This window comes from Lonchura striata, chromosome 1A (genome assembly GCF_050655825.1).
Source record: "Lonchura striata isolate lonStrDom1 chromosome 1A, ASM5065582v1, whole genome shotgun sequence".
Classification (NCBI taxonomy): Eukaryota; Metazoa; Chordata; class Aves; order Passeriformes; family Estrildidae; genus Lonchura; species Lonchura striata.
Window position 1 is genome coordinate 44,221,649 of NC_140741.1, and position 72,089 is coordinate 44,293,737.

The following is a 72,089-nucleotide window of genomic DNA, read 5'->3' on the forward strand; positions in this document are numbered from 1 at the left end:
ACACCCAGCGTAACTCATCCTATTTTAGAACAAGACAGAACCTTCTTGTGATTCTGGTCAACATAAATTGATTTCTTCCTTCCTGGAGCTACATTTGTCAACATTTAACTCAAACTTCTGAATAAAGCTAATTTTTCAGATGATTCACATTGATTTACAGTGATTCTTTATTTGATTTATAAATTTAGAGGAAAGAGATACCCAAAATGTTAAGGAAAATACACGAGATATTCAAAGAAAAGTACAGAAATTTGGCTTTTCTAGACCAGGAAGGCAGAGAAGGACTATGCTTGGTCTTTATGAAAACATTGGAATCTACATATTGGATACTGTTCCATCCACTTTCAATAAAAGAAAGCTGTTACTCCAAAGAGCAAATGTCTACCCTGGGTAAATTTGGGCTGAAAATCAGAAAGAGACTCCTACATTTGTGAGAAAGCAGGTTTTAGCAGACCTTTCTAAGTGGATTGAAGAAGGAAACACAGATGCTTTTTACAAAGGAATGCTTTCTGCAGTAATTTGCTTGTCATAGTATTGTCAAAATAGACCCAACTCCATTCCTATTATAAGCGTTTAAAGTCAGCTCATGTTAATGAGCTCAGCTTCATCATCAGATGCAACAAATTACAATTAAATATATGGGGTTTTTTGTTTGCAGCTTCTATAAACTTGTTTGGGGCTTTCTGAAGTCAGCTGAACTGTACTCTTTTTTCTCATTTCTAGTGACTAACAAAGATTGTTATAGCACAAGACTTACTGACCTATCCCTATCTGACCAGAAGTTAAACTTTTAATTTGATCTGTTTTCTGAGGTTGTCAGCAGAATTGTGGGCAGCTTTGAACAGCAGTGCAGCTCCATTTCAGATGGGTTTCCAAGGCATGAGGAGAAGCATCTCCTGAGATGCTTATCACATATCCCCTGAGCCCAGAGGAAGTCAAGACACTTACCAGAGGCTACAGGCCCAGCATTCCACCAGCTAAAAGGAATTGGGAAGAACCCAAGCCCTAACAACCACCTATATCTGCTTGTATGAGATAAATTTGGTTTAAGGACTGTACAAAAGGGGCTATTCGTGGTCCACCTGAAGAATTATCTTTCAGGTGTGTGGTTTGAGTGGTGTTAATAGAAGGCAGTGAAAGTATTTTTGTAATGATCTCTGGCAGGACAGACATTTAAATTTGTTCAGAATAGCTCATACTGTGAAGAGCAGATCCTCTTTCTGTTAACTCTTCAGTTTTCTCTTCTCCTTCCTCCCAACCCAACCACCAGCCTACAGACAAGGCTGCAGGGATGAGCCAGTCAGATTATTTCTGCTGATTTGTTTGAACTGCCTCAGTTTTTAGGTAGTTGATCAACCCTCAGACCGTGAATATCTCTATGGTCCACTCCTTATATCACTCCACCCCACAGCTCTCTCTAGTCACTCTCTTTTCCTGTATTTGCTCCCCTCCACATCTATTGAGTCTTTCCACCCTAAGCTCCTGATAAAACCATCCAACAAACACCACATCTTCATTTTAGCCCATGCCTTCTCTGTGAAAGTTTGAGGTCCAAGGCAGGAACCAGGTGGGAGCCAGTCTTGTGTGGTTGCACATCACTGACATAAAAGAAGGACCAGGAAGCAGTAACAAGGAGCCACCATTTTATCACTTAAAGGAAATTACATTATTTTGGGTCACCTTTTGGATCAACTGGTTTTAAATTATATGGGATCTAGAAGTATCCTAATTTGCAACAGGCAGGGTAATAATAATTTTTAAAAGTAGGCTGATTTTGAATTCTGTTGAGAATAGAATGATAAATTTTCCATAAAATCATACACTTTGTTGAATGAGAGCACCTGGGTTTAAACATGTTCTTTTTTGGGAAATGATGGTATAAACACTAATAACCATAAACCAGAGAAAAAATAGAATACTCACTGGTTAGTCTTCCAAGTAAGCTATCTGATTAATTCTACAAATTCTGAATTCTAATACTCCTTCTCTGTTGAAAATTGTGTTTGCATTTAGTAGTGGACTGTATTTAAAATATAAGAAGTGAGAACACCTTATATCTACTAAATTACTGGATTTAGAAAATTGCTTGTTTCCAAGCAACTAAAGACAGTTCAAAAAGACTTTGACAAGGCCAAATGTTCATTTTTACCTTTAAAAGAACATGACTTTAAACTCTCTAGCTATGAGAAGAAATATTCTTTTAACACTAGTTTTGTGTGCAGATTGATGTTTGTCACTGTTTCCATGCTCTACAAATATTATTCTGTAGGGTAAGTTGGAATTCTGTTCTAAATCATGTTTCTGTAGTGATGAACTGAAATAATAGCTAAGAAAGAAGTTTCTAAAGTGAGATTATTATTTAATTTTTAAGCAAATATACTTCTTACCATTCATTGTAAGAAGAGGCAATATTACTAAAATCAGTGCTCCCAGAATTTCTGCCTAGCTTTCCTCCCAGGTAGTTCAACAGAAGCAGCTCATCACATTCTAAGATTCTTACAAATTATTTGCCCTTAGCTACCGTGTAACAATTCCTGAGTAAACTTATGTATTCAAAAGAAACAGAAAATTCTCATTTTTGGGGAAAGGATGGACAGACTCAGCATGTGTTCAGAGTTCTGACCATGGAGGCAGAGTGATTGGCACAGCCAGGAAGGCTGAATGGGGATTGCCTTGTCTGCATGGACCATTCAGTAGGATTAGCTGTGAAAAAATAAAAACATCCAAACCTCTCACCTCTTGGAACTGATCACACAAAGCTCATTGCTGGATTCTCTTGAAGACCAAGAGCAGTTTTGCTCAGCCCTCTCAGAAGCAAAAACTCAAGGTGGGTACCTGAAATGGCTTTTATCATTACCTAAGGGGCTTCTGTGAAGTGTGTCAGGGTTTACCAGGCACAGCTCCGACCTTCAGCTGCCACAGCCCCCTTGCTTCAATTTGCAGGCACACATTCTCTCTCCAAAACTTTGTTAACAAGATCATTTTGAGTTTAATGAGAGTATTTCTTTTTCTAATTTGCTTCAAGTAGCTGCATTAAATAATGGAACCGACTAGAGGACTTTCTAGAAAGAATTAGTACAGGCAACCTCTACACCCCACCCTCTACACACACACGTGCATATATTATTTGTGAATACCTTTCCACCTGTGCTGACATGGATGAGAATTTACAACTGCTTCGAAAAAGTTGCAAGAACTACCTCAGAAATTCCACATTTTACTGAGCTGATTATGGTACATTTGTCAGGCAGCCAAATGCTATGTCAGCCCTGCAATTGATTTACAGCAACATCTGTAAGAATATTTGAGGAGAGGAGGAAACTAATGTCCACTTTCAATTCCAGTGTTCCAAAGAAACTAATGGTCATAGGGGATTCACAAGCAGAAAGCACAGAAATAAATAGCACGTTTGAAAGGTTATGTGCTCAATGTTACAAAAAGGAAAGGGAAAAAACCCAAATAAATGCAGTACTTTTCAGACATGAAAATAACCACAACCTTTTCAGGCATGTCTTAACTTAGCTATATAAAACACCTGGCCCTAAAAAAGCAGACCTTTTTTTATTCTTTCCTGACAAATACATGAAGCTTGAGCAGGAAGCCCACGTAAGCTTAAAACTCCTTTGTGAAAGACCTCATTTAAAACAAAGAAAAAACCCACCAAACTTATAAAATAGTTACTTTGCAACTGCTGTGAAATATAAGAGCAAATTTCTACTTTTCCATTTAAGAATGTTTTGTGAGGAGAAAAGAGGCCCAACACTTCTGAACAGCTGGAAAGCTTTGTGGGGAGGAAAGAGGTAGGAATGCCTTTCCCAGACCCCTCTCCTCAGCCTCTGCACCTGGTCAGTGACCAGACATTACAGACTCAAAGATGTTTCCTCAGCTGCCTTGTCGGAGAGACAACCATCTGGTACAGCCTTTTATCTGCACTTCAGTTTAAAGGAACAGATGATTCAGGCATTGCTTGCACAGCTCCTGAATCTGAAGCGCTGTCTGAGATCTGCTGGATCAGGGCAGGAGCAGTGGAGAGCAAGGCTGCCGCTGTGGCTTCCCTGCCAGCAGCACACACAGCAATTCTGAGAGGCCGCTTGGGGCTTGCTCAGAATCTACCCTGGGACCAGCCTTCTACAGCTCTCAAAGAGCACAGGCAGCGGAACAGTGCTAATCACACAGAAAACTACCAAGCCTGACTCTTTATGATTGTAGAAACTTGTTGAGTCAGTACGTTCAAGAAAAAATCAAGGAGAGAAACTTGTTCTAGTCTGAAGGAGAATTAATCCACAAGGACCTGTCAAACTCAGATCAAAAGGATTTGGGAAGAGGGATGTGCAGCAGGGAAAAGAACAAACAATGGCTCTGCACAGTCCAGTAGTGTGCCTGGTCTGTGTTGCCCTGATAACCCAAGGGGGTCTGCACTTTATATTCCAGTTCTGGATGGAAAAGGGAGAATTCAAACAAAAATGAAAATAATTTTGAGACAAGTAATTTCAAAGTGAAAAATCAGAACATGTCTATTTTTTCACACTTTTTTCATGTTCTGATTTAAACTACTTAGTAAAACAAGTTCAGTGGCTCAATGTCAGAGTTGCTTTTTGATTTAATCTTCTCTTTTTTCTTTTCAAGAAAACCTCCATACTTTGAGAAGTAAATGCTGTTTCAGACCAAACTGCTAAAGTGTGCTAGCAGTTTTAATAACACAGTTGTTACAGGCTATAGAACAATAAACAAAAACATTTTTAAATTTAGGCACTTAAGAACCTCAGTTTATGTTAAAGGATAATTTTATTCATTAAGTTAATGCAGCTTTCTGATTAGTCATATTTTCCATCATCACCACCATTTTACTACTTTACCTACTGTGTGGTCACATTTATGTGAAATTTAATTCATTCTAAGAACATTTTACACATAGGTTTTTGTGCCCTAGCCAAAATCTGAGAGCAGATTAACTTATCCCTGCTAACAGCAAATACCTATGAGGCTGCTGCAAGCACCTCTGACACCTTCCATTCTTTAGCTTCCATGGAAGGCTGTGTTAGCTAATTACAATGGAGGCCGTGTTTCCCCTTTCCTGAGGGAAGGTTAAGAGAAAGAACTTTACACTAATAAAGAATCCGACCGCTCTGTGGCAGAGGCCAGGCTACGGGCAGCTGGCTGCTGTAACACTGATGCTTTCTTAATGCTGGTGTACAGACCCACAGCAGGTAGCAGTACAAATACGGTTTATTTTAAGCCAGGAGAGTGGCTAGTTTCAGTTATGAGTTGGCTTAATTATACATGTCTTCTACACTTAATCAAGCAGTAGCTTCTTCATTACTCTGCTAGTCAGCCACAGCTATTAAAAAACATAGAACAAAAGATTCACTTGGAGATGTGTTAAAAATTATGTGGTACCAGTGAATCAAATATTTTTTGTGTGAGCTCTCTGGTTAGTCAATAGACTGCAAAATTCTTCTGCATGCAGTAAGGCACATCATGAGGGATCTCCTTATGCCAAAGGAAGGACTAAGTCTTTCTGTTTACTTCTAAGAGTTTAGAATCACAAAGAGATTGAAAAGCAGTTCCAAACACTCCATTGTACTTTGCCCCGCAGAAAATGCACACCTTCCCCATTCAAAGGCTAATAAAGTGGCAACTTTAACACCTTGATAAGCTTATAGAATTATGAGGAGTAAATATTAAAACCTGCACAAGTCACTCCCTTAGAACAAGGGAACTATTCAAAACCCCTCCATAGAGGGGAACTATAGCCCTCTTCCCCTGAATTCCCTTCATGGTATCTCTGCAGCTCTACTTTACAGTAGCACTGACTACTTCCCTAATATGTAGCATGCCAGCCCAACACAGAACTGGATACGTCTGGGCTGGCCCATCTATGAAAATCAGGATGAGAGTAGTCCGCCATTGGCTGATGAACAGAGGCTGAATGGAGCCCCAAATTCTCCACGTCACAGCAAAACACCAGCACTTTGCAAACATTTTGCAAGCAACTGAAGGACATCAATGTCTATTCCTCCATGACAGTTTCTTTTCAGTGATTTCTAAAATAAGTAGGCTGAACACCAGGAATAGTACCAAAGGTCACTTCTTTAACTGGATAGGAACTGATGTGGCTTTGCATAAGCTTGAGAAAAGAATCCAAAAACTCACTGTCCAAAAAGATGTTATTTCACCTGTCTCTATAATCAATACCTGAATTTTGATAATCCAGCAGCAGACCCAAATAATGTCATAGCTTGTCCATGCACATCTACAAAGGAAGTGCTGAAAATAAGTAGGTCCCATATTGCTATGGCAAATGAGTCTTTGGACTGTGTTGCATACCAGCCCTCCAAAGCAAAGGTCTACAAAATCTCAAAGCCTGTTTTATATCCAGATGATCTTACTACCTCTGTCAAGTAAGTTAGCATGTTTCAAATTCACATGCCCTAAAACTGGCCACCATTAATTTCAGAACAGAGTTTATTCAACAGCCAAACAGAATACCAGCAACACCACTGCCCTTGTGGATGGCTGAGGACCAGGGATCATGCAGAAGTGCTATTCAGTAGCCCCTAATCTAGAGTTAATTTATGGTTCTGTTCTCTGCTGTGTGGGAAGAAAGTTTCTGAAGTAACAAGGCCAAAATTTGTTTTATAAGCAGTGAATTTAGAACTGCTACCAACTTCACCCTCAGATCCTGCTGTGCCATGGCATTCTTGAGTCACAGTGATCACACTCATTCTGACACAGTGGACCTCACAGACCACAGGACTCTGCAAACTATGCACTATACCAGCAATATTCAGTCTTGAACCCAAACACAGAAAAACAAATGGATCTTGTTTGTCTACCAGAAAAGGAGATTTTAGATGCAGTAAGAGGTAAATCTCCCAATGACGTGCTTTTTGGTGCATTGCTGCTTCTGGCACTTGAAAGCATAGAGGGTGAGTGGAATTGAATATACAAAAAGCATTGTAAAGCTTGTAAAGTACAAAAAAGCTCTTTATTATGCTTATAACATTGTGTTATTAATATTTAATTCCTGTGTCCTAAATTATGCATTTTCTGTACACTCACACCAAGTTCTTCCTAAAGCTGTGGCTAGTCTGTCTCTCTCCAACACTTCCCCCTCCTCTCTTCCAGCACACAACCACTTCTTACTGTCTGCAATTGCACTGTGCTCTGTAAACTGAATCAATTTGTCCCAGACTGTCACCACAGTGCCAGGGCAAGCAGAGAAACCAGAACCTGAGGAGCATAGGTTACAAGAGAGGGTCCCCCAAGGACATGGGAGCAATACTGAGCTATGAGAAAAAGAGCAGCACGGGAAACAGGAGAGTCCATCTGCACCTTTCAGTAACAGCTTAGGTGTGCACATACTTATCTCAAGGGAACAACTGACCCCTTAATACTTAAGCACAACCACCAGGAAAAGCACCTTTGCCACACATTAGTGAGTCAAGACAGTGTTGCTTTTATTCCTTCCTGTAACAGTCCCCTGAAATATAACAGAATGCATCTGGGAAGTTCCTAATCAAACTAAAATGGTATGCATGCAAACTGTGTCTTGTTATACAATGTTTTTTCTCCCTTCACTAAACAGGCGGAGGTTCCCCTCTCTATTTTTTTAATGAAATAATTTCACAAGATTTGTAAACTAACATCCAACTAGTCAAGACACATTCTCTATGACAAAGCAATACACAAAGTGAGCAAAAAAGAAGACTTAATTGACAAAGTATAATTCTCTGAGATGTGTCATATCCCAAACAAGAAATCTTGCAGGTAGCTAATAGAATTTTGCCTTACATTTATATTCAAGAAGGAACACAATGCTCAATTATAGTCCTGGTTTGTAAGGCTGGCAGAACAGAAATGTTTGCAGTGCAAAGGTAATCTTAGTTCTAAGCTTCTTTGAAATGGCTCAAAGAATAAGGCTTAAGTGTTCAAGAGACCCCTGAGACTGAAATAAGAAGTGTTTAGTGACACTAATGAGCTCTCAGTTGCAGAAGCTTTGCATCTAACTCTTAGCCATTTTTCAAGATCCCCTTAAGTTACAAATTCTAAATTAAAGCATTTGCTGCTGAAATACAGCAGTACTCCATAAGGTTGTGTTTGAAATTTTAACACCGCTCAGTATGCAGGTATCCCTAGTATCATCTCACACACACAATTTAGGTGACTCATTTAGGAAATGTTTGTGCCACAGAAATTGTGGTAAATTATTAACTCAATTTATCTAAAACTATTTAGGGCTTGCAGAAACTATACCTCAGCAACTGCTTGTGTGAGTTCAACAGGCAAAATGTTCTGTTGTGTAAAGCATTAAGTGGATACTGCCCTTAAAGAACATTCTGTAAGGTTTAAATGAGCCCATGGCAAGATTCCAGCTGCTGCTGGTCATAAAACTGCAAAATGTCTGTTTGGTCATTCAGCAACACAACACTTGTTTCTCATTCTAACTCTTGAGATGCAGTGTAAGCTTTACTCAGGGTTGGCTAAAATTTATTTTCCCATCACATCAACTTACAATTTAGTTTTCAGCTGAGTAAATACCCAACTACCAGCTCACTAACATCTGCACCTTAGAGGGGAGGGAAAAAAAAAAAAGCCAAGCAAACTTCCAAGCCTTTAAAGTGGGAGTTTGGTTACATCACTGGTTTAAAAAGAACTACAAAGATTTTGAAACTTTACAGTATATCTTGCACTTTACAGATACCAAATGTATACTTAAACACAATCCACTTATAAAACATAAAAACTCAAGGTAGCAGAAGAGGACTTGGGAACTTTAATTTCCATTTCTTGGCATTTAAAGCATCAAATAAAATTTTAAGTAATTCCTATGTCTAGATTGTTAAATGCAACTTGATAAAAAGCATTTAAAATTCAGTTGTTGACCTTGAACATTTACTTAGGTACAGACATCCAAGCCTTCGGAAGATTAGTATCTTTGCAAAGAAGATGAAAAAGGAATGACATTGGCAATGTTTTCAACCTTCACCTATGACAGAATTTAAGGCTTGTTTCTCATGACGGACCTTTAACATGGAGTTTTAAAGGACAAACACTAAATCTGAAGTTACTGTTTTTAACTTGGGTATTTTTTAATATGTCAGAAAGCAATGTCTGGTTAAAAATAGGAGCTATCACAGGCCCCAGCACTCGTCTCCCTAAAAGCATGGCCACTGAGGAGTGGGGTTTGGGGGAGAAAAAGGAGAGATACTGAGTGAATCAAATTTTAGATTTCTTGCCCTATTGACCTACAGGTTTGTGCTTAACTGAGGAAAAATTAATATCTTTCAAATGCATTTAATTATAATCAAATACCCGTACCAATGTCTTTCACCACATCAGCACATCTGGCAGCAATGAAGACAAATTAACAATAAGTCAAAAAATCTGGCAATATGATCAACTAAAGCACGCAAAATACATTCTGTATGCTTAGACCACCAGTGACTAAGGACAGATTAACTTCCTGTCTCTAATACTAGTGCCTAAATTAAAGGGAAATTGCATTGCAATCTGGGTACCAGGTTTCTGGCTGCAGACAACTAAAAGCTCTCAGTTCAGCTACACCAGGCAACAAAATCTTTGCTCTCGCTTTAGCCATGATGCCTGTGATGGCCTATTCTAACAGCTGCTTTTAATTTAGTTTAAAAGAAGCTATTTGGCAACCATGTAAGTTTGCACCTTCAAAGCAGGCAGATTTAAAAAGCCAGTATCCTGTAGAATTAACCATTTTGAAGTCTCACTGTTTTAGTGCAGTGATGACAACAGGATTCACAGTTTTTAAAACAACAGGCATCATGGAAACACAAAGACTGTTTTCACTCAGTTTTATCTACTGTTTTATAGTAAGCAATCCTCCTCCTCTTGTATAGGTAAAGATACTGGGTTCATTACTACAAATAGAATCCAGCAAGAGTCTACAATTGCTCAACTTGACTGAACAATTAAATAAAGCACAGAACTCATCTGTATCCAGAGAAGGGCAGCCAAGTAAGGAAGAGAAGCCATGAATTAAACAAAAAAACCCATTATCTTGTTCTTGGATTACCTCGTCATGTTGAGCAGGGAGTGGTTGCAGAAGCAAAAACGAGGGAGAAAGGGTATGGGAAAGCAAAGACTCAGGCACGCACTGCCTATTTGGCAAACACTTGACACTAAGCCACTCAGAGAAAAGCTGTTATCAGACAGATAACCCAGTGCCTCTTTTTTTTCCCTTTTACTAAATAGCTTGATATGAATTTGTGCATCTACTGTGTATACCCCCTCTGACAGATACAGGCACAATAACAAAAGCACAGGGAAACTGCTGGTACTACAGCTTCACAGGCATGAAAACTGAGAGCATGTGAGTGCACATCTGACGGGGAAATTCACAAACTGGAGGATTTACAGCCTTGCTTTAGTTCAAATAGCTGCAACCCACCTTAACAGTAGCGTAGCAGGACTACATCCACTCTTTGAAGATGAACATATTTTACACACTAAATCTAAAGGTACAAATTTAAGTCAAATGAAGGTGCAAATATGCATCAGAAAGCACCTACATTTGCAACACTGTCTACAAATGTAATTCACACTTTCCATTCTTCATACACTAATGTGGGTCAGAGACCACATGGCAGCATATTTTATTAAAGTAATGTGCAAATAAGATGCATGATACCTGCAAACAGCATGGAGATTCCATTTGTAAAAAAGGTACAAGTAACAGTACAAAATTAGAATGCTTACTGCTCATTTCAAGAAAATTAAGTCTGTCACAGAAATACATACACTGTAATATTTCCACCATTAATTTACAAAACATATTATTTGCATTAAAAAAGGCTATAAAATAATTACAAATATAGTATTTTTATAAGGATTTTTCCCTGTATAACCAATGTAGAGCATCTTGGAAATTATGCTTTATTGGAAAAAAAAACTTCTTTCTTCTGATTTCAGAGCATCATGTGGTTTCTTTCTTCCCTTCTTCTTTTTCCCTTTTTAAATAAAGTTCCATACTGAGGTAGTAGTATGTCAAATTATTTCTTTGGTTCCAGAAATCGTTAAGTCCAAAAGGAGCTACGTATCCAAATCACAGGATTGGAAAGTAGAAGTCCTAAAGTTTTCAAAGGACTGTTTGCAAGCATAAAAGTTATTTTCTCCTCTAGAAACTGTCCTTTCCTTTCCCTCTTCATCTGCCTCTAAATCAAAGTCCAGTGAGACATGATGATTATTATGGGAGGTTTTTGGTTGGCAATTTGCTGGCTGTCTACAGCTTGAAATAGAGTCCAGCTGAGGCCTCCATAAAGGCTTTCCAAATGTTCCTGAAAGACAGTAAAAGAGTGAGCACAGAAATATTGATGCTAAAAGCTTTGTGTCTTACCCTAATGTACATAAATGACATTGAAATGCAAGACTGACAGAAGTTCATCAAAGTGAGATTTTACTTAAATGTTGTTCCACCATTTTAAAGAAAACATCCATGTGATTAGAAGCGTAAGGCAAGATTCTGCCACCAGAGACATTAAAAACATTTCCAAGTAGTTGTATAGCCATACACAACTTCATTTTTTTTGTTTTCTTGACTATTTCCATACCCATTTTTCTTTGGGGAGGGTGGTGAAGGGCGAGGTGAAAACACAGATCAAACTGCAAACACATCAAAAGACACTTTCAAATACAAAAGTCACTGCCTGTTTTGTTATTCAATAAATGGCACATGAAATTTGCCATGCAGTTCAGAAAAAAATAAGACAAGAATTAAAAAAAAAAGTAACCTCAAAATCTCTATCAGGTTTTACAACATTGTCCCAAAGTGAAATCTGAATGCTAACACAATCTTTTCTGGCTAGCAACTCCCATTAATAATGAAGATGCACATAGCCACATGCTCCATTCACCACTGATCATCCAGTCAGTTGTGCGCAAAGAGAACAGTCGCAACCCAAAGAGAATTACACATTTCAGTTAAACTGTTATTAATGATTATCTGGATTTACTAGTCAATAAACAATCAGTGTGTGTCATTCTTCACCACTGGGAAGCTGTAAGTATCAACACCTCTACAATAAGGGCCTTATTTTTTCACTGCAGAAAGATACAGCAATCCTAAGTCATAGTGTCTGTAAGGACTTATTTTCAGAGGACAATGTGCTGCAGGCTGACTTTGAAGAACTCAACTTTTATTAATAATTTAACACTACTTTTTAAAATAAATTTTGAACCAAAAATGCAACACTTTGCTTTTGTTTACTTGTTGGAAGCAAGGGTTTCAAGTAAAACTGTGATTTGAGAAGTTACTAAAAAAGGAATTGGACTAAACCAATTTTGACCTAATGCAAAATGGAAGGATGTTCCTTACAGCACCAAAGTTACAAATGAACTGTCTTAAAAACAAAAATCCAAGCTATGAACTTTCTGGCTTGTGCATCAACTGTGATACTAACTCCAGCTGTCACAGTGAAGTCACTTCACTGTGACTGCACAGGCAAAAGCGGGCTTGAATTTGATGAATTTGGATTGAAGAAGAGAATTCACAACTAAAGACAAGAAATCTGACACAACAACCACCATCTCCATGATCCAGCCATAGGCTCTTTGAGGAAGAGTGCTAATGATTATGAAGCATCCAAGGCAATGACAATGCAACATAAGTGGGGTAGTATGCTCAGAGAACTGATGAAAGAAGTAACTGCATAAATTTTTAGGGCAGAAAGAGGACTATGCACCCTTGAGGTGACATTAAATCCTGGATATATGAACATACACATGGACTGCTTTCTGCAGGAGACATTCTGAAGGCCTATCTGCACAGTCCCACCACAGTAATAGTGGCAGGCAGCCAGGAGGCTGGCTGTGTGCAATCCCAAGGTCTCTGCCAGATGTCCTGGCATCTGCAACATTTTATAGTTCAAACATCTGGCTTTTGAAGAAGGAAAACTTCAGAGCTTGTGCCTCCCTCCCCACCCCCTGAGAACAAAGAGCCCAGTGATGCACATTCCCCCAGGTCCCCTTCAGAGCCAGCAGACCCAGGTCTTGATCAGCCAGTGCTGACACACCAGCTGGGAGACAATCCATGGTACCAGGGCTGGTTTTGGCGCTAAGATATCACGAAGATGAAAGCAGTGTGTGGTTTTGTATTCATTTTAAACCAAGAAACCAAACCAACATCCAAAATTTAATGAGCTTCAAGGATAAAGCAATGCTTTTCTTCTTCCCCCACCTCTCCCTGCAATCTGGATTAAAATTGTAAACCCTAAACTTAATTTTGGGAATTCTTTTATCATGCACATCATGAGAAACGACAAAGAAGGATAAGGGAGGGTATCTTTACATAGTGCCTTATTTTGAAGGGTAAATAGTTCTGGCTGACTATTATGGAATATATACGCATACAAGCTCAAGTCTCCCCACCAGAACTGAGCCCTCCTTACTCACCTTTGCCTGTCAGGGAAAACTTCTGGTATGCCTGAAGTTTCTTAAGGTACATTTAAATTAAGTATGCTAACATTTACAGAAATCTGCCAACTTATTAAGACAGAAGATAAGATGTAAAATCACTGGTGAGATTTTTACATAAGTGTAAGCTATTACGATCTGGTCATCTAAATATCCTCATTACACAGTTTTACTATAGTAACTTTTCTGTTCCTCAGCATCAAACATTTGGTAAAAAAAAAATAGTGAGAAATCAGTTTCGCTTGGTGTTGTAGGTAGGAAATGAGACAGCAAAGACAACAGCAGCTTGAATAAAAACAATAGCTAGAACATACCCATGAAAGTGCTTTTACTTGTAATAGATGAGGGTTCCAAACTTCTGTTTAAATCAAATGTGTCTGAGTTGAGATTTTTGCTTTTCAGTCCAGTTCCTTCATTTTGAGTATAAATAGAGTTCATCAATCTGCTATTTGTAGCCTGTGTCCCAATAATGCCAACACACTGGTCAAAGGGATCTTCCTGTGGAGGTGAGTACTGACAGCATTCCTTTTTCTTTAAATATCCAGACTCGTAAGGGCCCAAACCTGCTGTTCTCTGGTCAGGGTTGCAACCTAAAGGAAATGAAAAATTCATTTTATATAGATTCATCTTAATAAAGATTGAGTTAAGAATAAAGCTTCCCCCCACCAACTTACTTGTACTGTATGCTTCAAATGCATCAGAACTGTAAGTGCTGCCTTTTAAATACAAAGTTCCCGAAGTCCCCAGATAGTGGCATAGGAATGGATCTGCAACACCCTCCAAGTCTGTTTCACTGCTGTTATCCAGATGGCAAATGCCTTAAAAATAAAATTGTGTGTCAGCACACAGTCTTTTCTGAATCTCCAACTTAAGAGTTTCTTGAGTAAGTTTTAAGAACCCCATGTGTTCAACTGCATTTCACAGTGTAGTTTAGAGTTTTCTTGGATTTAGCCTAACCTTTCGATAAGAATTCTAATTCCAACAACTGTTCAATTAATTAGCTTGACAGAGAATGTGTCACTTCACTGTACAATCCTTGAATTACAAAAAAAAGCCCAAAACCAATGACTGGGATCAGAGCCGGGGACTTCCTTCTTCCAAAGAACAGAAGACAAATTCAGGATCTGTCTCACAGGCACCTTTCAAAGCAGAATGTCAATGTCAAAGTCCTGGTTGGAAGAATCGGAGGGAGTCACTGGCTGCCTCAACAGCTATAAAGATTTTTAGTTCAGTGGTTCCTGAAAGCTTTGGACACAGTCTCTGGTTCTTGATCCACAAAGAGGCTGTTCTTCGTACTACCCCACAACTGCAAAACTATCTCACCACCAAGTGATGGTTTCCACCTATCCCAGCTCCTGATTGTATCTCAACCCCAAGCCCTTTCCCAGAAAGGTGCCTTTGCCTCCCTAGTGCAGGTACATACAGGATTACTAGGGGTCACAGGTATAAATGTCAAGTATTGCAGCTTTTAACTTGCAGTCACCTTGAATCCTTTATTGACTGTGACCATAATGATATTTTTTAACCAGCAAGTTGAAACAGTTATACTAAAGTTCCACTGGTATTACCACACATGCCTACATTCCACTAAAAGCATCCTTTTCAAGCTGTAAGAGTGGAAGATATGCTACGGTAATTTCTTTTGGATATTCTTGTTTTGCGCATATCCTCGTCAGTTTAAATTTACCCTTGAGACTAGAGAAAAACTTCCTGATTTAAATAAACACCATAACGTCATCTGGATGAACAGAACCAAGCTCCAGTTATTATCGTGTTGAAAAAATCCCAAGCAATAAATTTCATGTCCTCTATTAAATTCTGTAAACATGCTTCTTTAGAGTTCTTTCTATTAGTTAGAAAGACAATAGCCAACTGCAGCTCCTCAAGTCACATGAAAAATCTGCTTAGCATTTTCTACCTACCATTATTGTCCCTCTGCTGCAGGAAATACCCTCCTACAGAAGATGAGAGGAACTGATGGTGACTGCCATTTTCAGATGAGCCATATCCATCCTGTCTTTCAGCCAGTGTCCCCTGGGATGACAGGTAACTTGGAATGTCAGCAGGCAAATTTGTTTCATCTGTGGGGGTGCAAAACACATACAAAAGCCATCAACACACTTCAGTTTGTAGAAACATTTTTAAACTTGTCAGCAAAGCACTGAAAGTAATAAATAATTCAACTTTCTGCTTCTGAGTCAAAGCACACAAATGTTCTTACAATAAAGTCACTACAAGGCCCTCACAAACATTTGTTTTCCTTTTCAAGGTAAGCCTTCAGTTTACACACCTGTATTTGTGATGCTGCAATCTTCATTTCTCCTTCTGGTGTGGTAGATGATGACCACCCACACCAAGGAAGTGCCCACCACACAGCAAACCACAGCTATGATCACAATGCCAACTGTGGCCCATCCATCATCATCAAGTGATGGGGCAATGTTTTGAGGAGAGTCACAGGTGGGAGTAGGAATTACATTAAGACGGATGTTGCCTCGTTCTGTTCCAAGTGTATTAGACATTTCACAAGTGTACTTCCCAGCATCTTCCACATCTGTATCCACAATAATTAGTAACTGATTGCCTGCAGCAAAGAAGTGTCTTTCTGTTACCATAAGAGGGCTGTCATCCTTAGTCCAGTTCAGTCGGGGTGGAGGGCTACCACCTGCAATGCACTGCAAGACTGCAGTTTCACCTTTTGTTACAGTTCGATCCAGCAAAGGCCGCAAAAATGATGGTGTTTCTGAAAAGAAAGCACAAACCTTATATTCTAAAGATCTCACAAGAGTAAGAAGTGTCCCCTTCCTTCACAGCTCAAGAGGAAAATCCAAATTAAATGCATCAGTAAGGCCTAATAAAGCTTACTCTCATTCTAAGAAGAAACTCAAGAAATGGTACTTGAAGTCTACAATTTATTTGCCAATTGATCTGATTTACATGCTTGATTACCTTAAAAGGTAAAAATGCCAAATCATACATGCTTAAGATTGCACAGAACTACAATAAAAATTATTAATAAAAGGTCAAGAAATCAGAAGTTAAACAAATCTACTGTCTCTAAATGAAAACAGAAGCCCCTTCTTCCCTCCATCCCATGCGTACCAGATGTGTATACACTGAGAAACATAACTAACTTTCATTATTCTGAATCATAATACTGATTGTGCTGTTAAGGTTTGCCAATAACTTACCTAGTACTGTTAATGTTGCATTAGCTGAAATGCTTCCAGCAGTGTTTTGAGCTGTACAGCTGTAAACACCTGTGTCCTCAATCTTTACATCAACAATGAAGAATACATCATCTTCAGGCATGACATGCATGCGCCTCTTGCGTGCTGCAGGAAAATCTGTTCCACCATCTTTCTGCCAAGCAATCTGTGGGATAGGATGCCCAACTGCAGCACACTCCAAACGTGCCATTGCCCCAGCTCGAATGGTTAAGTCCATGGGGATTTTTGTAAATGAAGGCAGCACTAAAGAAAAGTTGGTGACACCAAAATCAATACGTGAAACATACTTTTCCTGTTTTGTACAGTATTTTCTTGAACACTCCTAATGGGCCTAAAAACACTAGAGAAACATACAATCTAAATTGATCAGTAGCCAGCATCAAAGGAGGGAAATTTGTGAAGTATGTGAGACCACCTAGACCAAAATCTCATATTTGCTAACACCATCCTACGTGACCTTTCCATAGCATCTTGAGAAAAAGTTTTCTCCATCTTGTAACACTGACTTTCCCAGATTTACTAAGAATTGGGTATGGTATTTTCTTTTTCCTATACTATGTTTCAGTACACTGACTGGAGGTACAACTGAACAGTGACCTTGGAAATGGATAAATTTTTAAGAAATAATCTCATATTATGGATCTTCTAAAAGATGCAGATGACGAGAATGGAAAATCTATGAATCCCTATCTTGATTAAAATCATTCTAAGCCCACAAACAAAACATAACATACTTACTGTTTACTGTAAGTTTGGCTTTGACAGAGTAGGATGAACCAAAATGATTTGAAATAACACACTGATATTTCCCTTCATTACTGAATTCCACATTGCGCAGACGAAGGATGGTGGTGTACTCCATCACTTCTCCACCCTGGGCCCGGAGGTGTGCATAATTCTCCATTTCAGCATCTTGCAGCAATTCGTTGTCTTTCTTCCATGCAAAAGTCATTGGGGAATCACTGCTGCTGGCTGCTGAACACACAAAACTCAAATTGGAGCCTTTAATTGCTGACTGGGTTTCTGGCTGGACAGTGATCTGTGGTTTAGGAAAATCATCTGCACAGAGGAAAAGAAAAAAAAAAAAATAGCTGTGATGCCTGAGGACACTTTCCAGAGAGTTAGTAAGCCTAATTTTATAGGTTTGACAGAAGAGTCAGGTAAGTATTTATTAAATAGATCCACAACAATTTTGTTTTAAATTTTGTTAGCCTTAGGGCATTTAAAGATGCTGTATTTATGAGTTTATTGTGCCAAGCCATCTCTTACTGAAGAAAAAGCACATTTAAAAGCAGACTTTGTGCATAGTTTCTTCAATAGCAGCACTAAAGATAGAAGAACTACCCCCTGACATCCATAAGAACTACTCTGAACATCAATCATGAAGCCTACCTCTCATCTTTACAACACCTCAGGCTGCTGTGAGTTTTTCTTTATTGAAAGCATAGTTCTTCTGCTATCAGAAACTGCAAGTTACAGTTGAGCGTTTCACCCAAACCCACAAAAAAAAATCATGTACAAAAGTCAGTGTACCAGTGATATGCATCTGTTTGGGCCAAAGGCAATGGAAGGTCCCTTAAGCAGGGCAGAACAGAAGAATTTCAAGAATTTGTGGAGGTCCCTTTACTATAGGAATGTTACCTTTGAAGTGCTATGTTGTGAGTTTGCAGAATTAGCTGCCTTCTAAATTATTTATTCAATTGTGTGTACAGTGTATGCACAAAATGAGTGGGCAAGTAAATGCCTGGTCTTCAAAAACCAAAAGCAGTAGTATATTCCCAACTTTCAAGATGTGTCCAATCTCTGAACAAAGGAACAGCAGGGAAAGCCCTGTGCCCCCAAAATTCCTCCCTGCAGATTCATGGGCTTTAAGAACCTCCCAGGCCATTTGCTTTTCATGCTTCATAACCATATCTTGCCATTTGCAAACTGAGTTAATACAATCACTGACTTTGCACAGGAATAACTAAGTAAAACACTCTTAAGTACTTAAATAAGCCTTGTGAAAGGACAGCAGAACATACTTCAATCTTAATTACCTGACAGGAAGGGGTGATACAAAGGCCACTCAAATAAGCATACAGTACAGAATATAGAACACACCAGGATAAGACTAGCATCATGTTTTGTCACAATAGAATAATCCAAGAGCATATTTGAATGAATGTATCACAAAGACATCCACATATATACACACCTTTTAATTTCAGACAGGAGTCAACACACTCCACTTAAAAATTCTATTAAAGCAAAAGCAGCCATTGTAAACTTGTAAGGCAAGGTGTGTACACCTGAACGTCTAGTGATAACACACTTGAAAGATGTAACTGAAACAATCAATGACTTTAATTAGTTGTTTCTGCATGGCAATTATGTTAAGTATCAAGCACAAAAACTGATTCACTACATTACTTTTTGCTAATACATCTTAAACCGTTTAAAATTTATTTCTTACAAATAGCATTCAGCAGCCAAAATAAAGATCACAATTTTCCCAATTTAACAAATGGAAGATGTATATTTAAATCCCCAGCTTAATTTTCTGACAGAATACATTTTGCATAAATTAGGATGTCCATATATATTCCTCCACCCACTGAGTAATCTGTAATTCCCTGCATTATGTCAACCTTTTCTTCTCAGCAGTAGCTAGAATATGCTCATTATTTATTAAATATCTGACTGCTAACAGGAAAGGAAAAACCAACATTTTGGTACACTACTTTATATTCTGGACTTGCTTTCCCACTGAAAAAGGGTAGCAACAGTAAAAATTAGCCAGTTATATTTGCTATCAGACAAAATTATTGAGAAGACACTTTTTGTCTCCAAAGAATATAATGTTTGAATTTTCTTTAGTAAGAAAAATAAAACTTATTCAACAAAAATACATTAAATGCAGTTAGTTGGCTTTTAAATTTCCAGGTATTTTCAAAGTTCACACTTTATATATCAGAGTAATCAAACATGTCCTTACTCTGAATGCTTAGTTTCACTTTGCTTTAACTAGAGAACATAACACAGTTGTTCATGAATGCTACTAAACACATACAGAAAAATTTTGGTTTTAAAACAGATGCTATACCTCAAATTCTCAGGTCCTAAAGTAAAAAATATTTTGCTAGCATTTAGTATCTGTCAAACTGAAATAAAAACTACTAGTATCATGACTGTGGTAATCAGGTATTTTTTAAACACACTTAAAAGGCAATAATTTACATACTCCCAGTAATTTTTAAAGCACACAAGCATACATAAAAAACATCAGATCTGAGGCCAGTATGGCTTTTTTACCTTGACATTTTATCAGCCCTGAGAGAACCTCAAGACTAATGGAGTATGAAAAAAAAATTTAAAAATAACCAACCTCAAAATAATTTCGCCAAAATATGTCTCACTTAAAGATGATAGTTATCTAAACAGCCTCTTTTAAAACTAGAGGCATGTACCTTTACCCTCACAAAGTACTGAGCTTTCACTCCCATGCTATGTTCTATGTAAGCAAGCTGTACTTGGTATAGAAGTCAAAATACCATTGCTCCCTGTCTTGTACACAGCCACAAGCATTAAGCATCTACATCACAGTTTGGGAACAGAAGAAAATGTGACTAAGTATCCTCTAAATTTTGTTACAGAAATCACAACATAACAAGGAACCACAAAAGAATCTCAAGCACACAGCAATATCTGTTTTATAGAATGAGAATTAGAGGCTACACTCACCACAAACAAACCCATCCAGGCTGACAGCAAAAATACTTCTCCCTTTCAGCAGCTGAGGATGAGCACAACTGGCATTTACAAAGCTCTGGAAGTTGTTCTCTGACATCCACTGTGGTAGCCATTTCAACTGGCAGTCACACAAGAGACTTGATGTGTTGAAGTGCCTAAGAAAAAGCAATTAAAATCAAATCCAATGTTTGTTTTTTTCTGTTTCTAATACAGATCTGTATGAGCACACTTTCATAACAAAACTAAGGCTTTAGGTTAAACATGCATATTGCAAGAGAAAGACTGCACTATTGCTCAGCTCAAATCCCCTCCCTTGCCCAGCTGGTGATGCTGTGCCTGATGCCCCCCAGGACATGAGTGGCCCCTCCTGGCTGCCAGGGCACTGGTGAGTCATATCCAACTTGCCATTCACCAGGACACCAGGTCACTTTCTACAGCTCTGCTTTCCAGCATCTCGTTCCCCAGTCTGTCCATACACCCAAGGCTGCCCTGTGCCAGGTTCCGAATCCAGCACTTTCCTTGTTGGACTTCATACAGTTGCTGATTGCCCGGCCCTCTCATTTGTTGAGGTCTCTCTGCAGCTCCTCCCAGTTTTGCACCATCTGTGAACTTGCTCAGTATCCCTTCCAGTCCCGAGTCCAAGTCATTTATGAAGATCATGGGGTTGAGGATGGAGCCCTGCTGAATTCCACCAGTGACAAGTTGCCAATCTGATGTCAACCCTTTCAGTATGACCCTCTGCACCCAACCTGTGAGCCAGTGTTGTTCTGCATTGCTCAACAGAAAAAAAGGGTGAGAGGACAAAAACTCATCCTCACTAAAATACGCTTTTCGCAGTGACTGCTTCACAACTTCTCTGAAGACCTGTCTCTCTGCTACTACAGGCGAGAAGGACCCAATTGCAAGCACTGCATTTTACTGTTCCAGAGAGCTTTAGCTCAGTGATAGCACTGCTGGTCTTTCAGCACGTTGCATTAAAGTCTCCCTATCTAAAACACGTTAGAGATCACCCAATTTAAAATAAGGACTTTAGAGACAACAAATGTAGCAGAAAATTAATGCAGCCTCCTATGGTAACCCCAAATGTAACCCTATAACACTGGCAGAAGCTTTTTAAGTTATTTCCGAGAGATTACAGCAGTCAGGCAATGTCTCACAAGGCTTTTAGTTATGCATTTATATGTATAAATAATATCTATATACTTAACAGAAATTATGTCTTTTGATAGAAACTTACAATTCTTTGAGTTTCTTCATTTGTGAAAATGCATTTCCTTGAACTGACATAATTGCATTGTTACTTAGATCTCTAGGAACAAAAAAGAAAAACAGGATTAGAAGAAAATAGTAATTTATTAAATTGAATGGATTTGACTCAAGCAATAATTTGATATTTTAGTGCTATACAAAGGACGCTCAAGCTCAAAATCAAAAGCGATGCAAATAAGGAGTTTCATAGCATGCTTAATACATAAAAATTTCTGCATTAATTCCAAAATTCACACTCAGTGTAAATCCAAAACTGAAAAATCTTCTGAAGATCACATTAGTAATCATGGTAAGTGCATTTCATCCCAAGTCCTAAGTGAAGCTTGTTAGTCCTACTTTAAATTCAGTTAGTATCAAAATTCATTTTTTTCCTATTTTGGGTTAAATGTGGATTTCTACTACTTACAAGTGTTCAAGTGCATCCAAACCAGAAAATGCTTTCTTTGTAATGGATCTAATCCTGTTTCCTTGGAGCAGCCTGAAAAATTTAAGCACACAATGCAAAAGAAATGCAATTATATGAGAGTATTTTTGAGCTGAATAATTGCAATTTTGGTATTTATTTTTGAATTGTGACTAGTATTCACCACTCACCTATCTCCAATGCAGCAAAACTCATCACATCTAAAAGGTACTAATTTATTCCCCTTGAATAAATAACTAGATTTTACAATGATTTTAGAAGACATTTAAGGTGTGCACTTAAGTGACATGGATTATTCTATAAACATCTTTTAATTTCATAAATCTGCATTTGAAAAATTCAATGAATTTGAGCCACTTCCACTGGATGTTGCTTTACATTACTGAAGACTAAGCCTGCTACTATGCCTTTGTCATATGATACACTTATTATTTTTTAGTGTGGGAAAACCTCATTCTTTGATAAAAATGTCCATAAATATTAATAATATTTAAATGTTTCAGATTAGTTTGACTTGGAGAATCTTGAATTTCTTTTATGGAAAAGGAAGATGTTACAGAGAACAAAGTGGTAAGAGAGGAAAAATAATCTCTGCTACTGAAAATATAATACCCTTAAGTGTTTTGTTTGTTCCTTAAAAGACACATAATAAACTATTTTTTTAAGGCATGATAAGATACAAATATTGTATCAATACTCACAGCTTCTTAAGTTTATCTAGGCCAGAGAAAGCACCATTCATATCTTCAATAGTCCACGATATTTCATTGTTTTTCAGATCCCTGTTTAAAAGGGGAGGGGAAATCAAAGCACAAAAACTATTAAAAAGAGCAAGGCACATACTTCTTCAACAGCATGTAGTACTTAAAAAAAATCTACAATAGCTTTCTGTTAGGTTGGATTTTTGTTCAGTTGGTTTTTGTGGGCTTTTTAAGAGAAGCTTTTCCTGACTAACTTTAAAATTTCAATTTTTACTGAGAGACTTTGAAGACTATCAGTATTTTTTCCACTGATAATTAAAAAGATCACAAACTCAACAATTTTTAGAACTGTGAACAAACAAATCCACATACCCATCCAAAGGTATTCAGACACAGGACTATTTAAGCAAACATGCACTGAAGGAAGGGAAAGGACCAACTGTTGTCCCTTTGAAATGGAACATGCTCACATCTTTTTAAGTCCTTAATATTAACACCCCCAAACACTTGCTTATTATTTGTGAAGCATAAAGAGATTACAGATTTGTGTACAGAATAGTGTGTCTGCAAACAATCTACAGGGTTGGGCTGGAGGACAAAGAAAAGCCCAGGAGAAAATGCCTGATATTTAATACCTAAACAGCTCACAATTCTCTAACTTCTTCTCTTTATGATCTCCAAGTCTCTTCTTAAAAAACACAGTGTACACTCTAATTTGCATCCTTGCTAGATGTCCTAAGCATAAGTATGTGAGCAAACCCCCGAAAAGAAAGCCTAGAGACAAAAGCAATTGTTTTGCTCATCTGGCTCACAGATGGGTCAGTGGTATGCAATGAGAAGGTTTTAATGAAGATGAATGTATTTAGATTAGTTCTTTCCTTCCTTTAAGAAATGCTATTTCAAAACATGGTCTAATACTTAAAGCAACTGTCCAGTCATGACAATGAGTTTTGTCTTCTTATTTCTGTTATGAGGTAAAATGATTCAGTTAAGGCACAACTAAGACCCAGATCCCTAAAACTGTGGGTAGCAGCGCTTTGCTTGCTGCCTTCAAAACATATGCCTCTCCCCCAAGCAATCCTACTGGAAGTGTGTATCACAGTTACCACCATCCATTGTGCACAGCCTTAACAAAAGAGGAACTCCTCCCTTTCTCAAGTAGTCTGGAAAGAAATCTTACTGTAAGAAAATTATACACTGATCAGAGGAATTTAACAAAATGTTGTTGTCTCTTTCATAAAGAAAAGAAATAAACCTATAAATACAGGATTTTTCTTAACGGTTTTGACCTTGCAAATTGAGTTTGTCAACTTACAAAATCTGTAGACCAGAAAGTCCCTTGAAGGCACAATCAGCAATGTAATTTACTTTGTTGTTTCCAATGTACAGTCCAACCAGCACGCTTAAACCAATGAAGCTTGAATCATCTAACCTTGTTAATTGATTGAATGTCAAATCTCTGAAAATTTAAGGGAAAAAAAACCAAAACTTATTTAACTTAGTTCAACTCACATGAATTTTCAGGGGTGAAGCACCGGTTTTCTCCTGATGATTATCACAGAACACACTACACCACTTCCAACCACACAGCATTTTGCATTGTTTCAAACAAATCACAAATTACTGCAGAATTAATTTCTCTCATTTGAAAATTCCTGTGTTACAGCTTTAGTACAACTGCTACAGTGAAATGGAGCAATCTCAGTTAACTTCCAATATAACTTCCAGATATAACTGTCTATAACTGTCTACAGCAAAATCGTAGTAATCTTGGAAAATTTGCTATGAAAAATTCACAGGTCAGAGTTAAGACGCTTATGTTTTGGCATGTACCTGGAATGGAAGAGAATAAAGGTACTCACAGTTCACTGAGTTTTTGGCAAAATTCCCAGGCATCAGGACTGATCCTGCTGATAGCATTTTGGCTGAGATGGAGCTGCTGCAGCATCAGTAAGCCATAAAGCCAGCCTTTGGTTACCTCTGTTAAGTTGTTATGGTCCAGCTGCCTACAAACAGAAAAAGATGTAAGGTTCAGAAACTCAGCAGCATGCATGCTACGCCACAGGTCCACCACTGACCTCATGACACTGGCTAGATAGCTGGAGCGCCTATTTAAATCTTGAGTTGTATTGCATGCATTTACACACTCACTACTGACTACTTGCTCCTTTTCAGACTGCAACAACACAATTCAGTTCAAAAATGCCTTTAAATTTTACCACACAATTCTATTAATTTTGTGCAAATCTACTTAATATGTTATCAGCAGAACCTACCAGCAAAAGTTTGATACTTACAAGATTTCCATGTTGGTCAAACCCCAGAAAGCACCATCCATGAGCCTCGTAACCCCATTTCTCTGCAGTTTTAATGATTTCAAAGCAGGAAGTCCTTGGAATGTGAGCCCATCTATTTTTTTTATTTTGTTGCGATTCAGCTCCCTGCATCAATAGAATTTACAGTTACAGCAAAGTAATTTTACCTACATGACAACAATCTTTCTTCTCTCTATGGAATCAACTTATTTAAACACTTTTCTTGCACAAGAAACAAAGACAAGAAGTAATAAATGTCAAATATTTTATTGTAACACATTATGTTCAACCATGTTAATACTGTCCTGCCTTTCTGATATGGAGAACAAGTACTTGGTAGTTTCTTGATTTTCAGACTTAAAGAATTCTTGTAGACCTAGAATGTCTAGGTTAATCCTGTTCCCAAATTCAAAATTGAGAGTGGTGTTTATCCAGCAGTAGAGCTGTTAAGGCTGGTTTGTAATTGCAATCAATAAACAGTCAAAAGAAGTTAAAATTTTAGTTGTGATAACTAGATAAAAATTGTGCATCCTGGGTGATCTCTTTCTGTATCTGTAGCCAAGCACTTATTACATCTCTCCCTCCTCCACAACCAGTTACACAGTTATAGTGCCTTCCCTCTTTCTCAAGTGGTCTTGGCACTCACTATTCTGCCACTACACTCATCCTGTGCAGGTCAGAAACTGGGAGCAATGTGTATCCTGTGAGGTAGATGCAGGGCATAACTGGCTGGAGGGCAAGATGAAGTGACAGGATTAGGCAATACTACCTAAATGTAGTAAAAGGAGTGATCACCTGCCCCTTCAGCGAAGTCTTAGGTTTACTAAGACTCCTAAGTCTCCTTCCAAAACTTATTTCCTCATGCAAAGTAGAGGTCTAAATAATCTTCTCCTCATAGTTATACCATCATTATTTTTCAGTCACAACCCTGTAAGAATTCAGCTTGTCTCTATGGCAGTCTGACACAAAATCTACCTGGTAACAGACCTGAGGGAGAACTCTACATCTTATGAACCTGTCTTTAAATATGAATAAAAAGTGAAGAACATTCATTAAGAACAGGCTTTAGTTCTTCTCCATTCTTCTTTGAATACTGTCAGGTGGTAAAACAAATTTTTTGCCTTCCTTGCAGATAAGCTGCCTAACATAACTCAGTCAGCATAATGACTATGAACAAAGGGAACATTTTTAAGCAAGGATATAACCAACATCCAAAATTTAAGGTGAATCTGAAAGTCTACCAAGATCATTAACAAATCCTGAGCTTCGCAGGACTGTCCTCATTCTCTTCTACTGAGGCCTAAATAAAACTGTTCCAGCACTTGTATACAGAAGAAACACAGTTACTCTTTCCAGAAGTGTCAAAAACTCTTAATATTTCAGCATTCTCAAAACCTATCACTTTCAAGGCTAACCTAAGAGACTTTGTAATTTTTAACTCCTGACTATCTGATATGGAAAGTAATTATCCAGGATTTGACAAAGCGCAACCCATTCTCTTGTCCATTTTCTGCACTTTCTAAGTTTTCCAATTAAAACAAAAGCCACAGACTCTTTCATGTAACTATATTATTTATTTGGTAAAACAATATGGACAGCATCGTATCAGTAAAGCTGAAGGTCTATTTATTCAAGCATATTGCTTATTGTCATGTCATCTGAAAGCAAATTAAATTCCTTCATTCCACTGTGAAAGCAAAAAGTAAATGACTGCTGCAGTGAACTATAGAAGTTTACTTTTCTTACTATTTTCCTGATGCTTTTTTACAGAAATACTGCTACTACCCCTTTTCCAGTTCTTTTTTTTAACTTTTAACAGGCAAACACAATTTTAAACACAAAGACTGTTCACATCTCACCAACATATAAGACTAGTTTTGTTCAGTACAATGCTGCAGTTAGTAAGGGTTGTAGTAATGTTTTCTCTGTCTCACTCTGCTTTTGGTTAAATTAAAGGCTAAAGTTCAAGCACTGCCAGTGCTTTGGAAAACCTGAAAACAATTAGTCAATTGTAGGTTACACTTACAGGTGCTGCAGATGGGACAGCTTAAACATCTTTTGAGGAATTGCTGAAATTTTGTTCCTGTTCAGTTTCAATACTTGAAGTGTGGTAGACAAATTGTCAAAGGTACCAGGCTCCATAGAGGTTATTCGGTTACTGTTAATATACCTGTTGAAACAATGTCTAGAATGTTAAATTTACAGTTATTGATAAATTCTTAACACCAAGTAGTGAAACACAAAACTCTTGTGGTGCTCAGTCACTTATAAATGGAATTTTTTCATATTAATTAGAGCTCTTGACAGCTTTTTCTATAGTCAAATAGTATTTCACCACCACCATTTTACTCTGCCAGAGCGTGGTAATGGAAGAAGATAGTATGTGGCAATCCTGTTCCTTTTTTATTAGTCAGTGTATCTGGCATTCCAATATTCCTGAATAAGAATTAAAGTATATTCACAAGAAGTCTATCAGACTCCATATGAATACAAACTAGCCTATCCATGGGGAACTTAAATTCATTTTATCAGATAATTATTTCTCTCAAGAGACACATCTATTTGTTTCATCTCAAGATAATGGCCTTAGCTTTTTTTAATGAATTAAAACATCTCATTGTAACAACTCATATATTCAAGTTAGTAGCTTATGTTAAACTAGACAGGTAGGAATATTAATGTCATTCCAATTAAAATAAGATTTAGTACCTTAATAAACCACTGCCAATCTAAATTATCCAATAAGATTTTTGAAAGTAACCTCAAAGAAAAAAAAATTTACTTACAGATACTTGAGTTGTAATGATGGAAATGATGAAATTTTTAGTTCCGATATGTTGTTGTTGCTCAAGTCCAAAGTTTCTAGACTCTGAAATGGCTTCAGATGGTCAGACAAAATGTTGGCAATCTTGTTACTGGTCCTGAAGTTTAAGGGCAGTAGGTAAGAGACTGTCATTTCCAGAGCAAAGAACTACACAACTCGGGCAAATATTAGTTCTTAATTCTCCTACTCAAAAATAATTTTGAATTACAGAAAAGCAATACATTATGTTCTCTATGCATAATATTAATTGAAAATCACAAATTGGAATAGTCTAAATAAATTTTCATTAATATTTCTTTAAAATATAATTCCATGAAATGATGAAAAAAATGCAATATAATCAAATTACTGCAATTCTTGGCTTTTAAAAGGAGATGCAAGACTCTATAATCACCTATTTCTGAACAGCTGAAATATCTGTCACTTTCATGGAACAGTATATCACAGTATTGTAATGAAATAAGGTTAGAGCTGTTTTCTATTTTAAACAAATTAATATTGTGGTAGCTAAACACAGTGCTTGGGGTTTTTTGAAAACTTCCTTAGCACAGAAGTCCAACTGAATTTCCATAAAGAAACACAGAGCTAGATTATAAAGGATGGGTGATCCAAATCATACACTGGTCAAATCATACACCACACATCAGCAGCATTATTGTTCAGGGCTACCACTACATAGGTGAAAGCAGATGAGAACCAATTAAACAAATGTAACCTGAAATAATTCTTGTTACTTTTTAAATTCAAGTCAGTTCTAGCTGTGGTACATTCTACACCTTGTTTGATAATTACCAAGATTCAGAAGCTTTTCCCAGATCCTAGAGATTGCAGGCAAAAGCGATTTTAATAAAACTACCAACAAGAATCTTAACCCCGGAAGGTGTTTACTAGAAATGCTTGCTCTGGATCAAACAGCAACCCACACATTAGGGTAGCATGGACAACTCTCATTTATTCAAGGGGTGTGGGGGAACTACTGCTCAAGACAAAAAAGTCCTAACTCACAAACTGAACCAGAAGTGAGATTAATGGGCTTTCTGACCACATATGGGAATGGGTAAGGGATCCGGCAGCCTCTCCAATGCTGAGCTTGTATCGTATTTCATTCTTTAGGCCGTCTGGTATAGCCACACTGCATTTTTTAACTCTTAGCTGAAAGTATTTATAATAAATGGAAACAAATTACTTTAATAAAAAGCAACAACAAACACCACCACCAGCCAAATAAGAATGTGAGTTAGATAACGTAACAGGTCACAGAGCCTTGCCTTTATGCATTAGTTTGTTTACAAGGCAATTACTAACAAGGTATTAAAACTGCCAATTACTTGAGTGATGAATAAAATTTTCCTTGCAGTAAAAGTGTGCTCCAGCAGAAGCCAGCAATTTCCTGAACTGCCCACCTCCTAAATTGCAGTGTGAAAGTGTTCAGTTATAAGACGGCTTGCACAGTACTGTCTTTGTGTCAGCATTGCTCCATAAAACAGAAATTCCTCACAACTGGCAGGATAATAGCCCCTGTATTACAAACTTTAGCTGGACCTAATGGAACCGAATAAAACTCTTACACCATCTTCAGAGTACCACTTAAACCAACTGGCAAATTACCTGACACAGACCAAGTTACAACAAAAACCACTAAACAAAAAACCCACAGCTTGTGAACATTTTTCTTTCTTGGAGATGGTAAGGCCATATTGAGGAGTCACGAGCAACTTCTTTTGCTCACTGAAACTGCACTACACATCGTAGTCCCAGCCCATCTCTCAATCAAAATCAAAACAGCTCTCACTACACCTTCTTGCTTAATTGTTTTTGTAGAAGTTACTGAGTTGCAAAATTAGATTCACTCCCTATTGTTCCAACACCCTAGTCCAGTTTCTCTTCAAAAGAATGTAAGTAGAATAATTCACACCTAGAAGATTATTCAGCATTGAAGATAACCAAATAGTTCTACTTTAAGACCCAACTTTATTTAAAGTAAGAAAGTTTAACTCTAATTTGATTTTTCTTCATAATCATCACTTAAGCAAATTAAAAAGAACAGTGTATCACCCTCCTCATAACTGCCAAATCATAATCAAAATTAGTCGAGGACATGTTTGAAAACACAAGCCTATCTAACTGTCAAGACAGAACCACAGAGCATGAGTGTGGAGACAATGACATAAAACTTTTTTCACTGAGAGGAGGGTGGGGGTAAGAAAACCCAAAAGCTAATCTTTCCTGTGAGATGGTACTATTGCTGTATTCAGACAAAAGGAGCTGCATACACTCCATTGTTTTAATTTCACAGACCTTGAAGGCAAGATGACAGAAACAGAGATTCCCTGCAACAAGAAAACCAGAACATCAAGTTCTCCCAGAAACGAACCTGCAGCAATTCGATAACAATTTCTTCATGTGAAAGGACCAGCAACATGCTGCAGCTTCCTTACAACTTCTCCTGTTACAGCTAAAGCAACAGGAGCACCAAGGAATGCAGATAAACCCACCAAAAATATCCACATGAATTTGAAAGCACCTTTTGCAATTTGAGTGCCTACACCCTGACTTGCAGCAAAAAAACCCACAAATCAACGACAATGAGTGCATACAACCTGATTTAATTACTTTTACATAAGCCTGTGTGAATACCAGCTTAAGAGAGAATACCAGTTCTCATTATGGGTATAAGAAATCTTAGCTTTCCTTCTCAACATTCATGACTTTAAACATACCAATAGCTCAGAAATCCTGTAACAGCACTCTTAATCCTGATCTTAAGATTCATTCCATATAATTATGTATCTGACATAATGACTTGTACTTTCCTTACTCTGGGGAAATACAAAGCAGGTTAGAAACTTCTGTATCCATTTTGCTGAGCATCTAGTGAACACCTTTTAGATATGAAAGCTCTTAAATGCTGAAATATCCCCCCCTCCCCAGTTTTTAAAGCTATGACATAGTCATACTGTCTCTTGATAAAGATTGTCAGTATTAAATGTTTTCTACCTAAGACAAATATCCATGTAAGCTTCATGGTCCTGATGAGTTGTAACTCATCATGCACACTGTAACATGGAAAATCCAAGGCAGGAATAAATTAGGACCTGAAGTCCTGTCTTCTGTTTCTCTTTGAAATCTCAGCACAAAAAACCACTCCTGCACTTCCAGTATAACTTCTTCTTCCAGCTGTATCCTGTTCTGCAATGCTTTGAAAACTTCTTTGTTGGATTTCACCCTACTATTGTGACAAGGAGTACGTGTAGGAGTCTGGAGGTGGAGCAACCTAGTAAAAAACAAGTTGTATAGAGAGACAACTTTGGAGAAGAGTCCACACAGCCTGTTCTGCATAACTGTTAGATGTAAAGTAACTGTCTTAACATATGTGTATATCTGGACACAGTACTAATACAGTACCTCCTGTCCCTCAACTAAGCCCTGAGAAGCAGAATAATCTGAATCACAAAAAGCCAAATTAAACCATAGCAGAATCTCCTGATGGAAAACAGGAGTGAAGAGGAAAAAAAAAAAAGACTTCTGCTAGGACTGGATGCATCTTTTCTGACCAGTGCTGAGGCCGACACACGGAAGCTCATGGATGCATAGTCTGACCAAATTAGAGCTTTTGGAGGAAACCATATCACAGTCCTTACAGAACCAACATGACTGTCCACATCTGAGCATGTTCTGGGTGCTCTTCATTGCGTGCTACTAAAACTCACAGCCTCCTTTTAAATTTTTCTGTGTTTTTCACCTGTTCTTCCCATCACTCACTAGCTGACATAACATTCATACAGCTGGCATATTCTTTTTTGCAGTCCCCCTCCGCCCCTCCCAAACTCCTTTGAGAGCTATGATATAAACATACTGTGTGGAAGAAAATTGAAGCAAAAAGAAAAAAATAAATTATATTTAAAAAAAGGATCAAGACTGTAATTGGAACTGATAGAAGATACATACCTTGTTGCTTTTAGAGTAAGACTGGACAACTTTGAGGAAGTCTTATCAGAAGAGCCTCAGTAACTACTACTTCAAGAGCAAAAATGTTTTCTTTTTCTTCAATTTCTACTCATTTGAATACTGGGCAACATTGTAATGAAAAATTACATTATTTAAAATACTGAAATTTTAGTTTTAAATTGAACACTACCCTTACAAAAAAAGCAGCCTCTGATATGAATGGGACTACATGCTCTTCTTACCATAAAGACACCCAACTGGACTGAATTAAGAAAGTCTGGGTTTTTTTTTTAATATTTGCAAGTGTTAGTCATAGAAGTATTGCAAGTGAAACTGTTTTTCTCCAAGACAAAGTCAGCAGAAATACAGCCCAGATTCTGGCTCACTTCCAGTTCTACTGGTAGGTTTACAAGTCTGATGCCTCTCATACATGAGCTTCTTGCCTTCTTGTTCCTTCTTTTGAAGGTCCCCTTCATTCCATGATCCATGCCTCTCATTCCGCTTTAAAGTCAGATGTCAGAAAGACTCTTTATATTTCATGCTTTTTATATTATACAAGCATAACAGAAAATTAAAACTCAGAACTCTGTAGGCTACTGATACCCTGTCCAAAACTTGAAATGAAAGGTTTATTGATTCCCAAACCAAACATAATCTGGGAAAGGCAAAAGATGCAGACTGAAACAACTCTGTGATCAGATACATCTTCCTCAGCAAGAAGAAGAAAGTGACAAATCTAAACTTTTAAACACATGATACTTCCATAACAATTCTCTTCTGATTCCAGTCATAGTGCCAATATGCAACTAATTAAATTTTCCTTCCAAACTCTCTTTTTAATACCCTGATGTCTGTTTCCAATTCAGTTTTCTGGCTTTTCCAAAATAATCACAAGTTACTCAGCATGTGATAGGCAAGTGAATGTGTAAATTCATCCCTTTGTTTTAACAACTGTAACAAAAGCAATGCAAACATAACTATTTTGGCAAGAACTGACAACAGTAATAATAGCCCACTGCAGACTTGGTGAGCTGTATGACAGTTAATGCTAAAATCTTGGAAAATTTAAAACATGACCGAGATAAAACCAGCATAGTGCCCTCCAGTATTATAATTTTTCTAATCTAATGTATAGAGTTCCTAGGTAAAAAGAACACCTATTCTTTACTGTTAGAGCAACCCTCCCTTTTAGAGGGTGCAGACCAAAGTCTAGGCAGTTTAGACTGCACACCCCTCTAGATGTACTCCTAACTTCAATCATTCAAGGTGACCAATGTTATCTCATCCCCTTCTCTTCCACTCAAAGCACAAGTGATTTCAGCGCTCTACTACAATCACCACCACCACCAATTCTCTAAAATACAATGCAAACACTTAAGCCTGACTTCTCAATTTAATTCTCACTTTTCTCATTTTCCACATAATATACCCTATTCCTCTGTAAAATTTCTACCACCCTTCCATTCTGTCATAATCAGAACAGTTTTTTCTAGTTTGGTAGGCCACTCCTTTTTAATTCATCTGTTCCTATACCATCTTGATCAGAAAATCATGACAGATTTATCCACTGCAAATAGCTCTAAAATCTGCATTCTTTTCCATTCTCATTGCAAAAGCATTAATCTAGGCTCTCACTCACACAATCTTTGCTACAACAAACTCTGGGTTTCTATGTACTTCTCTTTCCCATCATTCAGCCTAAATCACTGTCATAGAGTTTCCATGTCTCTAAGTCTGACTAAGTCAGGTTTCTTTTCAAATTCTTTCATTTACTTCCTCTTAAGTCTCCACACCAAATGTCAAAGACTGCAAGAACTAATTCCAGTAAGTTCCTCGCTCTAGCTTTTTGCTCACAACTTCAGACCAAGTCACACATGGTTTACCACTCGTCTTAGTTTTGGGACATTCTCCAAATAGCCTTATGCCTGAAGCCCAGTTTGGCATTCCTCTATCCCTTCTTTCAAACCTTCTTCAAAACAAACTCTTCCAGGCAGCATCCAAATCTTAATCCTTCCCATAATAAAGTGGTAGCTGAAGAGATGACAAGGATGTAAAATATTTGACCAATGTTTTCTTCATACTGGGATCCAGACTCCAGTTTAGTACGCTAGCTTTATAAACAAACAATACCACTTTCTCTGGCAAGCAGAGAAGGGAAAGGCATTCACTCCTACTGAATGTAAGCTTTCATTTTCAGGAGTTTCATCTAAACATCTTTCTTGTGACTGCAGCTTTCTAACTGCATACCGAGACAGCGTTCTCCTGGATTTTTCACACAGCCTTTCCCTCCCAGACCACTGTGAGATGACAAAGAGGCAAACTTCTCATACCAATCCTTCTGTCTTCACTGAAGGCCTTTCACAGGGGTTTAAGTTACTGCCACAAAATGCAAACTATCACTCTTATTATCAAACTGTCAGCTGGGACAAATGAATCATTTATTTTGAGTGTCTACTTCAATTAGCTGAATTTTATTTCTCAATATGACTATCTGAAGCCTGACTTGGGATGCCCATTATCACATAACATACATAAATACACTTTTCCATTTTAAACAGAAAGGGACAAACCATATTTAAAAAAGATTTCCTTCACAAGAGCAGAGGAATTAATTGCCACTTTTCTTCAATAACTCTGTTTGTACATAAAGATAAGTAATCAGGCTAATTTTGTAGTGGCTGATCAGAAAGCTAAATTTAAAGCTGGAATATTTATTTCTTACTACGAAAACCTGTGACCTGTGCAGTCACCTAGGACTGCCTACTTTACAGTTCTTTTGTCCTATTTTTATCTCCTGACCTTTTCTGTTAGTACTTTTTGTTCATTTACCACTTTAAACATCCAGGATACAAGACACATCTTCAAAGTCAGTAAATTTAAATTCAGCACATATTGACAGAAAGACATTACAAACTAAAGGCTATAGAAAACTTTCAGAGAAGTGGTCTGTGGATTCTGTTCATCGTCTAACAAACACACAGCCGTATTTCAAAAAACCGCCTCAATTTTGGCAGGGCTTTTAAGTATCTCAGAACGCAAAAGTGAATGGTCCCTGCCTTAAAGGCTTCCTGTACAGAAAGGGTTGGAGGATTCCCCCAGCAGAGAACCTTTAACATGTCACGTTTTCATTATGTCTCCCATAAACAGAAGATTTCACAGTCTAAAAAAAAGTGAGGCAGGAACCTAATATAAGACACACATTAATATAAGACTTGAAAAACATTCTTGAATTGTGCACTCTTGAACTTCCACACCACAACTTTTACATTTTCCTCTCAGGCTTTACTATGACCAAATATTTGTTTTTGTTCTAGACTAACATGATCAGTTCTTACAACATAACAACTTGAATCACCTATGCCATATACTCTAGTGCCTTTGAATAAAATATCTCCTATTCAATAAAATGTAAAATTACAAGTCTATTTAAAACACTCAATTCTTGAAAACTAGTTTAATGTTAGAATTTCACTATATGCACTAAAGACTTGGGCATGTATATCTCTTCTAGTCCCTACTGACTACAAGTTCATTACTATGGAACACATCGTAGATGTGGGTAATGAAAAACGTGGGGGCATTAATACTAATTCTACACATATGTTTTCATAAGAACAATAAATTCAAGTTGGAGAGACAGGATGTTTCAATACTCAAAGCTGTTCTGTCCCTTCATAGTCACTTGCTACCTTCCATTTTTCACAGTACTCAAAGATACAGTGTACCAATGATATTGGGCAGTGCAACAACTACGTATTTTTTAAAAATTCTGCAAGTAAAAGTAGCATTCATTTCTTATTTAAACTGTATATCCTTAAACAAAATCTTACATAACATTGCTGAATTTGCAAATCAGTCTCTTCCTTTCGAAGTACTAGTAATATTAAAAGTAGTTAACATTTTTGGAAGAATTTTAAAGTAAAACCCCTATGCAAATAGTAGTTGGTAGGTAAACAACAAACAGGACTTCTAGACAAGGCTACTGTACTTAACATTATTTGGTTTCATTCTGTTTCTGGATTTCTCCCCTAGGTCCAAAACTACAACTGTGATAGACCTGAAAGGCGGTATTAGTTTTCTTCTCAGGTGTCAAGATCACTGGTTCAGACAGATTTTCAGGATAAATGGGACAGAACTGGTACACCTTGGATAAGCAATGTCATTAGAATAGAAACAATACTCAGAACTTCCACTTGCTCTCCTGGAATGAGGGCATTACTGCCCATTTTTGTACCTGATACAAAAGCAATCCAACTATCTTGGAACAGTAAAAAATAAATTTTTTTTTCTCCAGGAAGTGAGTAATTCTCAACTACAGCATTTTAAAGAAATTCTCCATTAATTTAGCTGTTTTTACATTTACTTCAGGAATGCAAACTAGGAAACTTCTAACATATTTTACTTCTAGGGATAGATAAATACACTTACATTACCACGTGCAGTATCTGTACATTATATACCTGTGGTAAGCAGTTGTTAAATCCAGTACTCTCCTCAAAAGCGTATGTTACCAGCACGTAGGGGACCTGACCTCCTGGTTGGAGCTATTGTCCTGACAATCTCTGGCAAATACCCAAAATTCCCTCTTCCTGTCTTAATATACTGCTCTCTTCATGCCTTCTCTTATAGAAAGTATATAAAAGGGCTTGGTGGTTGTGCAAAAAAAACACCCTGCAATTTAATTTTCAGAGACTTGACCTACGCCTCCTAACCAGATATACCCCAAACTACCACCCATGTTGCTCACAGTAGTATCCAGATTCCCAGGACACTTACAAGCTCTAACAAGATATATACTCATCACATCAATAAAATCATACATAGATCTCCAGCCATGTAAGTAGAGTGTGCCTGAATATCCTTGTATACTGATTCCTTCACACATTTCCCAGGGTGGTGGTGAGGGGGCGTGCCTGTCTGATACTTTTCATTCCCAAGATGCTCAACCCTCAACTGGCATTGGTAAAAACAAAATGTTAGCATTGCTGTTTCATGTTACAGACAGACTGGGATCATCTCCTGCTCTGGGTATGTTTATCCTGAATAATTCATTAGTATGGAAATATCTCATTTAGATAAAATATCAGTTAGATAACTCGAAATGAGATAGCTCTAGAAATGGAAACTGGACTAACATGATAATCCACCCATACTTGTTTATATCATCCAAAGAATTTAGACATACATGGCTGTGTGGGGATACCTGCACTACTATGGAGACATACCAGCAGTGCTCTTGCAGAACAGGCAAAATTCTAAGGCTCCTCAGCCCAGTGAGAATTCTTCACAAGTGGAAGAAAAAAAAATCTTGTAATAGAGCTTCTTCAATAATGAAGATATTGGCAAGAAAAGAGGGTATCACTTCTACAGCATTCCTTGAAGATTCCTTGGGAAAAAACCAGCTGGCTTTTCAACTGACAGTAATGAAACCACTTATAAGTATCTCATAAGATGTGTAATCAAATCTAGAAAACTATCACCCTCTTTTCTGCCATCATTTAAAGCCAGAACAAAGACTCAACATGGAAACAGTGGTTTGCTTTGGAAAGGCTTCACAACCTCCTTTCTTTTAAAAGCTTAAAATCCTGGAGAAAGTCATCAGTTGTTTCTCTGAAGAGTGATTCTAAAACTTAAATTCTAATTGTTCCATATGAGTTCTGTTCACATAACGTAAGATACATTAAATCAGTTGGATTCAATCCCTTCAAATAACATCCACCACAGAAAAACCAAATGCACATATTTTTTCACTTGTAAAAAGAAGTATTAGATTATTTGTTCATTTATGATACCACAATACCATATCTATTTTTATGCCAAACAGCTGTATGTTTATTTCTTTTTATTTATATTATTTTCTATGAAATTAAATTTAATATCTTTACATAAATAATATCCAACCAGTAAGAACAGGAGGCTCAGGGGAGACCTTATTGCTCTCTAAAAAATTCATCATAGTAGAGGTTGGGAAGCATTGCAACAGGCTGCAACAGGAAAGGGATTAAGCCACCATCTCTGGAAGTACTTACAAGATGTGCATATATGGCTTTTACAGACATGGTTTAGTGGTGGCCTTGACAGTGCTGAGTTAAATGGTTGGACATGATGATCTTAAAGGTTTTTTTCAACTTAAATTATTCTATGATTGTACTCAAGGTTTTAAAGAAAAGTCCATGCAAAAGAGACAAGATTTTTGGACAATACAATACAACTCTAATTTAATGTTCTATGTTCCTCTGTTTTGATATAGAACAAACAATTATCTTAACTATTGTAGGTTGGAATTCATAAGTTAAGACAAAACAATAAAGTAATTATTTCTCCCATATTAAACTCCAGGAATCTCTGCTGTAGCCATAGAATAGGTATTAAATCTCAGCTGTAGCACAGTTACATTCAGCAATCTCCTTATCCACACACAGAATTCTAATGAAAACAAGCTAACACCCACCCAGAGCAACTTTAACTGCACTAATAGTGCGATAAAAGCTTTTAGACAATCCTTTTTTTTTTCTTTCAAGTGTTAGGCTATACAGTGCATAGCACAGATCTAACAAAGATTTTTCCATGTTTGACTGCCTGAGTAAATGTCCCAAGCCAGGGACATAAGGATATGAAACAAATTATTCCACAGTGACTGACAGTTATTTATTCTCTCAGAGGAATACCAAAATTTTTGCACAGCTGCAAAAGAATTATTTTAGCTTCCTCTAAACAATAATTGTTGAGTTTCCATGAGAAAGAGAAATGCTAAGAATTCAGAAAAAAAGCAAGACTATATAAACCACTTTATTATGCTAATATTTCTACCCTTTTGCTAAAAAGGACCTTAGCAAGGTGGTAAATATATATAAGAGAAATAAAATTTTTAGATCAATTAGATGCTTTGAACTACAGAATATTATGCCAGTGTAAAAGGAATGCCAATGCTACTGCAAAATGAAATATGTGCTTAAATTCAACAGTTTGTCAGACACCATCTGCTTTTTTTTTCATTCTTTTCTGATTCTGATCTGTTAGAAACCACATCGGTATCAAATGTCACTTAGTTCTTATTCAAACAGAGCAGCCCAGACACAGCGGCTGCACCAGCTGACTTGGCTGACCTAGGCCTAGAGTAAAAACAAACCCCTATAAATCACCAGATGTAAGCAATTGAATAGTGATCAATTTAATTAACTGAACAGCTTTCCAAAGTTTATTGTATTGTTTTAACCCTTCAGGATTCTTCAAGAAAGGTAATTGCAATTTGTATTCAAGGACGGGGTTTGGCCAGAGGGCTACATATTACTTTAGACACTTTAGATTCCCACTGATAAAACACAAATCCCACACATGCAAACCAGGTTTTTTTTCTAACTAATAGTATGATAGTAACTATTTTCTACACCTTCCTTCAACAGTTTATTGAAACTAAATCACAGAAAATAAATCCAACTAATTTATCATTAAAACATCAGGAATAAGACTTCCTTTAAAATCAACTTTTTTGGTTATGGGCTCTATATGCCTTTTATAACTTCATACTCACATTACAAATGAACACCAAGTTACCTACTCATTTCTTTCATGAAAAGCAATGAACATGGATATAATCATGTGTCAGAATTTTATGTATTAACTGCAGTCAAAAAACATGTGCCACACATTAAAATGGGCTCAAAAAATTTTTTCAAGACACTGGCAAAACATCTTCTAACCCAGATACTTGTTCTGAAGCTGCATCTCGAGGGGATTTCCCTGTATTGTCCAGTGAAATTAATGGAATTCTGCCATGATTTAACACATCAGGATCTCAGCCAAGATGCATAACGACAGAATATAAGTCTTGTTTTAAAGACAGCACTGTACAAATTTGTGTAACATTTACAGATGCTTGTACAATGCCTAGCACAACAGGACTGAGGCTTCTGGGTACTACCACAACATAAATTAATTCTAATGCAGTCTTTGTTATTTCAGAAGCACAAAAACTACAGGGATTAAGCTCAATTATACATATTTTAAAGAACTACTAAATAATATGACATAATCAACTTCCTAACCACAAGCTGCTCTATTTCTAATTATTTTACTTTAATCTATGTAATACACATATTTCCATGAACCCTGTAGAGTTAGTTCCACTAACCAGGGACAAGAGTAAGATCTACTTACAAAGACAGAAGAGTTATATTTGCTGAGACTGGTCCCAGATCTGGAATGATCTCCAGTTCATTGTTGTTCAACTTCCTATTAATATTACAAAAGTGAGAGTTAGCTTTTATGTTAATCAGAAGTAGGTACATTGGACTTGCTAAACTGCTGAACTGTGTCACCTCAAAATTAAAAAATAATTCTAGTTTCACTTAATGTAAAATATCATATCAGCAAGTATCTTTGTTGTTCAAGCAACCATTCCTAGACAAATAACTATACAATTAGCATTCACAAACACAGGTTGGGTATTTTTGGTTGGGGTTTATGTTTTGGTATGGTTTTTAATTAAGACAAATTAACTTACACTTCCTGAAGACTGTGAAGGTGATCCAAGATACTGGTCTTGATTGAAGATAATTTGTTGTGACTTAAGTCCCTATGAGGTTACAAAAATAAACACCCTCTCAGTTTTGTCATACAATGTCAGGTAAAGAAGTGCAATTTCAATCCAAATTATGTTCTCACTTGTCTCCAAGTACATAAAGATTTTTTTTTTAATTAGCAAAATTAGAACAGAAACTCATTTGCTTACACAAGGTAAAAATATACAAATGCAAATACCTTTGATCACTGCTAGCAGTGTCAAAGAAATTCCTAGTATCTCTGAACAATACAGAACAGTTCAATGTAATGTGCACAGGACCCATAGAAAACATCATAAGATTTTGACTCAGATACACCAACAACCCTTCTTCCACACACCCCTTCACAACAAAAAACATGGCTATAACAACCTCTTGGTTACTTCAACAAGGAAAATTCAAAAAAAGAATAGCCATTGCAGTCTCATTCCTTGGATAATCATAGTATTTCACTCTTCTCATCCACGTTTCAAAAGCAATGCACAGCTCACAAATCCACAATGAGGACTGCCCATAACGGCAATTGTATTTTCATGCTTCCACAAAATTGTGGACACCATTTCCACATAACTAAATTTAACAGAAGTCTTAAGAAATAGCAAGACAAAACAGATATAGCAAGGGCAAATACTGAGTTTTAAGACGTCTGTATACTGGCGATATTAATACCACAGTTAATTACCCTTGAAGAAGTAGCTTGAATGCTTAGCTTGTGCCATGTGGAGGATCCCAGTATATATTAATGCAGCTTATAAGCAATTGTTAACACCTTTGCAGCATTTGCTACCAAACAAGCCAGGTACTAAAAATGCAACACCACTTTTTGACCACAAGAAATACTTTTCATTACAGTGTCATGCATCTTTACCCTCTTAAACACTTGACAACATACAAGAGTCCTAAGAAATTTTTGCTGTAGCCTCAGAAGGACTGGAAACGTAACAGAAATAAGAGTGACCATAAAGTAAAAGACAGAAAAGCTAACTGCAAGAACTCAAACCTGCACGTCTCTAAATCTCTGCACATGTGGAACAGACTCACAACCCCACAACCCATCTTGCAACCACTACTAGCTCTGTTGAAGGCCTCCCCTTTCTCAGTCACTCATCCGCCAAAACATGCACTTTTCTGTCCCCCTACTACAGATTATCACTACCTCACCAGCATCAATCCAGGCATCTGCAAGCATTTGTTCCAAGTTAAAACACTGCATTTATCCAAGCCAGCTAACAAAAATGACATTATTTTAGGGAGTTCTTAAATTCACTCCAGTGAGTGTTTATAATGCAGACATATAAAGAAATGAATCAGTGCACCTCAGCAGTGAGCAGCTGTAGTATCAGGTAAAGGGTGCTTGAAAAAGCACACTTTTGAAAAAAAATTGCTCACACTCTATGATACTTTTCCCCACACCAATTAAGCACTTAAGAGTCATCCACCATACCTGGGGTCCTCATCAAGCCACACAAGCATAAAGTGTCATTTCAAGTTGAATCTATGAGGAAATGACATGATTCCTCACTTTTTCTGGGCAAGATGACTCAGTAGAGTCATCTGTGCTGAGCATGCCAAACACAGGCCTGACTGCCATGGATGTGTTTACCCTCCATCCACAGTTCTAGAAGTGAAAAAAGCTGATGAACAGAATATGCCTGCTGCACTCAGACCAGAGCTGGCTTAAACAAAGTCAAGTTCAGGGTCTGTGGTAGGCATTCAGCTCTGTAACTAAGCCCTGAAAACCCACAGATCCAGAGAACTCCAATTTCCCTGCTTCCATGATTACACAACCTCAGACACAGGTGTAATTCTGCAACTCAGCCAGGCACCTAGGCTTCCTTAGCAGAACATGTGAATAGTAAAACTCTGTTTTAGATTCTCCCAAATGACTTGTTCAATGTTGCCAGGACAGTTTCATTGTCACTTCTGTCCTCTCTTACAGTTGGCAGTTAAAAAAATCCCCCAGTAATAATAAAAATTAAGCATAAAAAATAATCCCAGGGAAGTATGGGTATTATGAGGGGTACCACCAGTACTCAGCTGTAAGGTGTGTTCTGAGCCAGCCAACTGGACCAGGCCCAGGGAGCTGCTGAGCTGTGGCACGTGAGCCTTGCTCAGAGCCACAGGCAGGGAAAAGAGAGAGATGTGCCATTTCACAAGCCAGGACTGCACAGGGCAGAGCTCAAAGTGTGAATGGCATTTTCCAGAACAAAAGAAGGGGCTGAGGGCTGGGGGAGAGCCACCTACAGAAGGGGAATACACCACCTTCACGTGGCCACGTTGCCACAGAGGGGATGTTTTCAGAGACTCAGCTCTGGACTCAAGCACCTAATATATATCTGTACCTTGATTTTCAGGTGTCTACAACCCTACAGATTTTCCTCTTAACAATGGAAAACCAATACATTGTCAATGTTTTCAAAAGCCCACGAATTTTAGTTCCACCATTATGATTTTGAGTTCTCCTATATATTGGGTTAACCACACTAATGTTAGAGGACTGCATCTTTCACTGCTTAAAGATTTAGTGCAAACATTCTCCAGGCCATACACTGGAGAAAAATCCCTTTGTTTAACATCTGAAGGCATTAGCTGCACAGATTTGAAATTCTCACACTGCATTCTGAAGGGTAAATACTGAAAAAGTATGCTGCTACAAAAATCTAGACAGCAATCTAACTTAGTCCTTAAAGTCCAAGTAGAGACAGTTTTTGCCCTTGAATTTAATTCAATATTTGGCTTTAGTCTGTAGGGATTATAAGAACTATGCAAATAAACAGCCAAAATTCAGTTATGGCTGTTAGTGCCTAACATGTTACTGTTGTTCACGCTTCAGACAAGACTTAGGAAACAGTAATTATTTCAACAAAGAGTTTTCAACATTACTGCTAAAAACCTGCATTTCTTCATTACACCTAAAAACTGCAAAAAGTTTATTTAAGGCAAGTTTGCCTAAAGGACCTACCAGACAGTAACAGACATGAGTAGATTTGTTCTGCTGGAGTTAAAACATGTTAAAAAAAAAAAAAAAATCTGGCAGAGTCCTTAAACTATAAAAATCCTGCAATTACAACCACTGCTGTGCATGATCACCACACTGGAGCCAGACACTTTCACTCATAGCTCAAGCTCACATCCATCTGGAGTCTATCAAGGCAACCGTGAGCGTAACTAACACTAGGTTTCAAACTGGGTTTTTTTGGTGTTTGTTTTTTAACACTAAAGATACATTCACATTTTCCAAGTAGCACCTACTTTAAAAAATACATACATAAAAATTTCTTATGCCTGGTTTACTTACACCAGGTTGTCAAACACAAGATGGAAAAAAAAATCCCAAAGCAAAAAACCAAAAAAAATGCCTAACCCTCCAGACAATATTGAATTGCCTGTTTCATCCAGTATATATGCTTGTCTACCAATAGTTGTAAAAAATACATATAAATATTTTATTAACATTACTTCAGTACTACTGGCATAGGAAATTTCAAGAAAATTCAGTAAAAAAATACTTGCAAGTTACATTTCAAGTTCAATCACAGTGGTTGGAAATGAACCAAGAGTTAAAACATTTGCCTTTTACTGATAATCTAAGTGAAGCTTAAGCCTGTAGAAGTTTCTCAAACTAATAAGCACTGGATTGGCACATTTTTTAAATATAAAAATCCATCATCCCAGTTGCAAAGCTAGAAGTTTATTTCAGTCCAATGCATTTCTCACCATACCTTAAAACATGCACAAAGAAAAAGTTGGAAAATTAGATTCTATTTTTCCTTCACAAAAATGGAACTGACATTGTTCAAACATTATTACTATGTTTTCCATTTCTGAATTTTCCTTGTATGTTAAAACCAAATTACAAAAGGGAAGAAAATGCCCTCTATGATTACTTTTGCTACTAGAATTTCAAAAGTTATAGAAGATAGAACAGAACACACTCCAAAAAGTCAGAAATCAGATATATATTAAGAAATTCTTTAGAGCAGAAGTAAGCATATATACCTGTTCTTTACCTCATATTTCTAATAGTGATTGGACATTTTTGTTCCATTACATTTGTATGATCATTTTTTGTAACTCACAAGTCCCAGCATTAGCTGAAACTTAATTCTGAACATCTGTGTTTGTGTGATTAAAAGCTGAAAGGAAGCCTAATGCATAGACGGAGAAGGCAAGTGCTTCTTCACACATTTTATAGATATAACTTTTAGACTCTAACTTAATTTACAGCACTTAGTCACAATTATCATCTTCTTCCTTAGAGAACTCAGAAACCTGAGCCCCAAGTCAAATTTTAAAATGCAAATCCAGTAACAGTTCCTTAATCAGTCCCACTGGGGCCTATAGAGCTGCTAATTCAGCAGAAATCAGCAGAGCTGAAAAACAAAAAGCCAGGCTGTAGCTGTTTCAAGACACTGATCCAAAGTGACTCATAAATCAGCTTGCTATGTTCAAGCTTTAGTCTGGAAAATATTGAAAAACAGCTGTGAAAACCATACAGCTTTTTTTTTGTGGCAATTCTGGTAGAGAACTAGAGGATTTATAAAACGTAAATACTAAAGATGTAATACAAACACAAGTGAAAACCATTTTTCAGATTTTCCCTCCTGCCCCACCGACAGTTCTAGCATTCCTGAGTGAACCTGGCAAAGGGTACTGCAGTGCCAATGAGAGTTTGCACACATGGAGAACTCTGGCCAATGCTCAACACTCTTCCTCCTCCACCAGCTCTAACAACCCCAAATTCTTGCAAGATACACATCCTGGAATTAAATGGAAATCCAACTTCAAAACTGTCTGTACACAAAGCCATTATAAATGTTTATCAGTTTTCAGCAGACTGTTACCTCTCATGAACACAAGGTAATAGAACAAGCCATATTTAGCTAAAATCACGGTGAAGTTGACAATTATAGCCTGTTTACACTCTACTTTATGAAGACACTTCCATACAATGCAGTAGACTCACACCTGCCACCAAGAAGAATGGGAAGAAGAAATCAGGTTCATTTTTTTCCCCTTTGTCCATTCAAAAGTCACTCTTACTTTATTTCAGTAGGGAATGTTAACAAAACAGGCATGAAAGTATGCAGCAGGAGTTTCAAAAACCTGCTCTCTGTACGGGTGAGTACAGATGGGCAAATGAAGGTGTAAAGCCTAACATGGGCCTAGACCTTCTCAGGCAGAAGAGCTTCCACTCTCCTGCTTGGGGGTCTCGCCTGTGTATGTTAAGAACGTGGTAAAAAAGGCTGTTGTTTTCTCAAGAGGACTGGAAAGCCTGTAATTAAACTGCTAGCCTTTGGCTATACCCACTATAGAGTGTCATGGAAAACATATTAGACATATAGCAGTAAAATTCATAAACAGTCTTTTACAATTTGTTATGTGCAGTTTGTTGCAATAATAATCCAAACTAGTCAAACCTTTTTTGCATATGTAAAGCTGAACGTATTAATTACCAAATTGCACAATCCCAGGTCCAAGTTCTGAGGTAGCTGGAGGTAACAGACAACACCACACTCTTCCTTGTTCTTATTAAGAGGGGAAGGAAGAAAAGAGCTGGGTACTTTTAAGGCTTTTGTCACAAACAAAAGAAATATTTACACAAAAGTGGCCAGACCACATGGTTTGGTGACACCTACAAAGATGTACTTCTGTGAGTTTAAAAGCAAGTGACACAGCTGTCCAATGAGTAATCACAGCAGGGTTTCTTAAAACAGACCAAAGCTTATTTATACAAGCGGAACTTATTTTCTCACACTTTTAAAGGAATGTGAACTTACATAAGGGCAATTTACACTACCAAGGGAATTCTAATTAGAACAATGTCCCTTGTGCTAACAAAAAAAAGCCCTGCAATATGTTTTATTGTCTCTCGGGAACATAAGTGGAAAAAACAAATTTGGATTACTGCTAACGAAAAATGCTTTTTAAAGCAACTCTAAAAAATTAACATTCTGTGATTTTGCCCTTTTTATTTACTACAGCTGAATTTTACCAGCATTAATGTCTGCTAAGCTAAGAAATTAAACTGTAAAGCTTACCTTACATCAAAACAAAATCCTAAGGTTTTGTCAGAAAACTTAAGTGGGCATACTGAAACAGTTCAAAAAACTAAGAGGAATGAAATGTAATAGAAAGCAAAACTAGTTGCTGAATGTAAAGCAGATGAAGTAGTAGATCTGTACGTTTCAATCAGAGAAGCAAAAAAAAAAAAAAAAAAAAAAAAAAAAAAAAAAAAGAAGTTTCTTTCCCCTCACACTTTCGTATACCAGTTCTGGAAATATTCAACTCCCAGAGCCATGCCTGTGTTCAGTTCCATATGGTGTCAATACAGCCATCCACATTTCATGAGTAAAGCAGCATGACCTCCAGACGAGGCAATTGAACAGAATTAGCCACAACTAATTGAAAGTCTTCCTGTTTACTTTAAAGCCCTTATCTCGATCTGCACTGAAAATGTAATAGAAAATTAATACTACTAATATAGATCTTTCAGTGACAAGCGATTAAAAACAAATGTGAGAAGCCCCTCGTCCATTTCAAGCTTTTAGAAAACTGACCTAATTTATGCTTCTTCTATAAAAGTTTGTCACTGAAAGTAACTTTTCCTTAGCTGGCACTTGAGTTCGCGCTGCCCTGGGCTCGGCCGCTGCGCGGCACCGGGCCCGCACCATCGCCAGCGCCAAAACTACCCAGGAATGAAGAGCCGCGGGAAGAAAACCGATGGGAGCCTTCCCAACACCGATCAGCGCTAACGCGATGATTAGTGCACACTGTCCAAGAACTCTACAGAACTTTTTCCTCCCCGCTCCGGCACTGAGCAGCGCTCCCGGGCCCATTTCGGCCAGGCGCTTATCGCCATCACCACTCGGGGCCGCAGCCGCCCCAAGGGACGCTGTCCCGCTGCGGCCGCCGGCGACCTCGCCGCGCCCGCTGACAGCCCGGCCGCAGCCCCAGCGCTGCCGCCACCACACCCGCGCTCCCCTCGAAGCCGGCCCGTCCGCGGCCCCGGGGGCAGAAGATGGCGGGCGGGCGGGCAGACGCAGATCGGCGCCCCCAGCCCGCCACGGAACCCGCCGCCCCGATACTCACAGCTGCACCGCCCCCCGCGGCAGCCGCTCGGGCAGCCCGCTCAGCTCCAGGCGGCTGCAGGCGACGAGGCGCCCAGCGCAGCGGCAGGGCGCGGGGCAGCGGGCGGCGGCGGGGCGGCCGCCCAGCAGCAGCGGCAGCAGGAGCAGCGCCGGGAGGACGGCGAGCACCGAGCGGGGCCGGCGGAGCATGGCGGGCTCGGAGCCGCTGCCCGCGCTCCCGTCCCTGGCGTTCCCCCCGCGGACAGAGCCGAGCGCGGCACGACCTCCTCCTTCTCAGCGCGGGTGGCGGCTGCCGCTCATGCCCCGGAGCGACCGCTGAGAGGGGAAGGCGATGGGAGACGGGTGTGTAGAAAAAAGTAAAGACAAGAAAGCGGGAGGGTACCGCAGCGCCGCCACCGCCGCCAGCCACTCCACAAACTTTCCGCCACCTCGGCCCGCCTCCGCGCGGCCGGGCAGCCCGAGCACGGCCCGCCCCGCCGCAGCCCCCTCCCCGTGCCATGTGACAGCCGCGGCCGGGCCCCCGGGCTGGCGGGCGGATGGCGGGTCAGGGCGGGTGGGCCGGCGGGCCGGCTTCGTGCCCCGCTGCTGCCGAGCCTTGGCGGTGGCACCCCCGGGCCCCCGCCCCGCAGCACGGCGGCCGCCACTGGGGGATTTTGCCGCCCTCCTCGGCTTCTCCATGGGCGGGCGGGAGCGGGCCCTGTGTGCCCTGAGCGTCACCCAGCACGCCCGGGCCGAGGTGAGGAGGCACGGGCAGCGTGGCCGTGCTCGCGCGGCGTTTCCCTTTGCCATCACACCAGGTAGCGGTGTGTCGTGGTAATCCAGAAGCTGCTCCAGAGGCCCCAGGCTTCCCAGCCAAGCCTGGGGTCACTGGCATGTAAAAGGTGAGGTGAGGTTAACTCCTGCCTTCCGGGTCCTACATGGCTAGTCCAGACACCGTAATTAAGCCCATTACGTTCCCCACAGGATCCTGGCTCCAAAGGTTCAGGGAAGTGGGCAGGACGTACAGATTCCACATGTCTGAGGTAATCGATGTAATTTAAGTAAATACCTATTGTTCAAGTTCCATATGTAAGTGCGGACCCTGCAACGGATTCCGTTACTGAAGGCTTCCCACCCCCCTACTCTGCAGGAGCAGCCGCCATCAAATTGTTCACGAACGCTGCCTTCCCACTCACCGTCATATGTGCACCTGAAAGATGGCACACATCTTAGACGCTGTGAACTTGGAGTCTCGAGAATTTTGACACCTCCCGTATCAATTGTTGTAAGGCTGAAACTTTGTTTTTATTGTTTCCACGTATATCTCATGATATGGGGATTTTGTTAAAGAAAAAACTATTCTTTAGCCAGGAGTCATGAGTTTGCAAGCCAGACTGACAAGTCCTAAGTAACTACAATTAAACATGACTGTTTCAGATGCATAGGATGTGCAGAGCTCTGCAATGTTTTGTCAGCTTGTGCTCCATTGACCACTTGTGTTACTTAAGGAAATTACCATGGGAAAACAAACAAACAAATGCTGCAGGAACACACTTTTTTCTACATATAAAAGCAAGCAAACAAGCGAAGAAACAAAATAAAGGACAGAAATTACTTAGCATGTCTTTACAAGTTATTTTTTATTTAAAGTGAATGAAAACTATCCTTGTACCATTGGCATGTCAGTATTGCAGTTTTTTTTCCAGTCTTCCTTTGGAAAACATTGGGGTGACATTCGATCAACAAAGCCTGTGAAACACTAAGCTGTTCTAAACAGACAGAAGGACAGTGCTCAATTTCGATTTTTGAAGCTATCCATGATTAGTCTGTACTTGTTTCCATGGAAGTAAATGGGAAAGCTTCTTTTCTCAAGTTCCAGCATTTGTTGTCACTATCCAATTGTTTCACACTGTAACACCAAGATAGACACTTGAACATGTGGTGTTTACATATAGGTAATACTTGCTAATTTTGCAAAGTAATCAAAAATTCAAGAGAAGGATCTTTATATTGCTCCAGGTAATTATTGAAGGATCTACAAAAATTAAAGTAGATTTAAAGTAACTAAGCTTTGTATTATATTTCCCAGAGTGCAGAGCAAAAGGCCTCACTTTTCTGGGAAAAGTGAGCTTCTCTTTAGTGTTGGTAAGGGTGGTGATTCATTAGTAAGTGGCAAGAGAATCATTAAGCTGTCAGTTTTAACATCCAAGGAAAAGAAAAATTAGAAACAAAGCATTTTGAACTTATTTTATCATAGCAGTCAATAATATATATGGTGCTTATGTGAACTGTGAAACAGGAGAGAATCTGAGAAACAAAAGCAAGGAAAGAAAGAGATTAAAAGGGCAGGAACTTCTGGTTTTGTAATTTTGAAAACCACTCATGCAGTCAGGGAATACTGTATCCTTAGAAAAACCTTATGCTTATTTAGTGCTAGTAACATATGCAGCTAGTTAAGCAAGGTAAATCAATTCAGAAAATTAGTTCATTTGTCTTTGCAGCTTCTTTTCTCAAAATAATCAATATTATGAATCCTACAATGCTTATATATATCTAAGTGTATTTCAGAGTCCATGACAGAAAGTCTTTCTTCCTACAGGGAGATATGCTCTTTTCAGAAGTCTCAGGGACCTCATATGAGCACTGCAAGTTCTTGCAGCCCTCAGTTCCAGGAATGTTTTCATCACTGGTTTTAGGTTGAGTGTGCACTGTGACTGAACATAAGCAAATACAAGTCCCTCCTTCACAAGTTTGGCTGGACTATATCTTAGAAGCTTAAAAGTAGGCTTATATCAAAATAAGAGGTCTCCCATTCATCTACCCTGTTATCTCCACATGTAGTAAGGAACTTCTGGTGACTATTCTTTGGCATTGGCACTAGCATAATGGCAAATTCACCAGGATTACGAGACTGATTTGACTGAAACCCCTTAAAAATAATAAAGCACACACACACTTTAATTCTGAGATGGAATAATTTCCTTAGCCAGTTTTCCATGTAGCTGCACGAGGAAGAGACTTTACTTGTGGTTATGCAAAGACAGGTCCTTTCCATGACAGCCTGAATACAGGTCAGCCTGAGGGAATGATGTTGAAGAGGGGTAAGCATGGCTTCAGAGGAAAATTCTTGTAAAACTAGACTCTCAGGCTCTCTCTTTGGCTAATGAGATTAGTTTCCTCCACAACACTGTGAAGCATAGTCCTGTGGATGAGTTGGTAGTACAGAGGATTATGTAGTGAGCTACTGCCCAGTTTTGGGTGCTATGGCTTGATTCTAATGGTATTGTTTTCATTTTCTGATTATTGTAAATCAGAGTCAAGTCCAAACATATGTTATTTAAAATATGTATTCACTTAAGGCTAAAGACACACCCAGAACCTAAGTATGATTTTTTTTTAATATCATTAATGCACTGAAATCAGGTACTGCTTTAAAATAATCTACTTCCAGAAAAGGTCAACCCTAAATCAGACTGGGTTTAGCAGATTATTAAAAATAATGTACCTATTTCTAAATTAAGCAAAACTGAATTAAGGTACTATGCATATTCTGTTCTGAATTCCAATTAGAACATATTTTATAACATTAGTAAAAGTTCAATTAATCTAATTGCAGTTTTTTTATTCATTTTGCAAAGGAATCTCAAGTCATTACATCAGACAATTACATATAGTCATATATAGTTATGTGTAGTTAGAGCTGCAGGATTAATATCGAAGGTCAAAGTGACTGAACAGTTACATCTACTAAATTTTAAATTATTTTGTCCACTAGGGCCACCTCAGGAATTCAAAGTCTTCCCATGTACTCCTGGATCACCTTGTAATCCAAATCTATGTCTGGTATTAATTTCAGATTTTTCTACTTTTCTTGGGTAAATGAAGTGATTTGGGTAGGGTTCAGCAGCAAAAAGCAGAAGTGAAGCAGAACAACATTGCTTACACTTTGACACACTTCACTTCTGATAGAGTGAGATAGAAACCAATGGCCAATCTATTTACTTTCCTGTCAGTAAATGATCCTGTAGGAGCAGTGGCAGAATTAATGTCCTGTCTGCTTATTCCTAAACTTTCACAGTTCAGTTTTATTTATTGTCAAAGAAGATGTTTAGAGCTATCCGAGAGAAGGAAATGAGTTTGTGCTTTCAAGATCATTACTGTCTTTTGGAGATTCACCGATTTAGTCCATTAAAAAGAATAATCTTAAGGCTAACAATTTTTTTTTTTCTAAAATAACAGCTGGAGGGAGAGATGAACCAGTGAGACCCATCCTGCTTATAAAACAGAAGTGGAGCAGGACATGCTTTTTTGGAGGCTGCTTGCCTACATGAAATACCTTGCAATAGGCAAGAGAAAGTTTTGCCTCAGGCACCTGTCTGGAAGTTACCTCTGTATTGTATGCAGAGGAGTTTTTTCACTTCTTTGTGTGTAAACAATAATCACATCCTATGTCTTGAAATATTTTCATGGAAATTACTCTAAATGAAGAGCTTTTCTAACTTCCTTTATTTCTGCCCATTTGGTATTGCAATTGATACTACTTTTAGATTATAGTAGCACTAAGACTTCATGACCATTTATTTCAAACCCTGTGATTAACCATTGCAATTTCATTTGCATTTGAGGAAAATAATAAAATACTCTTAAATAATTTCCTAGTAATTGTGAATCTCCTTCTAGTGTGTCATAACTTCATGGTGAATATTCCAAGGTGCATGCAGAAATTTATTTTTGGTAGTAATTATAATTGACTTTATGTGATCCAACAGTGAAACCATGAAAACCAAATTATACATAATTTGAATGCAGTGATTACGACCAGAAAAACCATATGAACTCTCTGAAAACTTTGCCTAGGGCAGAAAATGTTCAGCTTTTATAGAATTCATCCAAACAGTGAGTGTTTGCCTCCATTACAAATAAACTTAAAACATCCTAAGGCAATCTGCATTAGTGACAATTGTTAATGTCTTCAAGTCATGTCCTGTGTGGGGCTAAGTAGGAAGTTAAGTGCTTGATTGGAAGGGCAATTAAACAATCAACAGCTACAGTGATGTAACTTCAAAGAGAAAAAAAATAAGACTTAGTTTTATGTCATTAAGGAACACTCAAGTTGAAATGTCAATTTGAATAAAAATAAGTATATGTAATTTCAGGATGGTGCTACTGTAATAAAACACCTGCGAGGTCTGTTCTACCTGTTGTTTTAGTTTGTTGAGGGTTTTTAAATAATCTCTCAAGTAAACATTTTGTGGTGAGAAAGGCCAAGAAGTGGTCCAAAAGGGAATCTGAAAGAGTGCTCTGTTGAACTTAGCAGTGGCTCTTCCAGACAGTAATGTCTTTGGCTCTTCCCTGCTCCCCTTCCTTGGAGTGGGGGTTATGGTACCTTCTGCAGTGGGGACGAAAGTTTTTGCCACAGGAAAAAGGGCTTGAAGGCTGTATCTGCTCAAATAGTCACAGACCGATTTTTAAGCTTTATGTCAGTATTTTGCAGTCTTGATGTTAAGTATTCAACTATTCACTACTTTGAGGTGTGTAGCTCTCCTTGAAGTCAACTGCTTAAAGAATCTCACAGTGAGGAATCAATGGGAGTTAGGCCCTAAATCTTTGAAAAATTTATGTCTGATTGTCTGTTCTAGGGGAAGAATAAGCTACAGCTGGGACTCATCTTGTGTAATTTTAGCAATTTGGAAGTTTGGTATCTCTTCTAAAGCATTTGTATTTCTTCTGTAGTGGAAAAAGACAAATCCAGGAAGTGATTACTACCTTTCTAAAATAGACAATCAAAGAATTTAGAGTGAATCAGTCTTTGGAGATTTTCTCCTTCTGTATAAAAAGAACCTTAGGACTAGTTTAGTCTAGATCCTGTTTTTTCAGATGATTGTCAGTATCTGCCTTCAAACATACACATTAAGCTAAATAGAATAATATGGGAGCATATTTCTCAAATTTCTTTCTATAATGAGGACCTGTATTGGTTTTGCATGGCCTGCTTTTGGTAGTGGGGAAGCTACAGGGGTGACTGCTGTGAGAAGCTTCTAGAAGCTTCTTCAGTGTCCAGCAGAACCAGTCCCCGGTGGCTCAAAAAATGGACATGCCACTGGCCAAGGCTGGGCCAGTCAGAAAGGCTGATAATGCCTCTGTGCTAACATATTTAAGACGAAAGATTAAAAAAGTTGTGGCATAGTTTTATTTTGGCAAGAGAAGAACAGAGTGATAAAATGTGAGAAGAACAACTCTGAAGATACCAAGGTCAGTGAAGAAGGAGAGGGAGGAAGTGCTGCATGTGCTGGAGCTGAGATTCCCCTGTAGGCTGTGGTGATAACCCTGGTGAAGCAGCTGTGCTGCTACAACTCATGGAGCTCCATGGGGATGCAGAGATCCACCTGCATCCTATAGAGGACCCCCATACTAGAGCACGTGGATGCCTAAGAGGAGGCTGTGATCCTGTGGGAGGCCCATGGAGAGAGGAGCCCTGCTCTCATGCTGGGACTGCAGGACTGCACCCTGAGGGATTTGTAATTTTTTTCTTCTTTCCCCCCCCACCGCCGACCCTGCGTTCCCTTATCACTCCCCCTCCCGCCGCGGTCCCTTGTCCCGATCCTTTGTTCCCTTATCACTCCCCCTCGCCACGGGGTCCGCTCCCCGCCTTTCCCCTCGCTGCTCCTGCCTCGTCCGGGTCCCCGGGATTTCCCTGCCCCTGTCCCCTGCCTCCCGTCCCATTGTCCGTGGCTCAGGTTCCCCCCGCCCCGGCACGGGGTATAACCGACCCGCGGTCGGTGTCCCGGTGTCTCGGGGACACGCTCCCACAATAAACACGTGTTTGCACCCGAGCCCCATGTGCCATTTCGTCTGTTCCCGCGCTAGAACTGAGCCTCGCAGAGCCGAAGGGGAAAAGCGGCACCGCCTCTCCCCTCCTCCCGCCGTGCTCCTGCAGGCATCTGCCCGGAGCCGGTCTCGCACGGCAACAGCACCCCATGGAAGAGTGACCCGTGCTGCAGCAGTTTTGGGGAGGACTGTTGCCCATGTGATGGACAAACATTGCTTCAGTTCGTGGGGAGCTGCTGCTTTTGAGTTGGGATCACATTGCAGAAGTTTGTGGAGAACTGTCTCCCATGGCAAGGACCCCGTGGTGCAGCCAGGGAATGACTCCTCTCCCTGAGCAGCAGGAGAAGCCTCGGGTGGTGAACTGACCATAACCCCCATTCCCTGCCTCCTTGAGCCACTGGAGTAGGTGATAGACCTCCAAGGAGGGAGGAGTGGGAGGAAAGCATTTTTCAGGGTTTATTTTACTTCTCATTATCCTTCTCTGATTTTGTTAGTTGAGCCTGTTTTGCCCATGATGGTATTTGATGGGTGATCTTTCCCAGTCCCTATCTCAACCCATAAGCCCTTTGTTATATTTTTTCTCATCTCTTCAGCTACAGTAGGGAGTGAGTGGCTGTGGTGGGTGCCTGGCATTTGGCCAGCATCAACCCAGGACAGTACCTTAAATATCATTGTAACAATAGTAAGCAAAATTTATCACAAATATGAATTGTAGGTTTGAATTTTATTATACCCCTGTAATAGTTTACTTTGTTTCCTGCTGATGTAACAAGTTCTAGTAACGATTCATTAACTGGTTAAATCTTACAAGACTTAGTAAACCAAAGGGGAAGTTCTATGCATAAGTACCATGTACAAATACAAAATGAGGACCACATGGAAGAAATATCTGGTAATGCATCACAAACTAAATAAGTATGTGTTAACAATAACAATATAGGAAACATGTCGGGATATATCACTTGGAGTTTTCTATATGCGAGAAAGAAATAATGTTCTGCTGACAACTGAGATGAAGTACTGTATCCTATTTGGAAGTCACATATTAAAGGAGAGGAACGGAGTCGGCTACAAAAAGCTGATAGCAAGGTCAGGAGGACAGAGTTTCCATATCTAACACAATGAATACCCAGTGTTGCAGTGCAGCAAGTAGCAATTGAAATTTTGCACAAAGCTATCCCACTGCCATCACTGGGAAACCAATAACACTGCTGTAGTGTTATCTGGACTTGGTCCCCCACTTCTGCTGTCTGCTGCCTCTTGCTTTCCCAATCATTATGTGCAACAAAATAATCAAGCACTATCCAGGTAAGGAGTTGGCCAAACACACATTGCACCACTACCACAGCTGTTCAAGTGGTTACTTCAAATAGCTATGTTTGCCAATAAAGTCTGACTTAGAGCTGGAGCATCAAAGAGCAGGCTGGATCTGACAGCAGCACGCAGCCTGCAGATCTGAATGGGCTGAGTGCCAGCTACATCCCAGCAGGAGCTGTAGCCAACACCATTCCTGTGCACCAGCTGGCCAGATTGGTGAGCAATGGTCTGCAACACACTCTTTGCTTTGATCTTGTTAATGTGGAATCAGAAGAAACTTCAAGGGATCCTGGTATGAATCCTTTTGGAGAACCTTATACAAGCAAAAGTTTCTGTGACCTCTTGTACATCTCTGACATTGAGGCAAGTCTCTGAAATTAAGGTATCACTTTCCAATACCCCAGTAGTTGCCAGGAGACCCTGGGAAACTGAGATTTGCCAGTTTCCTAGTGGCCATGGGATTTCTTTAGACCCTAAGTAACTTTATCAAGTGTTTTTTCTGCTAGGGTAAGCTAAGATAATCATCAGCATGCATTTCCATAATGTTTTCAGTTGTGAAGTTTTATTTTGTTTTTTTTTCCCTCACAGATTTGAAATCTAGTAATCTCCTCTCAGTAATTTCATCTTTTCACTAACTTCTTTACACTCTTCAATCTATCAAAGAAAATATTTAGCAGGGCAGAGAGTTGCATATGTCAAGTCTTCAGATACTTTCCTGGTAGTGTACTGTAATCTCCAAAGAAGGAGCTTCTGGTTCAGGGATTCTTCTTGCAGTTGTGTTCTCTGTTGCTGTTCTGTAGTATCGCGGCATGCGCTCCCCTCGCCGCGATACCCGAGCGGAAGCGTGCCAGGCGAGAGGGAAGAGAACGGGCGGCCGCTCCCCCTGCGAAGCTCTGCTGTCCCAGTCGGTGGTGTGGGGACAGACGGAGGTGACACGGGACTTGGGGGTGAACAGGATGGTTTTATTCAGTGAGCCCCAAGACCCCCTCGGGGGCGGGAGCAGAGGTTTTATACAAGAATTCAGGGAGACGGGTGTAGGAACAGCAACCAATGAGGGATAGCAGGGGAGGAGTTTAGGGCAGAATTAACCCATCACAAACCTATCAGGGGAAGCAGGGGAGTGGAATAACACAAAGTAAGCAATAGGGTTTCGAGTCTCACTAAATAGACAGGGAATGCTCTGGAAGCAGAGGAGGGGGCTAGGAGGAATGACAGGGAAGGTTCCAGGGAAGGGGGCAGGGTAAAGGAGGATTGACAATTTGGAGAGCTAGGGAATACTGACAGATGGGGAGAGGAGATTAGGGATGGGGGGGGGAACAGATATTGAACAAATATCAAATTAAAGACACACCACCGCACTGTTCAGCTTGTGGAGAGGAAATAAACAGGATACAAGGTTCAATTCATTAACATTGCTGCAAGACAAACAGTTTAGTGTACAGTTCTCCTTGGACAGTACTGACCTTAGCATTAGAAAAAGTAATCTTCTAGAAAGGTATTAACAACACTGTCAGCATCCTACCACATCTGAGGTATGAGGATCTGAGGATGAGAAGGCACAGTGCCACAGTGTTATGTACCTTGGTGCACATGTACAGTGTCAAAATTAAAGCAGTGCTATCACACATGTGGTCAGGCTGGGCACAAGTCTGGCAGTGGTGATTAAGAAACCATGGCTTTCATTGAGTTGCAGACACTCAATAATTGATTTGTCCTTTGAGTGACGTATGTGTTTAAAAAAAGACTGGATATGGCACTCGGTGCCATGGTTTAGTTGAGGTGTTAGGGCTGCGTTGGATGATCTTGAAGGTCTCTTCCAACCTAGTTATTCTGTGAAATAATCAGCAAAGTCTCCATAAAGTTGGCTAAGCTACTGCTACACTATGAATTTCCCAAATTTGTGAGGGGATTAAAAGAAATAAGCTATAAACTAAAGTAAACAGGAAGAGGTTTGCTGATAATTTTAAACTTTGGGAAAGTTACATCTTATTGTAATCATATTGAAAAAAAAAAATCCGCTACAAATATACCATGTTACGATAGTAATATTTTTGTTCTGATTTTTTGTTAGAAAAAAATGTTAATGATAAACATAAAATTAGTTTTCTAGAATTTTGATAAAATCATACATGCCCTTACAGAGTAGCACATGTGAGTAATATTTCAGATATCCCACTGATGTCACTGAGATGGAATTAAAAGTGCTGAAATTTTCAGTGATGGATATTTCACTGCAGCTGTGAGCAATGTGTTCCTCAGAGACTAATTCTCCTGGAGCAATGTTAAACCCTTGGACTAGCATCTTATTTGTAAAATAATACTATTTAAAAATATGATGAAAAGATATCTATCCAAGAAACTTAGCCTTGTTTATTTTTCAGTATAAAAATTAATATCATAAGATATAAATAAATGTTCTTTTTACAAATATATATGAATGTATGTCATAAAAAATAAACCATAAATTATGTTAAAATAAAATCAACAGGAGAGCATTCAAAGTTAAAAATAAATGTGATTGTCTAAAAAATGTCAACAGCTAAATATAAAAGGGTAGAATTTTGTTTAAAATTTTTTAGGTATAGTTGTCTGACATCTCTTGCATTTTAAATATCTTGAACTTATTCTACTGCTTTCCAAATACTTCATTCTCTAATTTTCTTAAACAGATAAAATTAAGTGTATAATTAATAATAAAATATGAAAAAGCAGTTCACAGAAATGAATAATTCTACCAGAGGAGCTGCTTTGCAAATGCAAACAATCCTTTGTTGTCATCTTTATTTAGGAGCATACACTGATCTCCAGAGCTGGACTATTGAAAAATATCATTTATTCAAAGAGCCCTTGAGCATGTATTTAGAAGGAGGTTTGGACACAGAACTCTAAGCTCAGTAAATGGATGGCAAGGACCCTTTCTGGCCGGTTCACCTTCATGAACTAGACTTGAGAGTTAGACTTCTAACAAAGCTGAATACAGTGGATGGGGAAAGTCAGTATAGCTGCCAGCATTCTGAGCATGTTTCCCTAAGCTGTCTCTAGCACTTTTCCCTCAGCAGAGCAGGTGTGCCTGAATAACCTTTTGCCTGTGGCCTAGGGGACCTTTCCATACCTATAGACAAGTTTTCAAGTTGACAGGGTGAGGCAGTGGAGAGCAAACAGAATAAGTATCCCTGTGAATGGCTCCCCACACAATTTTCTCAAGCAGCTGTGGCTTCAGATTTTCCCATCCAGCACACTGCCTGCTCAGACCTGCCCTAACCACCCTTTGCGCAGTGTGAGCACAGCTGCTTGAGGTGCCTTAGATGAAACCAGATCATGATTTTTTTGTTAGAGTTATTTTAACCTGTCTCTATTGATTTGTTTGGTTTGTCATTTAGCCCCACAAATTATTCTGGCTGCCATAATATGAGCCAGTGGCAAGGCATTAGGGGTCCTAGGTGCACCTGAAATGGTTGTTACCTCTGAAAAGAGTGTGTCAAATACATTGTGCCCTACTATTTAATGTGGTGGTAAATCCAGTCTTCTTGCACCAATTCTGAGTCTAGAAACATAACAGCCCCTTGAACTTCAAAAACCTCACTCTGCCTCTTCAAATGAATTCAGGTGTTTTTCCATTCATCTTTGATCTTGAAGCTTTGCTGTCTCAAATGTTGTCTCCCCTGGTTTTGCTTTATGCAAGATCAGAATGGATCAATCTGTAGCTCAAAAAAAGCTAGTATAAGATCCTAAAGACATAATTAAAAATCTTACTGTCCAGTTTGATAGAATGCAGTTGTGGATTCAAACCTGATTTATCTCAAATATGCACTTCCATTTACTCCAGTAATACACAGGTGTGGTATAAATGATCATGAACCTGCAGTACAAGAAAAACAAGCTCATTTTCAGAAGCCTGGCAGACATTCATAATGCTGGTAAATAATGTGTAAGGGCTCAAAATTTGAAAAATAGTTGAAAACAAACCTGACAGCATGCATCAGGGCTTGTACTTTAAGTTCTTCCATTTCTAGTGCTGTCTAAAACTTGTCTAAAGCCACAAAGTTTGCATGCATGCTACAGTTCTTTAATGTACAATTTTATCCTGGCTTCTTGATTTGAATCCTCAGACACTCATTTGTATATTGCACCTGTAAATTCATATATACACATACATATATTTTGTATGTACTTTAATCTTCTGTGCATATATCTAACTTCACGTACTGCATGTGTTTTTGTCACAAGTGCAGTAGGTTCCAAGCACAGCTAGTGCAGCTTTCAACTGAGACTATCTCTGTCAGCCTCAGGCTCAACAGCCTGGCAGGAAAACCTGCAAATCCTGCTGCACCCCACGGATTTCTGTGATTTGCAGTGTTGATAGAAACATCCTCCTTGCTGAGGCATTAGAAGTTCCCAGATGAGAAACCTTTGCTTCACTCTTTCAAACTCACCAAATTGTTATACAACTGCAACTTTGAGTCTCTTTGATGCTAAACTTGGAATATTGTTATTGCCACACATACAGTAAAAGAAAAAAACAAACAAACCGTCAAGTAAGGAGGATAACACTGCAGCTAATGGGTGTTTTATTGCATGGTTTTAAAAAGGCTGATATTTCTCCACATGAAAGAAAAGGCTAGGCATTTCTCATCCTCAGAAAGATGCTGTTCTATGCCACAGTTAATAGTGTTATCTCATATTGTCTATCAGTGACCTTAACACAGTCCTACAGCTGCTGTGGATTTGATGAATTATTTTGGGAATAAATTTGGTCCATTCTGGTAAATTACATTCTGGTAAATTGAGTGGTCAATAGACTGTATCATTAAATCTGATGTGGTGGTTTGGGATTTTTGTGGTTTTTCTTCTGTTTTTGTTTGTTTGTTTGTTTGTTTGTTTGTTGTTGGTTTTTTTTGTTGTTGTTGTTGTTTGTTTTTTTTTTTTTTCCCCTAACTGATCCCTGACATATCAAATTTTCAGCTGAAAACTTCAGTAAAAGCCAACAAAGGGTCTGGAAAGACACTGGTGAAAAATGTCCTGTAGGATCATAGAATTAGAATATCCTGAGTTGGAAGGGACTTGCAAGGATCATTGAAGTCCAGCTTCTGATGCTAAGTCTTGTCTTCTTTGTTTTAATTTGCAGCCTTAAAGAATACGTAAAAAGTGGTTTATATATATATTAAGAATTGGTAAAGATTGTAAACATAACAAAGGACAGCAAATAATAAGTGCAACTTGTAGATATTAGAAATAGAGACAAGAAGGAATGTAGGCCTCCATTCTGCAAAAAATTATAGAGCTGTTTATTTTTAAGAATGTGAGGGTCTTTTAATTCCAGCGGTCTACTCCTATATCTGAGGTCACAAAAGACAGGAGCACAGTGTTTTCTGGAGATTTTTTGTACAACAAGTTAAATCCATATATACAGTGAAATGTACTTTGAAAATTAGATTGTTTTAAAGGAGACTACTTAGAATGCAAGAAAATTCATGTGTACAAGTAGGTGTACAAGTGACAGACCAGGGAAGTACCCTGCTTTAGCTGCAGCAGAGGGGAAAGTTTGGACTCTGTTTCACCCAACGGGACATTTGACACTTTGATTAAGTTCATGTGAAGACATGGGTGTGACAAGCCACTTAAGAAGCATTTGCAAATTATGTTTGCTTTTAAGAAATAGGCAGAGCACTCCTAGGTTACAGGAAATAATAATTCTAACTGGGTATTTATAAGGTATTTATCTGCTATTTTTTTTTTTGCTTCTGCAGGTTGCCTTTGACTGAGAGGTCATAAGAAGCTTTCAGGAGCCCTTTGCAGTGCATAGCTGTAGTTAGAGCTGCAGGAGCCGGTGGATAAGCTCTGGCTCCCCGGGGTGGGTGCCCGGGGTGCCAGCCCATCACCGAGCGGGTGTCGCCAGCCCTGCGGTGTCCTCCGGGGGCACAGCGGTCCGGCCGCGCTCCCATTCAGGTCCGCGGGGCGCTTCTTGCCTGTTATTGACAGAATAAGTAAACCCTCAAATTAAATGTTCGGCCAGACAGAATAGATAGGCACTAAAGATGTTACCAAACACGTTTTCCTTTCTCAAAAGAATTCTGTTTGTACAATTAAACACACTTTAGGTATTAACTGCTTTTGATTTTACAAATTCGCTATTTAGAAGCTGATTAAGCATATTAAATGGCACTAATCCTTCCAGACAGCGCCTTGGAAATTACTTTTTAAGAGCATCACTATTAAATTCAAGTCTGTTTATTCCTCTGAGCTCAGCACAGCAAAAAGCTCTTAGAATAGCAAAATGCTTGCACCTTTTAATGTTAGCTGAAATAGTTAATAAAGATGTGTTTTAACAAAAGAAATGAGAGACCTGTTGTGAAGTCTCAAGATGTTTATTGCCTAAGAAAATGGGGAAAAAACCTTTTAGCACTTTTTAGATATTGTTTCATTTAAAAATTAATTTAGTATGGGTACAAAATATTGAAAGGAAATAGAATGAGAAAATAAGACATGTAAAAATTTTGAAGTCAATGGGATGGTTGTCACTGTTCAGATTTTTAAAAGCAGTCAACTTCTATTTCTTTCCTTAAGGAATACAGAAAAATATTGTTAAAACTACTTCATTTACATACCTAAAGAAGCATGGTAAAACCAACTGCACTTGAGGACTGCCAGGGCTCACCCATGGCAGGTTTAAAGGGAACCTCTACTAAGAATTATTGAGAGAAGATATTATTATGAAAAACAATTGTATCTCTGGTTGTGCTGGTGGGAAATTGCCAAGGAATATATTAATCAAATGTTTCACTTTCTACCATTCTACCTCCAAATTGAAAGGGGAACAAGGTTTTGCATTTAAGTAATGGAAAAAAGAGCACAAACTTTTGTTAAGAGGATTGCTTATACAAAAAAACACCCTCAAACAAACCCACAACCCCCCAACCCAAAAATAAAGCAAAGCAAAGCAAGAAACTCCACCCCAACCAACCAACCAACCGAAAAACCAAAATCCACAATGCAAATGCAACAATGCATACAAGTCAGGAACTTGCAGTGCTTCAGTTCTAACTAGTTTATTTCCTTAGGTTTCGACCAAATATCCTATCCATTGGACAGTGAGCAATGCCTGTGAAACAAATGGAAAACAGATCATAAACCAGCCCTTGCATATGGGCTATGAACTGTGGATAGGCAAATGCCCGTTTACTTCATGCAGGTTTTGTGACTGCACAGACTTTGGAAAGGATGGAATTCATGGAAGGACTACAGCTTTATAGTCTGATTTCATAGTAACTTGTCAAAGCTGGACAAAATATGTCTTTTGCTTTCTTAATTAACTAAGTGAAAAAAGTAACTTCCTTTGCTGTTTCTGAGTTGGAATTTGATACCTGAGACAATAGGACATATTTTTTTCAAACCAAACAAAACCCATTCCCATTGCCAGCAAAATTGGCAATTTGGTAATTTTCAAGCCAGGACAAGTCTAAGATATAAAATGTCTTTTAAAAAATCCCTGCAGATAGTTTATTACCTCTCCAAAATAAACATGTAATAAAATAGTAAGTAATAAATACATATTAATTACCTCATAACTATGTACAGTAATCAACTCTCTCAGTGCATTGATATGGAGCTCTCTGGGAATCACACTGCCTGTGGACGTGTGAGCTCTTTTTTGGAATAGTATTGTCAAATGTCAGTAAGAATAGAAGCTTTGTTTGTGTCTAGAAATAGGTAGGTATTTTGTGATTCTTTGATTCACAGGAATGAGGAAAGCTAGGGTCCAATTTAGACCAAATTTTGACTGGCTGCCACATAATAAGAAGACCGGCAGCTCTGATTTGTAGTCGGGTAGAGGGAAAGTGAAGTTATCTGTGCCTCAGATGAAGCAGTCTTTGAAACAGGTATTAACTCTTTGGATTTCCAATTGCAAATATTAGTGCTTGTCAGGGGAAGCTCTTGTTACTAGCAGATGGACTCCATCTCTTCATGCTTTCCTTCTCCAAAACTTTGTGGTATTCAAAGCCAGGAGCTTCTACAGAGTGAAGAGACATAAAGACATATAGCTGTCTGTAGACAAGTTCAATAATTCTTAGTTTTCTGCCTTAAAGAAGCAGAAAGGACTGTCAGCAACAGGCAAAATGGATATTACAAGTTGATGAAAATTGTATATACAGAAAAATATAATCTGCATTTGGAAAATGACTTGGAAAGGGAACTACTGATGTCCTCCTCTTCCTTCCCTCCCTCTCTCTCCCAAAATACTGAGAAAGAAAGAAAAAGAAACAAAGAAAAGAAAAAGACAAAGAAAAAGACAAAGAAGAAAAAAAAGACAAAAAGAAAAAGAAAAAGAATAAAAGAAAAAGAAATAGAAAAAGAAAAAGAATAAAAGAAAAAGAACATTCTTAAAGGTGATGTATAGAATGAAGTCAGTCTATGAAAAAAAGACAAAAAGAGTTTATTTCTGCTTTAAGATAGTCAAGGACAGTGTTCAGTGTTCCACATATATTTTCTAGATTATTAACCTGGTAAATTCAGCTTCCATTCAGTCACAGAAGGATAGCTTGAGCAGAGAATTCTAGCATTTAAGTGAAAAATCAGTTTCCACTGTCTTCAAATAATGTAGAGCAAGTGACTTAGGCCCATAGCAGCAGTCAGGTACCTTAAATTGTTCCTAATCCTGAGACTACTGCTATCAAAGTCCTGCCTGGGTATTTGTTGCAGGAGATCCCTAGTACACATTTCACACTGCCTGGAGCAACATGCCAAGAATAGTTCCTTATCTTGCAAGCAGTTAATTCACCAAGTAAGGATTGAGAGATTCTTAAAGAATACAGTTATAGACATCTACAGCCAACATTTAAGAAACTTGTAGTGTCTTTCTTGGCCATCTCCCTGTATCTGTCAGTACTCCACTGATTTTGTCAGTTTTGTCAGTCAAATTTGGTTGCTATATATCTGCTTCAGTGTAACCTAATCTCTAATACACATATAATACTTACTTTGTCTTAATAAGGGATGCTTTCATACTATTTGTTTTCAGCTTGGATGAAGAGGGAAAAGTGATGAAGAAGGAAAAGTACTAGCTGCCTCCAATATGACCATCAGAGTAGTCTTGTGGATTATTGACCAACCCAGTGAAATCCTCTCTTAGCACTAACAGAGAGCACCAAGTCTGGTTTGGAGGTGTTTCCAAGATTATGGTTTTGGAGAATGCACAATTTAACACATTTTTCAGAAAATATAAGCAGTCTTCATTGCATATTGTTTATAACTTTCTCCACTGAGATTGTATGAGCTCAGCATGTACTTCATGAATAGCTTTGTTGTGAGGGAACGTCTGTTCACACTTTAGGAGGTAACTAATGAACAGATCCAGTCCATGTCCCTTGATTTGAGTTGTATGCACGTGTTCCTTTAGTAACTACTTTGTATTCTCCATAAAGCCTTCTTGACCTGCTAGAGCCAGACTTTCTTGCATGGATGTTCCAGGAATCCATCCCCTCCCTTCACACCATTATGGTTGTACTAGTGTTCTCTATATGATTATTTGGGTTGTATTTAATGTAATCTCTGGATTCCTGTTGATGTTGTTTGCAAATCTTGCAGAAAAATCAGAAGCACTGGGTGTCACTGACCAATGAGATTCTTGTTAAGTTCAGATCCTGACATATACATGACATAACTGCATATGGCAAGGTCACTGATAACTCTTGCCTACTGCAGGGCAAGCTGCCATGTGTCACCCATGCAGTTAGTTCCAATGCAGTTTAGGTTTTGCATTCTTAACTGAAAGTACTTAAAAGTACTTCTTGAGGGATGTACTCAGATCTGCTGACTTGAGTACATGGGCATTGGATCATTATAATCCCCTATATTTTACTGCTTTTTTTGTTCTGTCATTCATTGTCCTACTAGTATGAAACAAAAACATTGTTATTTGATGCATTCTTTTCTGAGGCCTTTAATTGTATGCTTGGTAACTGCTGTGACAGTCTAGGATGTCTTGCAAGTCTGTCTTCATTTGCTTGAAAAGCACCTATTAGATGATAATTTGTGCTTAAGTTCCCTATTGACACTGACTGATTTGTGTTCTACCATGGGGCATGGAGGCCTGTTGTCTCAGCAAGTCAGATTTGTTACAAATCTTTCAAAGATCAAAAGAGTCTCTGCCTGAATTTGTAAGCCAGAATCAGTGCACATAAGTAGAAATGATGATAGGGAAGTGCAAAGAAGAAATAAGAAACTCTTGAGTGGTGTTAGGTCACAAAACAAGCAGAGCAATAGGCTTTATAAGCAATGCAGACATCTTTGCCTATGACCTTAGTTTTGCCCTCCATTCAGTGCAATTCATAGAAAATGGAGTATTAATCAGCTGCTATCTTGTAGTTCCTGTAACTTTTAATGAATAAAAGATATATTACAGATCTCCTAGTTCTGTTGATTGCTCGCCTAGTAATAATTTTTGATAAATTTGTGTATGCTACTGATTTAGCATTTCTTCTAGTGATGGGCCTCAGCTTATTTCAAACATGTGATGCAAGCTTTTGTGCCATCTTCCAAATCCTCTAGAGCTGCTGCTTTATCCTGCTTTTTTAAACCACAGTCCCATCTTATGGCTTATCCATAATAGGAACTATGTTCCTGAGGTGTTTTTTCCTGAGATATGGCTACATCTGGAGTATGAACACTCTTAATAGATAAACAAAGTATTTTATTTTGCAGATACTTTCTGCTTTATAGAGCTGTAAGGATGCTTGTCTCCAGAAGGCATGCTTTGATGTGTATCTCTGTCATTAGTAACGCTGTTAGAGAGTTGTCCTTATCCTGGCAGTAGCATCTCAGTAAAGTAATTTGCAACATGTGGTGGTTTCTTTGTGATGGTTAATAACCATGAGACCATGCATCCAAGTAACTTGTCCCTTTCCAGAGAACATGAACTTGGGTTTTCATGAGTACTACTGTACCAGAAAGTGCAATTCTAGCTGCTCTGTACATTGGGAACATTTTCTCTTTCATCAAAGATCTGGAATTATATTATATTTTCTGAAAATCATCTAAAAATCCTAAAGATATAAAAAATCCTGGATCAGGTCTATCAATGACCTCATGATTGGATGCATTGCTGCTTTCTAAGTTCTTAATATGACATTAAGATATAATGGAGTTCTGGTTTTCATATTTTTAATATTGGTAATTTTTTCCTGTCTTTGTTTTGAGTTCCAAATATGAAACTCAAAACAAAGTACCATCCTAGCTGAGGCATTTGCAGTCAGTCTGTCTCTTGAATTTCTTTATCCTTGCTTGTTCTCTAGGATTTACTTCAAATTGGAATTTGAGGAAAAAAGTTGGCTCCTTGATTGAAAAAAAATTGTTATTTCCTTAGATAGATTAAGAATGATCTCATTTCAAACCAGTCATATTAATGTCATTTATAACAAATATTTTATAATCTTCTAGAATAGGGACTGTTTCTGATAGAAAGTCAGGAATACCAAATACAGTCAAACTTTTGAATCATGGAGTAAAATAGTTCCTAGTTCCAGAGGAATGCAACAGAAGTGGCATTACAGAGGTATATGAAACTGTCACATACAGGAGTAAAAAATCCATTTTCCACGTGGGATATGCTTCTAGGACTTTATTCTTTCTGGTGTTATCTGTGGTTTCTGCATAGAACACTTTTTAATTATTACTACTACTACTACTACTACTACTACTACTACTACTACTACTATTACTACTACTATTATTACTATTATTATTATTATATTTTTCTGGTTGAGTTGTTTCACTTAATGTAAAATTACTTATTCCAGAGAAGAAAATATATCTCTTTTGCTCTGTGGAAAACATAACAGCTCACATTTCTTTAAGTTTGGAAACACTGAGCTGTTACTTGAACTTGTTTAATAAAGGGGAATTTCTGATATTGGCAGAGAATAACTCTGTGGAAATGTCTTTCTCTCTGCGTAAGGATTTAAATTGCCCAAGATACTCAACACTTTGAAAGTACCCTTAGCATTTCACTTTTCAGATTTCCATTTGTGCGAATATGAGAAAATGAAGGAATGCCTTTTTTTGATTGGTTCCTTTGCAGAATTTCAGTGCCTCTTTTCTTCAGCTTGTTCTTTTAGCTCTGTTTGCCTTTGTAACTTAAAACCAAAAGGGAAGCTAATAGTTTGAAAGAAAGATGTTTGCTTAACAGCTAGTGGCTCCAGCTAAAATATCTGCAGCGTCCCATTGCACTCACACGCTGGGTGAGGCAGCCCAAGGTTTGATTGTAAAGCTTATAAAGAATTGTGTATTTCTTACTTTAAGAAAATACTTTTTTGAGACTTCTGCAGTGGTTTTGGTAATGTTTTGGGTGCTTTATTCTACATTTTTCTATAAAAATGAAGTTTAGAGGTTTGAACAGTCATTCCATATTTTTGTCTGTCAGGTCATCAAGGATTAAGGTTGTCCTGTGCAGGGCCAAGAGTTTGACTTGGGTCACTTCCAAGTCAGATACTCTATGATCACCTCTTGTCATTTCGAACCTACTATCAGTTTTAACCAAGACATGGGTATTCAGTCTATAAAATCAGAGCAGAAGCAGTCCAAAATGAGTCTCAGAAGTATGTACAGCATCAGTTTTCTTCTATGCGTCCACAACAATTGCTCTTGTGTGAACGTAAACCGCCATTTTTTTTCTTTAATAAATGACTGTTAAAATATCCTTTTGGGGCTCACTTTGTGGCTAAATCGAGTTAGTTTATGAGCAATTTTTAATAGCGTTCTGCTGTGTTCATTCTACCTAGCATCTGGCAAACCAGTTGTAGTTAAACTCTCAGTATTTGGGTATTTTCCCCTTTTTCATCACTCCACTGCAGTTGCTATAGTAACAGAGGGTATGTTAATGTAGTCCGATTAAAAATATTTTAACTACTATATATTTTCTAAATTATTTTCATGGTAATAAATCTCAGGTCCATTTATTATAAGTATGCTATTATTGCTACTCTAACAGACTAAATCTGAATTATTCTAATGTTAACAGTCTTCAGGTATGTGGTGGAAGAGACTTTTCCACCATAAAAAGTCTGAAATCTGTAATTTTTTTAACCCAAAAGAGACCCCAGGGGGATTTTAGAGCAGAGCTTTTACTGTTTGAAATATCTAGTTTGGGTATGATTCAAACCTACACACTGAAAGTAGAAGAGTAACTTTGTTACTCTTTATAACATCTTCAAAAAGTTATTCAAATCACTTAAATTATCCTCCGTTCTGATCTAGGAAACATACCCATACAGTGTAAAATTCCTCACCCCAGGGGAGGTGTCTGGGTGTTCACACCTATACCTGAACATGTATTAACCCATTGGACTTTGTGTTTCCTGGGCTCCCTCCAGTCCCGGCAGAGCAAGACCGTGACCATCGCTTTGACCAGCAGACATCAAAATTGCAACAATCAACTCTTGCTGTGGGATCCATGGATGGTGATTAATTACCTTTCTACTCTTGTCCTTTCTTTCTCTTTCCTCCTTTTCCCTTAAACATTTTCTCAAGTGTTATTTTTATGGTTTTGTATTTTTGCAGTTCTAACCAAAATGGCTACATTTAAAAATTTATCTACTATCTTTTACTACCTTAATGTTCTAAAGTTTGCAAGTCAAAGTTTGTTATTGAACCTCCTAAGAATTTTGTATCTCCTGTGCACCACCCAGAGTGAGACAAACAATCCTCCCCCACACTCACTGATCAGGATGGGGCATAACTTCAGTGTGGATGATCATATCCATACATGAACACCATACAGAGGGAAAAACCCTATTTCCAGGTTTTTGGGTGCAAGTTTGTGTTGATTCTACACATTTCAAAAGAGGAAAAGTGTTGCCCATTCTAGAGCAAAATCTGGTTCTTTACCTCTGGAGTAAGAAAAGAATGGCTTGTGTTTATAAATTATTGGTCAGAAAAGTCTGTTGCTATAAAGATTAAGTCACATGCAGTGTGAATTATGTTCTGCACATACTAAACTGCCTCATGGGTTAGTTAAGGGTAACTGGTCAGCAATTCAAGGAACATGCTATTTTGATGTCAAAGGTTCAGTGGTAGAACTGTAGAAAAAGACTTAAATAGGTGTCCAATTGATTCATTTTATCATGAGTTTTTTACATTTCTCCTGATTTAAATGGGGAGAGTTAAAATCAGCTTTGAAAAGTAATTAGAATATAATGTCACAAAGAATGTAAGGAATAAATGATGTAAAGAAATTATTTTTATTCTCTCTTGTGAAATCTTCACCTATTTCTCTGTTATATTCCAGTTTTCATTACTTGTTTTTATCTGGAATAAGTTCACTTGACTGTGTATCTCTTGAGTTTATGTTTTTCTCACTGATATAATGAGAGTTCAGAAATATTGGAGACCAAATTCATCACTCACTTGCTCCATTTATGTGGCAATCTCACCACATTGTATGGTTACAGGTAAATAAACAGGCTCCTCTCTAGGTAAAAACATGTTCAATTAAGTTTGTGTTTCAAAATAAATGTAATGTAAATATTTTTATAGCTTTTTGATTTAATGTGGAATAAGTTAGTTAACAGCTTCAATAGTAAAAAAAGTGCTAAATATATGTAGAAAAACTGTTTTTTGTGAATTCATGTATACTTTTGGAAAGCAACTTTGGAAATATCAAGTGTATCATGTTACATCCTTTTCTCTGAAAATGAAAATCTTGAAAAACTCCAAAGCATAGTAGTTCCATCTCTCTGAATAAAATAGATAAATATTCTTTATCTCTGAACATCCTTTATTTGATATAACCCTAAGGAATGGTTTGTGGAGCTAGTCCTGTATTCTTTATCTCAGGAGCAGTACAGTTGTGATGAGATACAGTCAGCTCTCTCATTGAAACTATCTGGACCCTGCATTGTCAACCAGAATAAAGGACTTGAACCATTTAAAAAAATGTTGAAATGGTAAAATAAGAAAACCTCTCCTTATATTCTGTAGTGGTTTTCTATCTTAATTTCTATCCTGTAGCCTACCATATTTCTCCTGCATTTGTGTTTCCCAAAATCCATCTCTCAATGTCATTGCTATTCTTTACTTATCTGCTATCAATAAAATAACATTGTGGCTAGCCTCTGAATGGTAGGAGCTTGTAAGACATTCTCTGTATGTATTTCATTCTGGATGATGCTTGTGGGCTCCCCTGCATTCCTATCGCTTTCAGCTGCTGTGGAGTTTTCTTTCAGAATATTGAAAGATAATGTCTGATTGCAGCCCCCTTCATTTGGGTGAAAGATTATAGTTCATGGAGTTTCTTAGTTATTCCAGAGAAACATTGAAATCACATATTCTTTAAGACCCAATTTGCAGACAGATAATAGAACAATAAATGAGAGTAAACCAAACTGGCTTTATCCTTCTGATTAGTGTGCACTGACTATCAACTGGACTGAGGGATCATTCACTTTATCAAATGGATTTTCACAACATCTGTCTAGCAGTTCTCGTTACAACAGGTACCAGGACTTTTCAATTTCTCCTACTTGTCAAAGACCTTACTGACAATAGTGAAAATGGGTATCTGAACTATCTTGATGACTTATTTTCCTTTCAGACCCTTCAGATTTTGAAAATCTGAATTCAGATATTCCAGTAAAGCATGTTTATCTACTTGTTTATTAGCTTACATTCTTGTAAACTGGCAAAAATATTTAAAATATTATTTGCAGCGTTTTGAAGTGAAATAGGATATATAAAGTGTTGTTTCAACTTTCAGTGTTTTCAGTGTTTGGAATTATTTTCAGGACCAATAAAGCATATGCAGAGGTGCTACCCCAGATATATATCAGCAGCTAAACTTCATGTCAAATATTCTGAGTACCTGGAGAATATTGAAGAGACTGTCTTGTTCTTTGTGGTACTATAGATTTACATTTCTTTCCCATGTAATGCAACAATGGTATTTTAGCGGAATAACAATCAGAGATTGACTGATATTCAAAATAAACATGAATTATGAACTGACAAAGTCTGTTAAACAGATGATAGAGCAACCATATATTTTATTAAAATACTGTCTCTGTATGCACTAGACTTCTGTGTTTAATTCATGGAAATATTAATTACAGTGCTAAACCTCTCCTGACAGGCACAGTATAACAAATCTTCAAATAATAAAACACACCTAATTTCATCTCAACCCCTTTTCCATAAGCAAATGCATGAGTACGTCTCCAGAAATACATAATCTCATCTACATGGAAACCTAAATATTTAAAATTAATATCACTACTGAGGGAGGGACAGAGGGTTTACTATGGAGGGACGTGATCTACAGCTGCTGTTTAATGCCAGCCAACTTATATCTCATGCCAAAAATCTCTGCTGTTTGTTTTCTTTTGTGAAGAAGCAGATGATTGTCCAGATGATATCCAGATGATTAAAAGGAAGCTGAATCT

The 72,089-nt window shown here is 38.3% G+C and overlaps 2 protein-coding genes across 2 annotated transcripts; one reads left to right on the top strand and one right to left on the bottom strand.

Moving 5' to 3' along the window:
• Nucleotides 1–7,435: 7,435 nt before the first annotated feature.
• On the bottom strand, nt 7,436–48,016 carry LRIG3 (leucine rich repeats and immunoglobulin like domains 3). The gene is made up of 19 exons (XM_021547417.4): nt 47,540–48,016; nt 40,390–40,461; nt 40,044–40,118; nt 27,901–28,035; nt 27,141–27,284; nt 25,097–25,240; nt 24,662–24,805; nt 24,115–24,258; nt 22,800–22,880; nt 22,081–22,152; nt 21,643–21,714; nt 20,397–20,560; nt 17,412–17,732; nt 16,635–16,916; nt 15,734–16,186; nt 15,366–15,524; nt 14,118–14,261; nt 13,758–14,033; nt 7,436–11,309 (listed from the first exon to the last, which is right to left on the bottom strand). The coding sequence occupies exons 1-19, from the start codon at nt 47,725–47,727 to the stop codon at nt 11,065–11,067; spliced, it is 3,315 nt and encodes a 1,104-aa protein (XP_021403092.3). The 5' UTR covers nt 47,728–48,016; the 3' UTR covers nt 7,436–11,064.
• LOC110479870 (uncharacterized) lies at nt 47,870–52,706 on the top strand. Its single transcript, XM_085569745.1, has 5 exons — nt 47,870–47,916; nt 48,045–48,274; nt 48,502–48,560; nt 48,668–48,802; nt 51,757–52,706. Exons 1-5 carry the CDS (start codon nt 47,870–47,872, stop codon nt 51,778–51,780), a joined length of 495 nt encoding a protein of 164 aa, XP_085425871.1. The 3' UTR covers nt 51,781–52,706.
• Nucleotides 52,707–72,089: the final 19,383 nt, after the last annotated feature.

Excerpts from the sequence above, each read along its gene's own strand:
- LOC110479870 (XM_085569745.1), top strand. The coding sequence starts at position 47,870 with ATGGGAGACGGGTGTGTAGAAAAAAGTAAAGACAAGAAAGCGGGAGG. Across the intron at positions 47,917-48,044 it reads AAAGACAAGAAAGCGGGAGG|CCGCGGCCGGGCCCCCGGGC; the intron begins GTACCGCAGCGC and ends GCCATGTGACAG. Across the intron at positions 48,561-48,667 it reads ACAGATTCCACATGTCTGAG|GAGCAGCCGCCATCAAATTG; the intron begins GTAATCGATGTA and ends CCTACTCTGCAG.
- LRIG3 (XM_021547417.4), bottom strand. The coding sequence starts at position 47,727 with ATGCTCCGCCGGCCCCGCTCGGTGCTCGCCGTCCTCCCGGCGCTGCTC. Across the intron at positions 16,187-16,634 it reads TGCAACATTAACAGTACTAG|AAACACCATCATTTTTGCGG; the intron begins GTAAGTTATTGG and ends CTTTCTTTTCAG. Across the intron at positions 14,034-14,117 it reads ATTTGAAGCATACAGTACAA|GTTGCAACCCTGACCAGAGA; the intron begins GTAAGTTGGTGG and ends CATTTCCTTTAG.